The sequence below is a fragment of the Astyanax mexicanus genome, chromosome 2, assembly GCF_023375975.1.
Source record: "Astyanax mexicanus isolate ESR-SI-001 chromosome 2, AstMex3_surface, whole genome shotgun sequence".
NCBI classification, from domain to species: Eukaryota; Metazoa; Chordata; class Actinopteri; order Characiformes; family Acestrorhamphidae; genus Astyanax; species Astyanax mexicanus.
Window position 1 is genome coordinate 49,435,109 of NC_064409.1, and position 72,089 is coordinate 49,507,197.

Genomic DNA, 72,089 nt, shown 5'->3' on the forward strand with positions numbered 1-72,089 from the left:
CCCATCTACGCTTACAAAGGATTCTATGGTACAGGATGGAGCTTAAAGCTGCCAAATTGAATGTAATCTAAACACTGAATAGATTAAGAGAAAGAGAAAGAGAGAGAGGGAGAGAGATGGTGGGCTCTAAGAGAATATGCTCTATGATGGTAACACTTCACAACATGAGTCACAAATAACAGTAATAAACAATGTTACATGGTTGGGCAAAGTCTCAACTCATTATTAATTGGCACCATGTTATGATATTATTAAACATTACTAAATTGTTACTAAACAATTAATAATTAGTTGAGACATTGTGCCACATTGTGGCACTGTTAAATTGTATCAGAGTACCAGAGACTTCATAAAGCAAAAAAAAGAAATTGGTTATTGCTTTTTTTTAAGACACACAGGGATCCTCTTAATGTTACACATTTACATTTACTGCCGTCTGGCTTGGGTTATCATTGATCTACGATTAAATGTATACACAGGCAACAACATGGCCAAATATTATGTCCCTCAGATGTGGTCAAACATAGTATGCACACCCAGCCATATATACACACCCACACAACAGAGGGTATTTCAGTATGTGCCGTTTCTTACAGCTGCAGTGGGCTAACACAGTGTCCGTGTTTGCATAAGGCCCAGTTCAAACAGCCACAGGTGTCTGTAAGGTGTGTGTGTGTGTGTGTGTGTGTGTGTGTGTGTGTGTGGGTGGGTGTGTGGGCATGCGTAAGTGAGTGTATGTGAGAGAGAGAGAGAGAGTAGGAGAGAGTCGCTCTCGTTTAAGCAGAGCCCCTCCTTCGATAAATGAACACTTCACTCACTGCTCTCACGCACTGACTCAATGAACTCCACATGGCGAAGACATGCTGCACATTTCTGAAAGGAAATCAGAACGAACAGGGCGATGAAACGTCTTAAAAACGTATGCTTTCCTTTCCACTCTGTGACATGAAGACAGCATCCTGGGCCTCATTTGCAAGTGCTCTTGTTTTTACAATGAGTTGTTTAATCAGTCTCTCTGAGATCTGAAGCGTATTTGTACTATTAGCACAGAATGAAATCATATATCTTTTAGTATTTAGTGAAATCTTAAACATGGAGCAAGTCTGACAGTAATTCTTTTCTACAGAATAAAATGATTCTGGGTGTTTACGGATAAACATCTGAACCTGTTTCACATCTGTTTTTGGATAATATAGAGTTAGCATGCTAATTGCTAAGATGCAAAGCCCAACCCTTTAGTCACCTCGTTGGTTGCAGAAGCTTTCGTATCATTTATATATTCTCATCCTATTGAAACTCTTTTACGAGAAACTCCCAATTCAATCCATCGGAGAAAAATTATCTGTTAGTACAATAGACTGGGAAGCAGAGTGAAGCAATACTTTTAACTCCATTTTTCTAAAAAACAACTGATTTATTTTAAATACTGTCATAGACTCTGATGGACACCAAGGAAACAGTTTCTTATGAAAGCATCAAAAGATCCCTACAGTATTTATTGCCCACAACAGCAAAAGGGAACGTTTTTGCATATGGTGAGGGAATGACAGGATGTTTATGATTTTTGAATTAATGTTACTATATGATACTATACTGTCTTACCTGGTAGAAGAAGAAATTCCTATGGAATCCAATTGAAATCTAACAAAAAAGCACAGAAAGGTATGGCTTGCTCTTCAGCAAAAAAGATTATTGCTCAGAGGTAGAGCTGAGATCGGGCCCAAAAAATCCAGCCTGAAACTTCGTTGGACTTGACGTGAAGGTTTAACTACATTAAAAATCACATCTCTTTTTTTCGTCCTCATACTTATGAATAGACCAAGATTTGAATCATGTTACACAGGTAGGCGAATGTGGTGTTGGGATTCTTGCTAAAGGACTATTATTAGTGCAGTGTGATGTGCTTGCCCAGCCAGGGAATCAAACATTAGTCTGCCTTGGGGAACGCAGTGTAATTACTACACCACTACACCGACCACCAATTTGAAGATGAATGTATTGAATATACTAATTATACACTAGCATAGCTTTACTTAAGAGTGAATGGTTCTCATGTTCTGTAAGGGCTCTGTGAAAAACTCAACCCACAGATGTTTCATCTGTCTTTATTTGAAACCGTCCAGCTCTGATGCTTTATTGGAATTTCGGTATATATTTGGCTCAATGACTAATGTCTAAGTCTACTGTTTCATTTGTGGGGAAGACCTAGCTTCTCAGAATGTATAGCGGGGTACAGATAACAGGCACTATTATGTTTTGTTTTCCCTCAGCCTCTGTGGTAGAGCATGTGCATGTGAGTGTAGGTGGCACAACCACAGTGTAGTTTAATTGGTTTGTATGTGGTCTGTCTGTTAACAGAACAGATCTGTTCTTCAGTGGCTGGAAACTGAATCCAGCCATTCAGCTCTTATCTTTACTTCCCCAGTATTCCCCCACTTGCTCCATACAGAGGACCGTTTTGGCTCTGATAGTCGGAGGTCCTCTCAGGAACGGCTAAGGGTTTCGAGGTTCTGTCACCAAGATTCTGGCACAGGAACCAGACAGGAAGAAGCAGAAATCCCCTCATTCAGAGATAAAGAGGTGCACTGGAGTTCAAGTCTGAGCCTTTTCTTCTTCTTTTTTTCTTAAGCCACAGAGCCATTCTAATCAAGTGTATCTGAGTGGGCTTTGGCAAGGCGTCACTAGTCCTGTTGGAGAAGGGTAAATCGATACAGACGTCCTGAGCCGTCTCTGAGGTCTCTCGAACAGGAAAAAACACATGCAGTACTTGACAAGTTGGCCGAGGTCCCCCAGCGCAAAGTGAGCCATATCTGAAATGGCAACATTGCAAATTAGCATTTGAAGGGTTTTTACGTGAGTAGAAACAGCTCCTTCATGAACGTTTGTTGAGTCAAGTTCTCAAAATGTGGCACTCTGGCTTTGGCAGCGATATCCAGAACCTCAGAAAACCTGCTTTCCATTGGAAAGACATGGTGCTGCATTTGGGTTCAGAGTAATCAGAGAGAGACGAAATAATGGTGCAGATACAGCTGGATATTTCTGTACATGCAGCTGCTCTGAAAATCCCAGTGCTGCACAGGACATGACTGCTTATTAATGAGAAATACACGGTGGCACATAACTGGTAGGGTCTAAAGTTATTTTGAGCTGTGTCATATTATTCCCAGAACAATTTGCTGCAGACTGACTTGGGAATTTGCTTCCAATCCTTAAAAAAGTAATAATTTCAACCAAGCTGTGACCAAAAAAGCAAAGCTGCCCTACAAAAGCATGTTAAAGCACATTTCAGAACACCCAAAGTGCTGCTGATGTAACACGGATTGCCTTTTCTCTACTGAATAGGCAATGTCTAATTTGGACCAGTAATTGACATTACCACCCCAAGAAGGAATTAATCCTTCTAAACGATCTTGTCGTCAAAGGAAGTCTACCTTCACAATCACTTAGAATGAAGTTAACGACAGGACAAAGAGCATGTACACTCTTAAATGGTTCTTGGCTTGGATGTAGAGTTTTAGGAAAAGCTTATAATTGGGATAAACTGTGTTGAAAAAGAAACTAAAAGGAAGGGTTTTCTCACATATCCAATTTTATTCAAATCCAGAAAGTTTTTTTTACAGACTTATTCATAGGTTCAAGATTTATTGCCAAATATAAGCTAGTGGTTCTTCATTCACACTGCTCCAAAAAACCTTAAACCTTTTAACTCTAAGAAAAAGCTAAGAACTTTAACACTAGGAAACAACCTGTATAGATTTAAGTCATACGTTAACCTTTGACAATTTCACCAAAAACAATCCACAGGTGTGGAGTAACTTAGGGATAAGAACTGAAAAGGCACTTTATTAAAAGACACAGTGCCCTTTCATGGTTTATTTGGTCTAACATACATCTTTTGATTTGTAGAGCTAAGGGGTGTATTAATACCATTTTTTTCCAACCTAGTTTAAGTACAAGTACATTTTTTAACTTGCTGATATCAATGCTTAGATACCTTAGAATGAAGCAATCAGGAGCATTATGCAACAGTTTAATCATTGTTGTAAAGTAGTGCAATGCAACAGTTCATTAATTTTGTCCATTAGCATGATATCGGTATTCATGCATCCCTAGTACCTTTCTTGTTAAAATCTATGGTCCGTTTTCTGGACAAAAATAAAAAAGAAGTCTATTTGTAGACTATACTTTCAATGGACAATGAAAAATCTCAAATTGCTGTATAGTTCAAGACTAGGCTCAATCCCTGTGTAGGAAACTGCCCTATATTGGCCTCTTGGGTAGAAGTTAAAGGGTTAAGACTTCATGGATGGGGAAGAATTGAATGATTGTCATGCTGAAATGGAAAATCTTCTGAAGCTTTGAGGCCCTACACTATGACACAGGAGGCCTATAGGGGCTGAGAGGTGGGGACGTCCAGGGGCTGTAGCGTGTGTGCAGATGTGGCAGACCCAGACGCCTCTCCTTGGTTTGGCATGCTTGATAAATCCATTCCCCTGGCCTAGTGCGGCCGCAGTTCCAGCTGAACCAGCTCCCACACAAACACAGCTATGCCCAGTGGCTTCTCTTATTTAGCTATTGGTCAAGAGTACTTAATAATATTTAAAGAGACAGGAAGACATATCTCCTATAGCTAAGCCAGAATGAAAACGGGAACACTTTTTCCCCTCCCCTTCTCGGCAGTAGGGGAAGGACCAAGACAAAAGGAGCTAAAAAGAACACTATTTCACGTTTAAGCAAATCATTTTAATAACTACATACACTGTAGAGCTGAAACATTATGGCCACCTGCCTAATATGCTGTTGGGACTCCATGATCCACCAAAATAGCTCACTCTGCAAGACCTCTGAATTAGTCCTGTGGTGTCTGGCACCAAGACATCTGCAGTAGATCCTTCAAGTTTTGTTAAAGCTTCTGTATACTTTCAGTATACAGATACAGACAAACGAAGCAACTTCAATTACATACTTTATATATCATGTCATATCAGATCATCTGCTGTCCTGTAATTGTGTATTTAAATAGCCATTTTTACATGGTGGTGTTTTTTCTCCCACATTGTACATTTGCAAAGAAATGTTAGTAACCGAGGTGTATGAAGGATACATCAGTTGCGTTCTTGAAATTGTGTCCTGAGCAGTAAAAAAGGGCTCCTTCAATTTGGAATTTCTAAGGGGGCTCAAAATAGGAGTTGTTGATGCTCATCAGGCAAAACATCTCTAAAGAGTTTGGACTCCACCAATCTACATTCAGACACAAATGGATGTAATTCAAGAACATTATTACGACCAAAATGAGAAGCATTATGTTTGAAAAAAGGAAACACCAACGAGGTGTACTGTAAATTAACAGAAAACACTGACAGTAGAGACACCAGCATTTTACTGTTATTTTACAGTGTATCTGATATATTTACTATTTTATTGTACATTAAATTACAGTTGACAACAGGGAAAGTAAAATTAATCCAGCACAGAGTAACTTCCTAGCTGTTCTTAGCTTGCGTTAAGTGACTTTTTTTGCAGCAAAGAAAATGGTGATTTGCTTTTATGGCCTACAACTGGTCATACTGTGACCAGACAGTTTGTAGAAGTGTAAAATAACTATTATTTTAAATTCATTTTATATTGATGCAGATATATATTACATTTGCTGTTCTTGCTGGAGTGTGACGTGATGTGTGGAGGTGTGATAAATTGTGTTTAAACCAATAGGGTATCAGAATTGTATATGTTTATACTTCTCATCCAACCACAATCAAATTTACTCTATTTGGATGGAGAAATTTATCTGGATAGGGTTTTTTTATTGAACGATGATGAGAATAACGAGGCTATTTTTAAAATGTAAGGAGTAGAAAGTACAGAAAATGTAAAAGTAAAAAGTCATAGATACTGTTTAATAAGGCACAATTAAAATCCTTTATTTTTTCCAAAAATCGTCAGTGCGGCTTATAATCCAGTGCGCCTTATGTATGAATTCTACAGTAAGGCGCAGTAAAGCTACTCCAATTAATTACAAAGTATAAAGAAGTTAGCGCTGCTTACCAGGGCTGAGAATCACTGTTAACTGGGGCTGGCTAGCACTGCTAACCATGGCTAGCGCTCACCCTTGGACAAAATACTGGAATTTTAAGCTTACTGTAAAAAAACAGCACTTTACTCACCCAAATAAACAGTTTCAGGAGAGAAATCTGTGTAGATTAACATCCAGCGCTAGTTTGACTCATTTGAAAATGTTTTTTTATTTTTTTATTTACAGTTTCATTTACTTGCATTTAGGTGCTTCCCGAGCTTCCCCATTTGAAGGGAAATATGGCGACACCCTTATTCACTTCGATGTAGGCTTCCTTACTAGTGTCACTTAATTCATCTTATAATCCAGCACGCCTGATGTATAAAAAAATAGACCAGAAAATAGACGCTCATTGATAGCGCGCTTAATAATACTTAAGTAGGGTAACAAAGTATTTTTAGTTTGTTACTTGACACCTCTGAATTCATGCACATACATGAGGGTCAATATAAATGGCTTTTTAGTTACAAATCTAGAATATGGAAGCTCATGAAGTTTGAGACTCCTGCAAATCAGTGTTACAACACTGGTCTATAGGTGCAGGCTTGTCTTAATAACTTAACAATAACTAGTATTTGAGCTCTTCCTGGTCTTGGGTTGCCGTGCAAGGTGGAATTGGAGGTCAGGGTTCTGTCACTTCTGCAATTCTGTATTTTTCCTCCGCTAACCTTTAAAGGAAAGGTCCACCAGTTTTTACATCCTGAGGGGATTTCTATTGAAAAGACATTCTGCTTTTTAAAAAATCCCCCCAAAACAATGAAGACCATCTGCAAACACGTACACAAGTATGACGTGATCCGCCATGGCACAAAAGTACACGAAACTGACACATGTTGTCCTGACAATAGGAGACTCCATAAAAGTGGTGGGGCTTTGAAGATTTTAATTAAAGTAAATGAGAAAATCCCCACCCACTGTCCACAATGACAAACAATACCATCTTTTTACAGGAACACATCAAACCCGAGTCTGCAGAGTCACATGTGGAATTTTATACTGAAGTTCAGTCGTACCGACGTCCATCTGGAATTTGTGGCCTTATTTTTAAATTAGGATTTAAAATGGTAAAATGCTGCATGTCTTAGAACAAAGACCCTCTGTGGTTTTTACGGTTTCTCTATGTCAACAACAATGTCTCATCGACAGAGGGAAGCGTCATGCATCACATTAACAAAGAAGAGGACATTACGTTTTCATTTTAAGTGTGTGTGTGTGTGTGTGTGTGTGTGCTTGTGTCTCCTTTGTCTGTGTGTGTTTGTGCTTACTATTTTTTTCTTCACTGTGAAGGATCCACAGTAGCGCTGTCAGTGCCACTGACCAATAGTAGGATCAGGTTCGTCTTTCTTTCTGCATTCAAAACAAATAAAATTGGTAATAAATTCTTCACAGTATTCTAATACTCACTAAGGGGAGAAGTGCATACTGATTCAGCTGCATAGCTGACCAATTTGGTCATTTTTATAAAGGTAAGAACACTGAAGGCTATATTTTAGCTGCTGTCAGAAAGACGTTCCTAGCATACCAGCTGGTATTAGCTAAGGACAGGCACCACCACTTGTAGTACCAAATTATAGAGATCAGAACGGAGTGTACCACCCATAACCAGTCTGAGCACACCAAGAAACCTATATGCCTTGTGTTACCATAACCAGGGCCGCCGCTCTGCATACGCAGACAACGCAGCCAGTGTTAGGCCTCAACCATTTTGCAGTTGCAGGGAGCCAAATTGACTGAGAATGAAATGTGTTGAAATTATGACATTATTAAATTTAAAACCCAATGTGAATTATTTATGATACGCTCATCTTTTTTGTCTTTAAACATTGCATGGGGCACCTACTCTACTACTTAAAAGCGGCACGTTATTATTTTTGTGCATAATATAATGCCCCCACCCCTATTGCCTGAAATGGCACGGCTCGGTTTGCTCTGTTGGTTGTTGCCAGATGTGACATTTTCCAGTCAAATAAATAATCAAAAAATACATGGAGGCGCTAAATCTTGCGCATGTTTAACCATTTTTAAAGTGTATGTGGCCATTCTATACAAAAACTTGTCCAGTGCAATATTTGTGTAAGTTGAAAACTTAAAATAAAATAAACAAATAGGATGAAAAATCGTAACTTATCTGGCAACCTTAGTCCTAACTAAAGTAGCAACGCTACTTGAGTTTGGCAGGAGACAAGTTCGCCGCGCGAAGTTGCTACTAAATGGTAATTCAACTATGAAGCGACGGTTTGAGTCTGGAGCTGAGAAGAAGAAAAAGAAGCAGAAAGATGAGGCCCATGCATCCCTTTCTGGTGAGTAACTTCGATGATAAAGGTTTAAATAGTTTTGATTACTTCATGTTCAGTGGTGTTGCCTGAGCTAGTTACGTTGGCTTTGCTGATTTGGTAGCTTTAAACGCTTAACTAGAAACTAATCTGGGTATTGCAAGGCACGTGGCACGTTTGCAAATAGTAGTAGTGTAGTTTGAAGATTTTTAGTGACTTTAATAAAAAATTAATAAACAGAGTAGCCTACCTATTGACGAATGCCGTCAGTGCACTATCCAAATGGTCTGTATGACAGCAGGATCAGACAGCTCTATAGATTTTGACAGGCTGATATAAATACACCACGAATATAAACGATAATTTCATAACCTTTAAGGCTGGCTTGTGTAAATGACGTGTCCACTGCTTAAAATAGACATGCATCGTTTCATTTATTATTTATACATTATAAATAGTACTCTTGTGCTGTTCTTCACTGTTATTGGCCTTACTTATAACGTTGTAAATATTCACAGTTACATGTGTAATTTTAATAAATAGTAAAATTTTGCGTAAACCTTTTGTGTTTGTGTGTGTGTGTGTTTTTTTTTGGGGGGGGGGGGGGGGGGGGGGCCTCCCTGACCAGTTATGCTTAGGGCCTCCAAAACCTTAGCAGCGGCCCTGACCATAACATCAAAATTCTACAAGGAATGCTGCCTAATAATACCATACTTAACAGCATTAGCCGTTCAGATTATGCTAATTAAATATGTTCCTCCTAATCCTGTGAAATCATATGTAAATAGCTTTTACAATAACTAAGTAGTTTATAACCACAAGGGGGAGTTTTCTTTACTGTGGAACCCCTGGGCTGTTGGAGAGCAATGGAGCTTGCCAGAGATGTATGCAAGATATGGAACCCTGCTGTACTGCAGCATCAGGATGATCAGAAAAGGAGGACTCATGATATATTTATGAAGAAGTGGAGAAGAATAAAGATGAGCAACATGTACAATAACATGTTTGGTGTAATTGTCTAACATGCCGTTTAAAATACTTGGTAATTACACAAATAATATCTGCATTATTCTCCCAGCATGTTTCACTAAAATATACTTCAGACCAATGCTTTCTATTTGATTCCTTGCACCCACATATACCTACCTTCCCACCTATCTATCTAACTCTATGCCAAATGTCATGGGATAGCCGTGTAAATTGATTAAGACATGTAAACTCAGGAGTTATCTTGGGAATTCCCAGACCTGTATGCTGTTTATCTTGATATCTTGACAGTAAGGCTAAACAATTTTCAATTTGACATGGCAAAAGCCATACGATGATAGTCTTCTCAAGTCACATGATGTTTGAAATGTGTGTTTAAATAACATCATGAATAAACCAATAGAAATGGTCAAAAAACACTTTGCTGTTTTAGGCTACGTTCACATTACCAGGCTAAAGTGACTCAAATCATGATTTTTTTCTCAATGTGGCTCAGATCTAACTTTTTTATGGGTGTGAACGTGACAGGTCGGATATGTTTCCTATCCATGGACATGGAATTCATGTGTCTTTTTGCTTTTGTACATGCGCTATGTGCTTCTCTCTTACCCACACATCTCATGGTGCAGAAAATTGGATTTGAGCAATGTGACTTGTAATGTGAACGTAGCCTTAGAGATGAGAGGCGTGACAGACAAACAGTTATAGATAGATAGATAGATAGATAGATAGATAGATAGATAGATAGATAGATAGATAGATAGATAGATAGATAGATAGATAGATTGCAGGAATGTAGAGCACAGAAAGCAAAATTGCTTTGGAATAGTCATAGTCTATGCACTCCCTTTCAAAAAACTCCTCTTTAGAAAAAGCCATTCATTCATTTGTTGGCTAAAAACATTGTTTTGAGTTTACTTGATTCATATTTAACATCATTTCCAGTAAGATATATTACAGCCACAAAATTATTGTTTTCATTCTAGTTATTATGAGCAATAATTTATTTGATTTATTATATTTCTTTGTATGATTCACACAATGATTGCGTTTCAGTTTGCTCGCTTGTGGCATTAATTGTGTGGATGCACAACGTTTGAATCATTATTCTAATGATTCATGCATTTTAATTACCAGCATTTAACTTTCAGCGCAAGACAAACCTCTAGCTGCGTGACTCTTCTTAACAGTCTGTCTGTGCTGCGAGCGCACGCGATGCTTTGACGCCGCCGCTTCTAGTGCATTTTAGTGAGCCCGAAGAGAAGAGGCCGTGTCCTAGTTTTACCTGAAGAGGAGGAGAAAAAGGACCGATCTCATTTTGACCACGCCCACTTTGTAACTGACAGAACAAACATGGTGAAAAGTTGTTGTAAGGTAGGATGCACAAGAACTAAGATTTAAACATTTGATTTTCCAAAATGCAAAGTTTCAACAGGTGGCTTACAATTTTCAATTTAACAATTTGTGTCCTTGTGGGTCCAAAACTCCTTGTGTCAAAAAGTGTATTAATTTTCTCTTTGCAAATGTGTTTGTACCAAATTCCTTACATGTGTTAATTTATAATGACATTAATCCAGACTGATACAGAACAGCATGGATAATCTTAATAGTAAAATAATATGCAATAGGGCAGCTGTGGTTAAGCATTTTGCTATTAGAAAAGAACAGTAATGCTGCTTTCAAGTCAGGTACATAATTATTAAATGAGTGCACATAAAGGCCACCACAAACTCCAGTAGTTTTTCAGTAGTTTTCCAGTCAGTTTTCGATGAGCCCTGACTTCCCTAGTAGGGGGCGTGTCGAATAAAAACACTTATTTTATTAAACGGTCTATTGCAGTATATTGTTTGTTAATGCTTTATTTTCATCTGCATTAAAATCTAATGCCACTAATAAAAATACTTATCTTACTTTGTTTTGTTTTGCTTTCAGTTACTGTAAAAATGATCTGTTGGTAATATAAAAACAGAAGTAAATAAAAAAGACATTTCCGGTATTGTTTCTCTTTTTGTGTTCGTGTTGTTTCCAATCAAAACCAGAAACTTGAACAGAAATTGCCAGATTGTAAGTGCCAGCTTTCGAGGCGGACTTTAAGGCAGCATGAGATGACGAATACGAATTGGATGCAGATTGATACAGAACAAGACAGATACTGGTAATAGTGGTGTTTTGGAATGCAGCCTAATAAGCTATTTTGTGCATTTTATTGGCAAGGTTAGCTAACGTTAACGTTAGATTAGCCTACCTGGTGTCTTGATAAAGTAATGGTACAAATCAAAATAGCCTATAATAACCTCCTATGAGGGAGGCTGGCCTTTTTTTCACACTGATTGTTGGGGTAAAAATGGACACTAAAGAGGTCCAATCACATGTAGGCTGTGCTTGAAACGCCAGCAAGAAGCATAACTTGATGCCTTGCTGCCGGCCCACACTATTTCACCTAAGGTAGAAAGCAGTGATGAAGATCTCTGTATCCGTATCATAAGGAAAAATAAAACAGAAGGTTATAGATTATTTAACTTGGATCAATCTCAACATCAATCTACCTTAAGTCTTATGTTTCATACAGAGCTCTATTTGATGTAACTGGTCATTTCTCCAGAAAGAGGGCAATATAAATATATTAGGACTGTTTTGTCATTTCATGTTAAATCTGTAAAAAATGAAGACACTGTGCATGGCCCCCAATTCACCATTCACTTCTCTTTAAACTTAACGGAAAGTTTTCATCCACAAGGGGCGTGGTTTTCCTCCGATGACGCGAGGCGCTCTGTCTATTGAGGGGGAGGGGCGTGGCCTGGGCTTTACCTGTTCTCGGCTACCTGCGGATCCGCGGAAGGAATTTAAGATGTCGTCAGAGCACGAGGAGCAGCAGTCGATGCTGGTCGGTGCATAGCAAGCAGCGCGCGCTGGGAAAGTGAGTGAGAGAGCTAGAGATAGAAAAAGGGAGAGAGAGAGAAACAGAGAGAGCGTGTGTGAGGGAAAGAGAGAGAGAGAGAGAGAGAGAGAGAAACAGAGGAAACTTGAGAAGGCACGGCAGGTTCACCTGAGCAGGCGAAGGGACTGGAAGGAAACATAACTCCTTTTGAAACAAAGAGCGCGCGCTGGAGGAATGCAGCCGTGACCTCGCGCTCTACCTCGCTCCACTCCAAATCCTCACGTTGCGCACAAAAACACACACTTACACACACGCACCGCGCGCGCGCGCACCCGCGAGCTCCAAGAGTTTGCGCCCTTTCAGCATGGCTCTGGACGTCTCGCGCCGGACCACCAGAAGCGCGCTCGCGCCGAGCAGATGCCGCCACTGTAGCCGCACGGGCTGAACGCATGCCCAGTGGACGAACCATGCCCACCCCGCCAGTGAGTCTGCGGACCTGCAACCTGCTGCTCTGCTTCGGCATCGTCTACCTGAGGCTCGGGTGAGTTGCGGAGCTCCAGGATTTAATTACAGCTGATGTAAAAGCTGCCCCATATCCCCTGACAGTACTGTTAAAATTGATATTACTGTTATCGGCATATTAATAATAATAATATCTTTATACATTGTAGCTTAAAGTACTGTAATATTCAAACAGCAAAACAAGACAAAAAAAACAAGAGAGCAAATTAATAAAAGATAAGAAAAAATAATGAAAAGTACAGATTAATATTGAAAAATAAACAAATCTAAAAAAAATATCAAAAAGCAAAGCAATAATAAAAACAAAAACAACTTTAAACTCTAAAATGTAAAGTGCAAAAGTGAGTTAGTAAATCGTTATATTTAGACAATTAATAAAATACGAAAGGACGAAAAAGAGAAAGATTGGGCCCGTAATAATAACTGTTTAAGCCCCGATAAATAAAATATGACATTGTGATCATTGTGAGAGCATTTTATGCTGCTTATACAATCATAATATAATAGAACAATATGGCAGTTGTACCCATTTAAAGAACAATTAACTTAAACGAGTAGGGTTGTTCAGGTGTCAGGATTGGAATATAAAAAATAAATAAATAAATATGCTTAGTAACTAAAACATAAATCAAATGAAAATATATTCACATACAGGTTCATTCACCTTAATATGCTCACCTTGTTAAATAAAACATAATAGACAGTATTGAACATATGTTCAAGTTGTCACTGTCGAATAAAAAAAACATATATCTCCAAAACAACAACTTTACAATAAAGAGACAAAGCTTTTGTAACTTTCAATGGAAGTCAAAGAAAGATTATTGATATTCAGATTACTGATATTTCAGGTCACATTGGATGATTTCTATTGGTTAATTCATCAAGAAATTTGACACAATATAAAAGTATAAGGGAGAGTTTGGGTGTTTAAATTATGTATTAAACTAAAAATGGCCAAAACTGGAGACACTTGTTTTTCATTGGACAGAGACGATATGTTGTACGATAAATGGATAATATTAACTTATACTGTGACAGGTCTGAGGGACCTAACCAGAGGGACTAAAAAAGGAGCTATTTGAATGGTAATGTAAATATAAATACATTTAGTAACTGTTTTGTTAAACACAGTTACAGATCTGGAACAACAGAGTCAGTGAGCAGTTGAGAAATGTATGAATGTGCAAAGTTAAGTAGCGCTTTCAGCCCTAATTGCAGATAATGTGCACCTGTGCGTTACACTGTTACTGTGACTGGCTCATGTACCAACCTGCTCAGCGAGCCTGACCCCGTGCACGCTGGGTTTCAGAGTCACTGTTTACACGCTTATGCGTAATAAAAGAGCTACTCTGAGGGTCGCTGTATTATTTTACACCAGGCTGTTCTTAACTGCGCTGCAAGCAGCCTGAGGTCAAATCACTAAACGTGTTGGAGGGGCTGATCTCGCGCTGCTGTCTTTGCCTGGCTCTCCCACTCTCTCTCCCCTCGGTGAACCCTCATTAATAACGGCATGCCGAGCTGTATTTCCACATTCCTTTACGCACACGCAGCTGCAGCGCCGTTTTGCAACACCTCACCTGTTCTCACACACACTGTGTGTGATCCAAGGGGACGGTGGGTGGGATCATCCAGCCACTCATGTTTACTAGACTAATGCTGTTGTTTACTATCTGCTGCTCAGCTCAGCTGTAATAGCCTTACTAGAAGTGTTAGGAGTGAAGTTCCTGCAGAAGCTGCCAGTGTGATAGCACATCAGCAGTGTTGTTGTGGTACAGGTGTTGGTTGCTAAGGTGTTGCTATGATTTATGCTATTGCTTTTGTAAGAGCTGGAGCCCAAAAGGCTAAAATTTGGCTAAAAGGTGGATTGCAAATATGTTTGGCTAATAGAGCTGTGTCCACAAGCTTATGGACATAATTTAGACTCCAAAAAGATTTGTCTAAATGATGGAATGCAGGTACATTTGGCTAATAAAACTGGGCCCAGTTTCCCAGAAACAGCATTAAGAACACATGAGAACAATGTGAAACTTGCTTGACCATCTAAGAATCATCTCTGGGCTAAGAACTTCATAGGCTGCAATTGTTTCCTGTAGAGAAGTTAAACAATTTTATGTAACATTCTAATGGGAGTGTTTTGACCACAGTAGTTTTAATTGGATAGTACAGACTATTGCACTCATCCAAAAGTTGTATACACGTACAATATTGCAGACCTGAACAGACATGAGAGAGTTGAAACAGAGTTGATATCTCGATAATTGCAACCCGAGAACAACACAAACACTCTAATGAGGCACAGCACTTTACAGCACTTTGTTAGCCTAAATGACAGTACACTATTGTATAGCATTCGTGTTCTATTTCAGGCTGCAGCGAGGTTCTAAATCCCTAAATGACTGTTTGTAGCTTTGCATGGTTGCAGCTATAGGCTGTAATTCGAAATAACGGCCTCTATCATCCCCACCGTCTCAGCCGATAAGACTTTTTCTGTAAAGGGAAGAGTAAAGTAAAGCCCAGGAGATATCTCTTTGCATTATCAGGCCAAACCTGTTTCCGCAGCTAGAGGCAGCGAGCACCTTTCACTGTACCGGCTCTGTGCTAGGATACGGCACTGCGGGCGATGACAGATAGGCTTTCAGGTGCTTGTTACACAGTTAATCTCATTCAGCCTGGAAATAACAGTAGACCAGTCTGTCTAAAAGGAGGCTGTATTGTACAGTGCCTCCCAGCCGAGGCCTCAGGGACCCCCAGACGAGCCACATTTTAATTCTGTCCCAGCTCAGAAGTGGCTGGGCTCAGGTGTATTTGGGGCTAAGGTGAAAACATGGGCCTCATGAGGGTCTTCTCTTTATGCCACCAGGCTAATTTGCTGTAGGCCACTCTTTCTAAACTTCAGACTGTGTTATATATCCCTACCAAACCTGAGTCATATCAATAGACAGCATCTTGAGATGAATCAGGTGAATGAATGAGTGAATAAGACAGGATGAGGAGCAAAGAACCATGTGACACTCATCCATCTTCCTAAGAATTTTCCTAAGAACATTTATGCTCTCCATTCTTGCTCACTGATTTCTTACAAACAGGGTTTTCATGGAACCAAATGGTTCATAGTTCTTCTAAGGCATTATTCAAACTGTTTGAAGCCTTATTTTAAATTTTAGTAGTGTGGTGGACCCCCAAACTGGAATTAGAAAATACTCATCTTTGCATATGCTATATGACAAGGAAAAATAACGACAATAGTAAAGGACTTTCTAGAGCAGATAGACATGAAACATGCCAGTTGCAAGGCATAATGCCATATGAACTGAGTTGTGAAGCAGCTAATACTATTACTTTTGGGATGAGCTGGGGACGTAATCACCCAACATCCTGACTACTACGTCCTGATTACTAATGGTATTGTTGTTGAATGCAGTCACATCCTCACAGTAATGTTCCAAAATCCAGTAGAATGCCTTTCCTGGAAGTAGAGGTAGTTACTCCAGCAAAAGCAGGATAAACTCTATTAATACTCTTTTATTTCAGAAGAAACAATGAATAAGCAGGTGTCCAATGTTTTTCACGTCTTCAGGTTCAAGTGAAATATGACATATTGGTTTTATCAAGTAATAGACTTCTGTATGTGCTTCTCTCAGTGATGACATTGTAATAATTCATAATGAAGTGAATTATTGATTATGTGCTTTTAAGAGAGCCCTCAGGACTTTGGACTTTTGGATAACGCTTAGAAAACAAAAAAACATTTCCAAAGGCCTGTGGTTTACTTGGACTGCAGTTCCCTGGCTGTGTGTTTCCTGCACCTGTCCTGAGTCATATCATTAAGCAGTGATGAAGCTCTTCTGGAGCTGAATCAGGGTCAGGTGGGTTGAAGCAGAAACTGAGCAGTGCAGGTGGACTACAGGTGCAGGTTTTGGGAAGGAGAAACCTTGTTTGTAGAAACCTTACTTTTTACGAGTGTGTACACTAATAAAATCTGTTATATTTGCATGTTGCCTTTCAAGCCATTTTATTAGTACCACTGACAGATGAAGTGAAAAACATTAAAGTGGCAACTGTCAAGGTATGGATACATTAGGCAGCATGTGAACAGTCAGTGCTTAAATTTGATGTGATGAAAACAGGAAAAATGTAGACAAGACTCAGATTGTAATAGCTAGACAGCATGGTGCATTTGTGGCAAAGACTTGGGTATTTGGTTCTGTGGGTGAAGTTTTCATCTTCTCTCTGTATCTGTATGGGTTTCCTTTTGGGACTGTGTGGGTTTCCATGGTGATCAGATCAGTTGGTTACTCTTATTGGTTGCATCTTATTGCTGGTGTGTGTTGAGTACTGTGTTAAGGATTGTTATGGTTAAATGTGGAGTGTTGATTATAAAGCATCATTCATTTAAATCATCTCACAGATATCTCGGTGTTTTCCTGATGTGCAGTAGTCAATTATTACCAAAGGTGGTCCAAGAAAGGACAATCAGTGAACCAGCAACAGGGTCATCCGCACCAAGGCTTATTGTGGCTCCACCTCACAAAAACTACAGGACTGACAATACAGGATGTGCTGCTGCTAACGTTTTGTTCTTGGTGCCAGATACCATTGACCAGGAATTATTGAGTCCATGCTTTGAATAGTCAGATTTGTTGTTTTGGTGGCACAAAGGGGAAACTGCTCACAATGAATCAGGCAGGTGAAGAAAATGTTTTGCCTAATCTGTAATGGTAAGAATTATGTAGATGTTTGGCATATATTTTAGGGTGTTGCAAATGTGTTTCGTATTCCGGAGCAGAAAGGTGTGCGACTGCGGTTAGGGTACTGGCTACTGGAGCAGGTGGGCTCGAGCTCGAGCAGGGCACGGGGCAGTGCAGGCTGGCCCCTCTGCTCCTCCAAGTGGGCGTATAGGCGTGTCTCCTGCCCAATGGCAGCCCCCGGATCTCCGGCGAGAGCGCGCGCCGGCGAGACACGCTTTCTCCATAACGCACGATTCTTAAAAAGCCTTTATTCTTCCAGCAGTAAATCCGCGCGCTGCGCCGCGAGATTCCGCTGAACACAGTGAGAGACAGTGAGAGAGTGAGAGAGAGAAAGAGACAGTGAGAGAGTTAAAGGAACAGTGAAAGAGTGAAGAAAAGAGAGAACAGAGAGAAAGCGAGAGCGTGTGTTTCGTCTGAACGCAAGGGGGGACTAAACGCGCGTCGGGAATACAGGAGTTTTGAAGCTGGCTCTTTCTCTCGCCATCGATCAGAGAGGACAAACGCGGCCATTTGCTCCATGTCACCATGATCGTGCTGTCGTCGCGCAGTGTCCTGCTGTCTGTCTACTACCCGCAGATCTTCCTCATCCTCACCAGCGGCAGCTACCTGTAAGTTCACGCGGGTCGAGCGGACCACCTGATGAGCCGGGGGGCTTGTGCTGGAGTGCAGTGATGTAGTCCATTGTAGCAGTGATACTATTGACTGGATATTTATATATATGTGTGTGTGTTTATGTGTGTTTCTGCACGATTTAAGTTACTGCATTTTACTGTAAAACAGTAAAACGGAAATATTATAGTAATGGGATAGTTTCTGATCTTCTTAACTAGGACTAAGAAACATCCTCTGAACTGTGAACTCTGAACACAACATTTAGCTATAGCCTAAATAAAACAGTGTCTCACGTGCTTGTAAAAACGTTAACGTTACTTGTTATTTGTGTGACTAGCCTAATTTGTTGATGGAACTTTAAGCTGATAAAATAAGCCTAAGTGCTCCGTAAAAATGTCACAGTCGTCCCTGGAATATCTACAGCATTATAAACGATCGTTTCTAGTCATTTTTATGGCGTTTAAGTGCCTGTTTTTGAGAACAGGCTGCTGGGCTGTTGTTTTATTTTCCTGTCAGCTGTTTGAAATAAGGCTACATGACTTACGTTAGCCAGTACGCTAATGTGTAGTCTCCTCCTCCTGTGACTAGCACACACTTCAAAAGTGCACACAGTGTCATTTATGTGTCGATTTGTGCTTCATTGTCAAAATGTTACTTTAGTACTCCCATAATGTAGATATATTTATGGGCAAAGTTGCTTAAATGAATTAAAATGTATGATAACAACATACTATTAAAAAAATTATCCCAGCAGAAATGTAGTCTTTAAGTACACACTGGTAATTCTGCAATGTTAAATTAGCACATTTAATTTTTAATAATATTGATTTAACACTGGGAAAATAATGTTTGGATGGACAAAATCACTAAGATAAGTTTCTGTTTGTGTTATTCCATTTGTACATTATTGTAACACTCAAGCAAATAAGCAAACACTTATAGAAGGTTTAGATTTACATTTGTAGAATCCTCGAAAAAAAGGGAACAAAGTAACAGATTAATTATTATGAAAAAAACACATAAAAGCGTTAAAAATGAACACCGGGCATTTTTAGACAGTCCACCCCGCTTTACACCAGTATTTTGCTGCACGTGGGGCTGAAGCAGCAGTGCTAAGCTGTGAACATGCTTATTATTTAAGGCTAATAACAGACGATGTTTACGAGGGACTGGCTGCTTAACACCGTGTTAGAAAAGCGATACGAGTCTCTCTCTCTCTCTCTCTCTCTCTCTCTCTCTCTCTCTCACACACACACACACACACAAACACACACACACACGCACACAAACAGTCACACTCCTCAATCTCTCAGAGTGTAAAAAAGCCGGGTGCGTTTCGGCCACTGAGCGGCAGAGGTGTGTCAGGAACTGGGGAGGCTGGGAGGCTGGAGGTGCTCGCGGCTCTTCTCACAGGTGGAGCTGAGCTTCATGAGCTCCAGGCTCATCCACAGGCTGCTCCTCCAGACTGCACCGCCTGATACACAGCTCGTGTTTGTGTTTTGTTGTGTGGCTGCAGACTGAGACTGAACTGGAGTGGTTTAGTTTTCCTCCAAAAACACGCTGGAACATTTTTTAAAACCTTTTGTTTAAAGCTGTTGGTCTTCTCTGGTTTCTCTTTGTTTTTTTTCCTCGATACGCTGCTCTTCCACGTTTCCGAGTGAAGCTCTTTTTTCTTTTGTTTTGTTTTATTTCGTCTTGGGGGCGATGATCAGACCGAGCTGCAGATTTTTAAACGCCGGAGACCCCAAGCCCGAGGCGAAAATAGATGCGGCTTTTGGTAGCAGTGGCTGAGCCTATGTATAGCCTCGGTTTGCACATTACTCTCGACATACCATTGTTTGTTTTTACAGTTTAGACCGTCTTTATTCAGCGTATAGCACATTTAATACAGCGGTCGCAGCGCTCCTGAGAGGGTTATAAAAAGTAAGGATGTGGTCTTAATCTTTTTTGGAAATCATCTCCGGGACAGTCTTTTCCTTTTAACTATAAAAAAGGAAAGATTTAGTGTAGGAAGGGGGGTGGAGGTGTCGTGGTGGGTGGCAGAGAATATAATGCTGGTCATTAACACGCCGTTCAGCCTCCATAAACTACTGCATTAAAATCCCTTACACAACACTGCACACAATAACTAATAAAAACTTAAACTTTATTTTAAAAATCTATTATTTTAATGTTTGCTATATTTTTACTTTCTAAAATAATAGCTTAAATATCTCTGCTAAAAAAAATCCATCCCCGAGTATGTTCTTTCTGGATGACTAGCTGTTCTTGAGCTGGATTTTGTTTTAGCAGAGATATGCAGTTATATATTGACCTAGTGTGTTAAAATGAAGAAAACCTTATATTTCGCATATACAAAGGTATCTATGTGACAGTTATAACATTGTACATATAATAAATAATCATTTCACTAAGCCTGTAATATTAATCTATCTATCTATCTATCTATCTATCTATCTATCTATCTATCTATCTATCTATCTATCTATCTATCTATCTATCTATCTATTCAGACATGTTCAACATTACCAATGCAGCTTCTAAAAAGAGATGCCTTTAATGGAATAAATGGTCAGACCTGCAGAACAGCAATACTGTCCTATAAAATCATCTTTCTGTCAAGATAAGCTAGAAGGCCTCACACATCACCTGCTCTATATCAGCACAGTTATGATTTCCCCCATGATCAATTATCAGTGAACTACAGCAACCCACTAATCTTTCAGCTGCCTTTGTGAACGCCGAACAGCAGTAAATTACAGGAGTCGAGCGAGGCTGTGAGGTTGAGTTGTGAGTTTTCCCGTAAGCATCTGGTGCCAGCCAGTTCATGTTGGTAGTTTTTGAGGTTGTTTTAGCAGGATTTGTTTTAAGTGGAGTGAACTGCATGATAGCCCGGGCCAAGCTCACAGAGAACATTTATTTTCTCTTGTTTAAAAGTAGAGTGCATTTACTCGTCCGCAGGATTATTTATTCGTCATTTACCAGGAAGTCCGGCTTATGTTTGAAATCTTCTTCGCAGCATCGGTCTGATTTATTTTGCTGTATTTTCCATCATCCACAATTAAACTTCCACTTCAGATCCTTTAAGTGTACTAGGCTGTTGAAGACAGGCTTTGAGTTTAGCTTATGTTAGGTCTTATATAGGGGTGCTGTCCAGTGTGCTTTGGGTCTTAGAGAATATGCCATTAATTACAGTTAAGGCACATTTACACCATTAGCTTTGCTCACTTCACTTATATGATTGGACTAAGATCATTAATCAGATAAAAAACACTATTTGGAAATAGTATTAAAATAATATTGAGTACAAAGTGTGAGTGTGTTTTTGAGTGTTTTTGGATTTTTGGTTTTTCTGTTTTTCATTTGCATTAACTATGTTACCAAACTTTATATTTTGATTTGTCTATGTCCTCCCTTTTATTAATTTGGAGAACTTCACTTCTACAATCCTTTTCATTGTACTGCAAGTCACTGACATGTACTACTGTGCCTTTACAATCTTGAAAACTTAATGGAGCACCATGAAGATTCTTATCAACAAATGTGCCGCAAAGGTTTCTTTGAGGGATGCCATATTTAAAAATCTTTTAAAAATCTAATGGACAATCCCTTTACGTAAAGATTCTTTATCAACTTAAAGGAACTTCTGGCTCCCACATCTCTATAACAAAATTGTTTTGTTGTGGAGCCAGTAGTGGTCCTTCTATGGTGTGTACTGCAGTCAACCTCTTACCTTTGTTGCCCTGTGAGAACTGCTAAAATTAAGAGAACTTAAAGGGAGAGGTAGTGAGCAGTACAATTGGGAGAGTTTCCTGAAAGCCTTACCGCCGGGCCATGACATGGTCAACAAACAACTGTGACTGCATGCAATGGTCGAGTGACATCACCACAGACACGCTTGCCAGTAATTGTCTGTGGTTCCCCATCATTCCTCCACCTCCTCACAACCTGGCCTGAGGTAGCCGGTCTATATTCAGCTTGTTTAACCAAAATCAGAGTTAAACAGACACAATAGTCAGTGCAGTGCAGTTGCTGGAAAGAAGGGATGCCATAATACCTAGTCTTAAGTGGACTCCAAATAAACAATAAAAGGAAGCAGAGATTTGTTAGCAAAGCAGATCTTCCTACGTAATAAACCTCAAAATAATGTCTGTATGATTTAGAAAAGCTTGTTTGCAAATGATTTTAAAAAGAGATTATGGCCACGTATTCTGTTACAGTGTTTTCCAGTCCTAGCAGACCTGTGCTGTAGCCAAGTAACTTCTCTTTGACTGTCCCTGTGGAGAAGGTGATTTTTTATACTATACAGACATCAAAAGACATACAGAATACTAAAAATAAACTAACAACTAGGCAAGAAAAACCTAAAATCAAAGTAAGAGCAGTATGAAAAACGCTTTTTATACTTTTATCTCATTGCCTGCTTTAACACACCTCTTGCAGCTCTTGAATCAGGTGTGATAGGAGAAGAAAAAATATATATTTGCAGGGCAAGGGACCTAGGACCAGGATTAAAAACCCTGCTTAAGCTCTCAATGTAATATTTGCATTATTGTTGCCATCACGACAATATCATTATTTTATATCACATTATTAACACTAAATTGTCCCTGCCTGTGTTTTATTTTGAAATGTGTTGCAGGCCTGAAATGCAGCAATGTATATTATTACAAAGGAAATGAAATTGACCAGACAATTTTTATTCTGTCTCAAGTGCACGTACACTCCACTGTCCCCACATCCTGCTGGTCCATGGGATTAAACCAGCAACTTGCAGGCTCCAAACCCAGCTCATTTTTGTCCAATGTACTTTATTTTAAAAGTATAAATCCTATTTTTGAGTTCTTTTACATATTGTAGTTGAAATGAGCACACCACATTCAGTTCACACACACCTGGAGTTAACTAAGCAGATGATGTGGGGTTGCTGCAGTTGATCAGGTCTAGGTTCAGCAACAGTACGTGCTGAAAGAATAAAGTCAGCTGACTACCTGAATATACTGAATATAGACCAGGTTATTCCATCAGTGGATTTTTTCTTCCCTGATGGCACGGCCATATTCCAAGATGATAATGTCAGGATTCACAGGGCTGGAATTGTGAAAGAGTGATTCAGGGAGCATGAGATCATCATTTTCACACACGGATTGTTCACCACAGAGTCCAGATCTTAACCTCATTGAGAGACTCTGGTCAGACTCTGCCATCATCAATGCTGCAATATCTTGAAGCGAAAAATGTATGCAACACTGGATTAAACAAACTCTTGTGATCCTGCAGAAGCTTATTGGAACAATCAAAGATAAAGGCAGTCTAACCAAATACAAGAGTGGTAGCGACTTTTTTTTTGCCAGGCAGTGTATTTAACACCAAATTTACAAAAGCAACTTGCACATACATTATTTTCTGCAAATGAACCTACTAACAGAGAGTGACATCTCATTTAAAAAGTGGGTGCAACATCCTTGTACATGTTGGAGTTTATTTGTAACAGACAAAGAAGCATGTTGAAAAACTAACAAAGGATTTAAGCAGCAGCAAAGTGCAAGCCACTCTCAGTCCTTCATATTCAGTTGTGGTAATGACTTTCATGGACTACTGCTTATTGAATTTCTCACAGCATTTTTAAGATTTGTCTCAAATTTGCAGTAATACATGTCCCATGAGTGGCACTGTAACAAAAGCTATACATGACAAATAAACCATAAACCAGAAATGCTGTTTTAACAGGACACACACAATACTCTTACTGTAAAGCATACTTTCACCTTCTACCATTTGCATGCAGAAACAGAAGGACTTGATTCACTGCAACAGCAACAAAGAGATGCATCCTAAAGTCAGAGGGAAGGACACATTCATTGGTTCCTTGTCTTTGTCTCCATCGCACATGTGGTTTTCCATTTAAGAATAATTCTTAAGCTTTTGTGGACATAGAAAATGCAACCAAAACAGACCCGGGCCAACCATATCCAGTTTCCAATGAACATTCCCTCCCTTTGTTTCCCTGCTTTCATGTGTGTTTTGAAGGGGAATCCATAAGTCGTAACTGTCCAACATCCCTCCCAAAACTCGTCCTTTTCTCCTTCTTTTTCTTTTTGCTGACACACAGCTCGCGTGCTGCAGCCTGCCCTGCTTGTGGTACGGTCCGCAGTGCTCAACGTCATACTTCAAAGCTGGCATGTGCCTCCATGGGCTTTTATGGGCCTTGGGTCTGATATGTTTGAAAGGCATGTATCTAGATGGGTTAGATGGTTGTAAACAAAAGGGCTGGGTTGTTTAGTGCTGCTGTTACACACACACACACACACACACACACATACACATACTGTGCCCAAAATGAGCACCGCAATGTTGAAGTATGATTGTTGGGATGGTATCAGCACTGAAACAGAATGATAAGAGCTCTGAGAACAGATTTTGAAAGTCAGTCTAGGTTAATGGATTCAATTATAGACTTACAGGGCATCTCACTGGGCATTTTTAATGAATATGATGCAAATATACAGTATTTTTTAGCATGCAATGATGGATCAGTTGATGCCAAGTAAAAGCAAAATGTTTAAAAATACTTTCATTCACTTTTTCTACAGCTGTTATAAAAAATGTGATCTTTTATTGTATTAGTTGTTAAAAGACTAATGATATGCATAGCTGAAAGTCGTCAAAAAATATGAAACATCATTTTTGAAACCAACGCGGCAGAGACGACAGATGGAGATCTGCACAATTCATAAACTGTGAATGGTGAATGAGTCTGTCATAAAAAAGTTATTTGTGTTTTGCCCTCTCTGCTTTCTAAACACCATGAAATCCCAAATTAAAAAGAATAGCATTTACAGTCACTTCAGGGTCAGCATGGGAACCACTTCTAAATTTGAGAAGCAGAAATTACAAATTGTGTTGTTGCCTGCGGCATGCCTGGAGCTGGTTAGGTCTGGAAACAATTCCAGCTATGTTACCTAACAATTAGTGCACACTCCCAACTTACTTTAACAGGGATTTGTGCCAAACCCTTGTGGACAGACCTCATCCATAACCAAACAAACAAAACATCATTTTCTGCTTTGATCATTCTGATATGTACTGTCCAATGTTTGGCTTTCATAGCTCCAGAAATATTTGCAGAATGTATTTATAAGCATTTTTCAGCAAATTTGTGACGGGTAATTACAATGAAATACAGCTCTTGGCATGATGTTTCTAGTTCCCATTAATTAATGACTATTAAATTACTATGGAATATTAAATTTTGAACATAACCAAGTTTGGTTTTAATGCTGTGTTAGATTTGAAGAACAGTTATAATGTTGTTTAATAAAGCTTGGACCTGAAAATATATAAATCATATTGAAAACATTGAGGAAAGTTGTTGGAGCATTATGTCTTACAATTTACGTATGTCATTAAAATGTATTAATAGGTTGCACTTAATACCAATTCTTCAAAAAATAAGTCAACTGGAACAGTTGTTTTGATGTAAAATGTCCTCACTGTCACATAAAAATCTGCATTTTTACATTTTTGTTTTACTTTTTCCTATTTTTCCATAGTGATAGTTGTAATATTTAAGTCTTATATCTACATTATAACATCAGTTTTATAGGTAATGTAATAAAAGGATCATATTCTATAATATAAATATGCTAAATTAAATGATCATGAAAAATACTATTAGGTTAGGAATATTAGTTTCTGTGTTAATAATTCAGTTATTAATAACTAAATTATAAACCAAGGGGTTTAAGGGGTTAAGTATTTTTTGTGAGGTTTTTCATTGACATTTTGACATTTGGAGTTTGAGAAAAAAATCTGGGATTTTTTTATCATAACAGTAACTTTTTATTACTTAGTTGACTGATGAATTTGAATGTATCATTTTATTATCTACAGACTATAAATACTGTATTGAAAGTTTATAGCATCTTCATCACCTCTTTATTCTCCAGTTTCTATTGTTGCTGATTTTACTTTATGATATAATCTATGTTGTCCTTTGCCATTTATCTATATTTTTGAAGAATTAAACATAAAAAAATAGAATGAAATCTTTTCATTGAATTCCACTGAAAGATGTTTTTTCTTTCTACTCTAATAGAAGATACAAGCTTTCTGCCTGACAGTGATGATATGTCTGCGCTCCAGAATGGACACCACCCTTCTCAATATCAGGTGCTAACTAGTTGTGTATTCTTCTCTTTCCTTTTAAGGGCCCTTTCCTCCGTGGTGGCCCTGGGTGCCAACATCATCTGCAATAAGATTCCGGGCCTGGCTCCTCGCCAGCGGGCCATCTGCCAAAGCCGCCCAGACGCCATCATCGTAATAGGTGAAGGAGCTCAGCTGGGCATCAATGAGTGTCAGTACCAGTTCCGCTACGGCCGCTGGAACTGCTCGGCCCTGGGGGAGCGCACAGTCTTTGGCCAGGAGCTACGAGTAGGTCAGTCTGTGCTAAAGACTATTCTTGGTTCATGCTGAGAAAGGAAAAGGTCAGTTGAAGAACTCATTCGGTGATGTAAAGTAGACGGGTTTCTGGACAGAGTGATTGTTCACATGACTCACGGCTAGAGAAGACTGAAGGAAGGGGGGTTGAGATGCTGGTCAGTTCTAAGCCTTTACAGTTCTTCACTCTGTCCGAAAAAAAAAACACTCAATCAGTTGTTAGAAGTATTGTGGGTGCTGTAAAAGAGATGTGGAAGCACAATGCATTTAACTGTGTTTCTGCATCTCTGCTCTAGCTCTGTGTTACTGATTTTCATGAGGTTCTTTAAAGGAGGGACAAATGTGAGCTTGATTACAGGGGTAGCTGTTGTTATTGCAGTGACAAAAGCAAAGACCCTTCTTTTGAAGACAGAGAGCCAGTGATATGAGAGGCAGCTTTCACTGTGGGCCAAGCCCTGGTTACACACAACATTCAGTCACGCTTTGACTTGGTCAAGCCCACCACTTGAACTTCACCTGCTTGCAAAATCTCGTTTGAACATCTGCTGTGATTGATGCACCACCGCGTTTTACAGCCGAGTGCTTCTTTGAATTTCTGGCCTTCCTTTGATTGCATGCGCACATTCCATTTCAGTAAAAAAAAAAAGAAAAATGAAATGGCAATTATTTCTATGGTTCATGATTAGATTTTTTACATGGACTGTTGTATAGAAAAGTTTGGAAACCACTTTTCATGTTTTTTGCCTTTTTAAATAATAAAAAAAAAATGTAAGCACGATTGGAAAATTGTAAGTTCACAGAAATCAATTACCAGTTCACCTAAGTTGCATCTTCTATTCAGTGCTTAGTTCTTATTTAGGGTCTACTAATAGTTCAGTCATATTTCTCATTCAATACCTACTAATCCATTCATCAGTATCAATTTATCATTCATTAAATATAACTTGTTTTCTATCTACTGTTAATTCAGGACCTACTAATCATTCACTATCTACGTATTATTCAGTAAGTACTAGTTAGTTAGTATCTACAAATTATTCAGTATAAATTGTATTTTTTTATTATTCCGCACTTTACACAAAAATGACCAATTAGTAATAAGTATAAGTAACTTGTCATTTGCCATATGTGCCCACACACGTCTCAAGTGTTGAAAGCGTTAAGTAATAAACAGTAATTTGTATTGCAGTGTGTTATTTTAATAAAGGGTATATTGGTGTTGTCTAGTGGATAACACCACCACCTTCTTCATGGACAAGACCCACAATTCTACATTTGTTTTCCCCATGAAACATGATCCAGATACTCTTCTCTCACTGGAGAAGAGTATCTGAGTACTTGTAACTGTGGACTTATTGTCAAAAAAAAAATATATATATAAACAAAGCAAATCATTTAGCTAAGAATATTTAAATGTCTGTATGTGTTCACATTAGTTATGCCTTTCATAGTTTAGACATAAAGGAAAAAAATTAGCAATACAGGTTTGGCTGAGTTGAAACCATGCAATAGACTGCAAAATCTGACGCCAAACCAAAATTAAAAAATGATAATAAAAAACAATACTACAAATAAGGCACTCAACTACAGTTAAATCTTTAAAAGCTGTGGCTGTTTGCTGCCTCTCTCTCTTTCTCTCTCTTTCTCTCTCTTTCCCTCTTTCCCTCCCTACCTATCTCTCTCTCTCTCTCTCTGTCTCATATTTATTCAGTCAAAATGAGCTACAACCCGACAAACATTTACATTGCTTTTGTTCAGAGAGACATTCCAGAGATGGCCATAGAGCAGAGTGGCTTTTATAGGCTTTTTATATATTTCCTTCCATTTAAGACTGTTTTGTTGCTGTTAAAATGCGGTCGCACTGCAAGTTGACGCCAATTGCTCTGTTAACTACCACTGCTTTTCCAAATGGCTTTGCTGGACTTGGGTTCCTTCAAAATGCATTACAGTTTGTAGGAAATTTTACACGTTTGTGGTGGATCTTTGAACAAAAGGATTTATTTGCAATTGCTTGCGTTTCTAAACTTGGTATTCAGCAGTGTGTAAAGCTGTGCGTTTTGTCTCTTGTAAAAGGAGTTTTTGTAAAGAAGAGAAGAGGTGAATTATCACATTTCTGAATATGCTGCATGCAACTGTTTGTAGAACAGATTTTTGTGGAATGTCCCAAGACTTACTATTTTAGCAGCTTAGAAAATTAAAGTGTAATGGGAACAGATTTAGTAACACATGAAACTGGTGGCATTGTGAACGGTTATCTCTTCTAATACTCATTTGACATTTTTTTGTTCTCTTCTTGGAAGAAGAAGTTTTTTTATTACTGATGTTGAAAAGATCCTAACCACATCAACCTTAACACTATCTTTTTATTAGTATCTGATTAGTTTTTGTAGCTGTGGTACTTTGTAATGGTTCAGCAGTAGACGTTTATTTCGTCTTGTGCTCTTCTGCTTTACTCAGTCATATTCCTTTTGCCTGCGATTCTAATGGGTTTAAACTTGAAAGTACGGTTCACTGTTTTTCACTCTGCAACTCGTTTGAGAAAGCATCCCTTGCTCAATACGGCCTCAGAAAATGATTTAGAATTGGGCTCAATCCACTTCATGGTTCTGTTACTTCTGCTACTCCCAATGCTCACTGCCTTGTTTTTTAATGCCTGTCCTGCAAACTGTAACCGCTAAACCATTTTCCTTGCAAGGATACTGTTGTTTTTCAAGAGTTAAAGATCAGTTGACCACAAAGCTGATTCGCTCTCTCCTTGGCCAGTCTCCGTCAGCTTGGACAATCTTTAGCCGTTTTACTTTGGCTTTCCAGTACAGCACATATTAATAGCGGGGTTATTGGGTATTACCAAGCCCCCAAAGATTTCATTCAAGGAAAGATTCTGTTTCAGAGAACGGTCAGGTAATCTGATCCTCATTTCACTATTACCCTGTAAATGTAAATATCCGTGTAAAGAGAAAGAGAAAGGGTGGCTGAGGAATTTTCTGTATTCTGCAGCTGAAAAGCATGACTAACATATAAAAAAGAAGCAAATGAAAAACTGGAACAATACAATACAGAATTAAATGTTTCTCATTAAGTTTAAAATCCATCACTGGTTTGTCAGCATTTTGAAGAATTTGGCTGTTTCTTAATATCAACATAACAGGACAATGTGGCTCAAGAAAAATGACTGTGATGATTTTGTTAATAGATAGCGAAAAGATTGCGATCTGTATGGCAGCCTACAACAAGAACGTTCAGGGAAAAATGGTCATGTTGTGATGGAACTTCAGAGCTGGTATCCAGTTTAAACACAGCTCATTAATTTGGAGATTGTAAGCACTAAAAATGAAAAAGGGATGTTTTGAAATTAGCTTCTGAGAGCTATATTTTAATTCAGTCAATAAATATCTAGGCTGTGACACGCTGTACGTATTGTTGTGAAGCTCTGAGGAAGAGTGTTTTTTTTATCTTTTCATGTTTGAAATGGGATTAAAACTAATTCCGGCTAATTCCAGTTTCCTTTACACAGCGGAGCTGAGAAAGAGGAGCACTCTACCTCTTTAGTGTTTACTTTTCTGCCCTGTTTGTCATCCAGGTGATTCAGTATGTATTCCTGTGAATGGAGTTTGTCACTGAGCTCAGAGAAAAATTGCTCGAGTTCAAACTTGTGCTGCCCTCACTTCACAAGAGGGCCCGCACAGGGGCGGCCGGGTGGGCCTCTTAACCATATGAAGAATCTTACATTTATTCCAAACGTGCACTAAAAGCATAGGGTGTGATTAATATGTCTATTTAAGGCCAGCAGACTGCGTCCAAATGCAGTGCTACAATTCACTCAAGTGTTTTTACTGGTTTCTCATGGTTCCTCATTATATGGAACAGTACTGGTAGCCTCTCCTGTTCTCCAAGACTGACAAAAGTATTGGATATTGGAACTTTGCTGTTTTTTTTTTTTTTTATTTCAATTAAAACTTCTAGAAGGGCAAAATGAAAGATGAAACACTACTTTAAGAATGGGTGAAATTGGGGGGATAGTTTACTGGTGCGTTATTGTTACAGTACCGAAGCACTGCTAAACTGTGACTGAGTTACGCTGAATAAAGTAAGCAGGATATGATTTAAATTTTAATTATTTAAATGGTCTAAGTGGTATTTTAGGCGTTGAAAAACTACTTTTCGTGGGATTATTGGTTTAAATGAAACCCATATAAAGCTCAAGAAAAAATTAAAAGACCACTTCAGTTTCTGAATCAGTTTCTCTGATTTTGCTATTTATATGTATATGTTTGAGTAAAATGAACATTGTTGTTTTTATTCTATAAACTACAGACAATATTTCTCCCAAATTCCAAGTAAAAATATTTTCATTTAGAGCATTTATTTGCAGAAAATGAGAAATGGCTGAAATAACAAAAAGATGTAGAGCTTTCAGACCTCAAATAATGCAAAGAAAACAAGTTCATATTTATAGTTTTACAAGTTTTAATATTTAGTGGAATAACCCTCTTTTTTAATGACAGTTTTCATGCATCTTGGCTTTTTCTTCTCCACCAGTCTTACACACTGCTTTTTTAAGCAGTTCAGTTTGGTCTGATGGCTTGTGATCATCCATCTTCCTTTTAATTATATTCCAGAGGTTTTCAATTTAGTAAAATCAAAGAAACTCATCTTTTTATAGTGTTCTCTGATTTTTTTTTTCAGAGCTGTATGTACTTAAGTTAAATGGGTTTGTTGTAATGAATGTGTTTATCATGTAGTGTAAAAGTGTAAGAATGAAACATGGTATAAATTGGTTTCATAGCTTACTATTACTAAACAAAACACAGGAATTCATAAAAAAACATTAAATACTGTAGCAAGATGAGGAAAATAACAAAATAATTGTTGTCCTGAGATGTAAGAATCCTATGGATCCTTTAGTTCAAGTGTGCTTTTATATATAATGATGTGATAGGGATATATAGTGATGTGTGGGAATAATGCAAAACAGGTTTGACAGCCTATAGGAAAAGAAGGCCCCTAAACTTTTTTTTTTACTATTACCCAAAAATGAACTAGTCTGCCCATGGTCTTTGATGCTGAGGAATTTTTGTGGTGCCATTCATTCCCCCATCTCACTGTTTTCCCATCTTTGAAGCGAGCAGATAGTTCTGAATCACAAAACTTTGCGTGTGGTTGCATATCAAGTGCTTGCGGTCTGCCACAGTGCTCACCATGCAAATGCCATTTGCCATTTACATGGGGTAGAATGACACAATTTTCATATTTCTGCAGGAAAATTAGCCCGCTTTGCATCCCTTTGTCTTTATTCTTTCCTCCAGGTTTAATCTTGTATTGATTTAATCTTGTATTTATTTCTTTCTGTGAATATTCCCATGCAGATATGTAACCATCGGCGCTCTTGTTGTGTTGATCGCCTTTTGATATTTAGTATCGAATCCTCAAAGATGAAATGGAGGTTGATTTGTATGGTTGCTGACTTTATTCCAAAACTATATAATGGTGAGTTGTGTGCTCCCTCTCTCTGAGAACTTGGAAGGCAGTTTATGAGAATAGGAGAGAAAAGAGTAGGCTATATTGTGGTGGGCACTATATTGCTTCCATTATACTGTTTCTAGTGTGCATGTGAATGTGCATATACTTTGTTTTTATCTGTCATGTCAATCATTCTTGTTACATCTACAACCCCAAACCAGAAAGAATCGAGGCAGTAAGAAAAATGCAAAGTGCAGCGATTCTTATGCACTGATTTTTATTTAAGTGCAGGCAGTGTGGCCCAGTAAACTAATAGAGTTAAGGTTTTGCTGGTCATCTTCATTTAATGTTTTAGTATTGCAAGCCATTGCAGCACATTCCAGGCTAGTTTCAGTCTAGTAATGATGATGTGATTACAAACAAGTGTCAACCTCTCTTTAGACTCAGCGATATCTGTGATCATTGGAAACATGTGTTGTCAGAAGAACCAGTTTTCCAGATTTTTCGGTTGAAATATTTGCCTTAAACTTTAGACTAATGATAAAAATCACCATCCATATGTTTCTTAGCAAAAGTCCAAAAGCCAGGGTCTGTCATGATATAGGGTTGCGTCAATACACTTCTGTGATGCAGCATTAATGCAGAAAAGTACATTGAAATCTTAGAGCAATATATGCTGCCTTTAAAACCTTTTCTTTTTCCTTTTTAAATGAACTTTATTAAATAATTTTCATACATAACAGAGAAAAAACACAATTCACAATTAATTTACATCAAAATCAAGTGAACACAGCATATATAACATTTTCTGACATTTTTTTTAGCTACACCTAATAACTAGCAAAATGTTGCATTATTCCATATATATACAGTTGTGGTCAAAAGTTTACATACACTTGTAAAAAAACATAATGTTATGTCTGTCTTGAGTTTTCAATAAGTTCTACAGCTCTTATTTTTCTGTGATAGAGTGATCGGAACACATACATGTTTGTCACAAAAAAACAGTCATAAAATTTGGTTCTTTCATAAATTTATTATGGGTCTGCTGAAAATGTCACCAAATCTGCTGGGTCAAAAATATACATACAGCAACAGAATTTGTCAATTTTGGTGATGTAGCGAGTTGTGTCAATCAAATTAGCTTCATGTCATGGCCTCTTCACTTCTTGTAAGTGATTCTGATTGACTACAGCTGTTGACTTCTCATGAGCCCATTTAAATAGGGCTCATTTGACCCAGTGATTAGACTCAGCTACAAAAGCTACAATGGGAAAGTCAAAGGAACTCAGTGTGGATCTGAAAAAGCGAATTATTGACTTGAACAAGTCAGGGAAGTCACTTGGAGCCATTTCAAAGCAGCTACAGGTCCCAAGAGCAACTGTGCAGACAATTATACGCAAGTATAAAGTGCATGGAACAGTTGTGTCACTGCCACGATCAGGAAGAAAACGCAAGCTATCACATGCTGCCGAGAGGAGATTGGTCAGGATGGTCAAGAGTCAACCAAGAATCACCAAGAAGCAGGTCTGCAAGGATTTGGAAGCTGATGGAACACAGGTGTCAGTCTCCACAGTCAAGCGTGTTTTACATCGCCATGGACTGAGAGGCTGCCGTGCAAGAAAGAAGCCCTTGCTCCAGAAAAGGCACCTTAAGACTCGGCTGAAGTTTGCTGCTGATCACATGGACAAAGATAAAACCTTCTGGAGGAAAGTTCTCTGGTCAGACGAAACAAAAATTGAGCTGTTTGGCCACAACACCCAGCAATATGTTTGGAGGAGAAAAGGTGAGGCCTTTAATCCCAGGAACACCATGCCTACTGTCAAGCATGGTGGTGGTAGTATTATGCTCTGGGGATGTTTTGCTGCCAGTGGAACTGGTTCTTTGCAGAAAGTAAATGGGATAATGAAGAAGGAGGATTACCTCCAAATTCTGCAGGAAAACTTAAAACCATCAGCCCGAAGGTTGGGTCTTGGGCGCAGTTGGGTGTTCCAACAAGACAATGACCCAAAACACACATCAAAAGTGGTAAAGGAATGGCTAAACCAGGCTAGAATTAAGGTTTTAGAATGGCCTTCCCAAAGTCCTGACTTAAACCCCATTGAGAACATGTGGACAGTGCTAAAGAAACGGGTTCATGCAAGAAAACCATCACATTTAGCTGAACTGCACCAATTCTGTCAAGAAGAGTGGTCAAACATTCGACCTGAAGCTTGCCAGGAGCTTGTGGATGGCTACCAAAAGCGCCTAGTTGCCGTGAAAATGGCCAAGGGACATGTAACCAAATACTAATGTTGCTGTATGTATATTTTTGACCCAGCAGATTTGGTGACATTTTCAGCAGACCCATAATAAATTTATGAAAGAACCAAATTTTATGACTGTTTTTTGTGACAAACATGTATGTGTTCCGATCACTCTATCACAGAAAAATAAGAGTTGTAGAACTTATTGAAAACTCAAGACAGCCATAACATTATGTTTTTTTACAAGTGTATGTAAACTTTTGACCACAACTGTATATATTTTTCCCTAGGTTTATTTATTATTTTTGTCCTGTAATAATGCAGAGCAAAATCCAATCCAGTCAAATAAAACTAAGCAGAAATAGGGGGGGAAAATACAACAAAAAAAAGAATAGCTAAGACACATAGTATCATATATAACATAATAGAAAGAGAAAAAAAAACACAATTATGTAATAAATAAATAATAAACAGATTACTCAGGAATAACAAAGGATTGTAAGCTTCTCACATATACAAAGAAAGGTTCCCACATTTTCCTTTATTTCATATTTAAAAATTTTAATAGATATCAGGGGTGTTTCTTTGCATTTTTTAGGTCCAAGGTTCTCAGTCTCATAAGTTCGCTGATTACGTGTTGGAAAACTATATTTGCCGATATTTGAGTTTGTTTAATCACCATAGCACATCTAGTTCTCCATAATTTGCTGTTAATTATGCATAACATGGACCAAAAGCAATCTTTTACTTTAGGGTCCAGGCTTTCATCGAAAGCACCAAATAAAATTGTCTTAGAATTTACCTCCATGTTGAGCCCGATTCCTTTTAGCAGACTCCATGTCTGTTGTGCGCGGTTACAGTCGACCAGCAGAGGCTCGATTGTCTCGTCGGCGGAGCAGTTCTTAGTTGTCACGAAGCAACTCCACTTCACTATTGCACATACAGCCAACCTGCCGACACTAATCACACTTTCGCACTTTTGTGTTTAGTCTCCCAACCAGAGCAGTACTCTCTGAGGGGCTTAGGTGCTTGTGTTGGACTATATTTCTATAAATGCAAACACACAAAACTTCATAAATGTCTTTGTTTTTTGCATGAATCCAAGATAATCCAGGGACATCCATGCCTTTTCAACAAGACAATGCAAAACCACATTCTGCACATTCTGTTACAAAGGCATTGGGAAATTTTGGAGAAAAACAGTGTCTAATACACTCCTCAAAATGTGTTTGCAGCAAGAATGGGATAAAACAAACACCTAAAACACTTAATTGATTGGTGGCTTCAATGCCAAAACATCTTATAAGTGTTGTGCAAAGGAATGGCAACATTATAAACTGGTAAATGCTCTACTTTCCTCTTTGCTCTTACTTGTATTGCAGGTCTGAAGTGTGGGAATTTATGTATATTAGCAAATTAAGTCAAAAGAAGTTGACCAGACAAAACATGAAATATCTTTGGTTCACACTTTCTGCAACCAAATGTAAAAACATAACACATGTATATATTTGAATTTTCCATACTGTTCCAGCTGTTCCTGAGCTGGGGTTGTATGTTATAGTGTTATTCGACAGATTTGGGCTAAGCTGGCAAAGTCCAGATTTCCATCTGAAGCAAATAAATGAGGCTCCCATTTTTCTGCAAATGTTTTTGTCCTAATCTGTGGTGAAAATCGATCCTCAAAGAACGTGCAAGTCCTAGCTTCTCAGAAAAACTTAACTGCAAATTACTTTCTACTGCAACTTAACAATAGACAGCAACTCTTCCTAATGCCAGAAATCATACACATGTGGTTTAATTTATGGCTGCACTGGATTGTATTGTAAGTTGAATAACTTAAGAAAAATGTCATTTGACAACTCTTGGTTGCTTTTCAATGGAATTGTGATGCAGACACTCAGCTGGGAGGGTCCATCAATAAGATCAGAAACATCATTGCTTCATCTTTGCTTGAAATGCCAGCAGTTCGAAAAATGCTCCTTTTGTTTTTAAGGTCAGTCCCTTTAGCTGATGTGGTCTTAAGGGAGGAAAAGCTGCCTAATTTGTGTTACTCCTGACGTTCAACAAGACATCACGTATTCCATCACTTTTACTCTGAAGAGTTGGAAGATTAAATTGTTTTGCAGTTCTCAATTTCATTCACAGCTCTAAGACCCAGAGTTTAGGATGAGTATTCCACCTTTACTTTGGTTCCTTAAACCTTTAAAATTCAGTATTTATAATAAAGGCACAGTGCAGTAAGCAATAACTCACTTGACGGTAAAACTGTCCACCAGGGAGATGAGTGTCTGTTTGTGTGTGACATGAAGCGCTCTTTAATCATTAGATATAGTGCTTATCATCAAACGACTTCCTTACCGAGCTCAGTCACTCAGAACCAGTGAAATGTCTGCATGAGAGAATGTGGGTGTTTATCAGCAGATAGCAGATTGAAGACCTGTATCAGGAACTAAGTGTACTAGTCCAGAGGAGATTCAGAAAGAGAAAGCCAGATAAAAGTAAAGAAGCAAGAAAGTGATTGTGAAAGAGATCTGAACAACAAATCCTAGCATGATGAAGGAGAAGAGATTGAGTGTTTGTTCCTCAGATAGGGTGGGCTACTTTTAGAGCTACAGGATAAGAGAGAGAGAGAGAGAGCAACAGAAATGGTTAGATTGCAATAGAGAGAAAGCAAGTAAGAGCAACAGAGAAAGCTTTAAAACTAATGGATAAGACATGCTGTGTAAAAGCGAGGACTGGTCTCAGAAGGACTTCATACATACAGCTCTGGAAAAAATAAGAGACTACTTAAAAATGATGAGTTTCTTTGATTTTAGAAAATTGCAAACCTCTGGAATATAATCAAGAGGAAGATGCATGATTACAAGCCATCAAACCAAGCTGAACTGCTTGAATTGTTGCACCAGGAGTGGCATACAGTTATCCAAAAGCAGTGTGTAAGACTGGTGGAGCAGAACATGCCAAGATGCATGAAAACTGTGATTAAACCCAGGGTTATTCCACCAAATATTGATTTCTGAACTCTTAAAACTTCATGAATATGAACTTGTTTTCTTTGCATTATTCGAGGTCTGAAAGCTCTGCATTTTTTTTTTGTTATTTCAGTGTACACTAAACTTAACACCTGAAGACAATTCTAACCGTAACATTCATAACTGTAAAAAGCAGGGTGAAATTTGCTTTAGCGACAATGTTTTCTCAATTCTCCCTCCAGTGCATGGCAGAGAGTGCATGTGTATATTTACCAAAACAGCACCACCAGTGGAATAATAGAAATGTGTTGCTCTACAATTTTATTTGTAAAACTACTTTATTGCATATTAATTTAGAAAATTTGGCCCATTCCTGTGACAACTAATCTGTTTACCAGTCCCTTTGATTTCTTCAAGAACATATAGAAGCCCACATTTTTAGCTTTGAAATGTAATAGTCTCATGTTGCTTCCGATCAGATTCTGCTCTGAAGAGAGAAAGCAGAAAGTCCCGTCTGTAAAAAACTGGAAAAGCATATATGAATTTCCATTTATTGTCAAAATATTTTCAGCTTGCAAGTGGCTGTAATTAACATTGTGGCTGAGCGTGTTGTGTGTTCAGACAGAGCTTGTGTGTTTAAACTGGAGATTGTGCTGAAACAGCACAGTTAGCGCTGGTTGTCCCTATCCCAGTCAGTCCCACCCCCCTCAGCCACCTCAGCCTGGTTTTTCCGGAGAGCCAGCCGGTTGGCTGGAAATACTGATAGATGGATGATGGGGTAGGAAGTGTTATCAGTCCAATCTTTGTCTGTCTCTATTGGCTTGGCCAGAGTAGGCGTGAGTGGAACACTGTAGGAACAAATGGATAGACAGATGGATGGATGGATGGATGGAAAGAAGGAAGGATTGATGGATGGATGAGTAGGCTGTGTTATCTGGCCGATCTTTGTGTGTGCGTGTGTGTGTGTGTGTGTTCATGCTTGTGTGTGTGTGTGTGTGTGTGTGTGTGTGTCTGTGTTAGCTTGGCTGGTGGGGGCATGGAAACAGGATGTTAGGAGATCAGATGAAGCTTGCTCAGCTTCACACAATCAGATGAATGAATGATCCACATTGATTGGGCCGAGAGGACCTGGCTGCATTTCTATTATCCCTTATCACATTTATTTTGAATATTTACGGCACTGCATTTCCATATATGATAAAGCATTATGAAGAGGATCAGGCAAGGCTGTTAACTTTAAAGACATTCAAATATGACAGGGCACAAAACCCTGTTGCACAATCCCAGCTACAGTACATTAATAGGGCCCTCCAGCCATCGGCTTGCATTAGACATTGTTTCAAAAGTTTTATGTTTATAGTTCTATTTTATTGGCAGTATTCTGTACAGGAACTAGACACGCTTTATGTCGGCAATCGGTGCAAATGAATGCATCATTAGAATAGATAGTGGCATCTTATGACTTCCTTCTAGGGCGCAGCAAAATGTAGTCCAAACTAGTATCCCATGATACTGGCACACCTTGATGCAAACTTTTAGTTCGAGAGATTATTTTTTGCAGTATATTCTTGTGTCTCTGTGCACTTTACATGTGAAATCCAAGAATGAAGTATATATAATTTTTACTTTACTTTACTTACTTCATTCTCTTTAACTCAAAATCATTCAATAAACAGCGATAATGGAACTGTGCTATAACCGCAATAATACACTCGAGGATTGTGCTATAACGTTTAATATTGGCGCTGCTGTGCTGATCTACATTACTTGGCCTGCCGCCTCGTGCCTCTGACTGCAGCACAGCAGTGACAATATTACACATTATAGCACAAACCTTGAATGTATTATAGCTTAATTTACCAATGTTCATATCAGAAGGGCCTTACAGTATTCTGCCATACACCAGTATCTCAGCATAGTTTTAAGAGATTATGTAGAGTTTGGTGACATTATGTGCACTAAAGTAGGCAGTTTTGAGTTTAATTTGTAAGAGTATTAACTTTTTAAAAGGTTTAAAAAGTGTTTCTATCTTTTTCCGTGCCTGTCTGTTTTCCTAGCTTGCTTTCTGGCACATGGCTCTATGTTCTCCTTGTTTCCTCCCCTGTTTTCAGTGCTTACAACCTGTGTTCATTTGTAACTCTGCCCCCTAGTTACCTGTCTCCAGGTGTTTCCTATCTACTTCCGTATATATAGCCCCTTTGTTTCTGTGTTCCCTTGTTGGTTGTTGTGCATTTTATGTCTGGTTAGGTTGCTAGTCTCTTGTTTGTGGTTTATTACTTGTTTTATGTATGTGTGTTAGTCTGCTTTCATGTTTATTTGCTTTATTTCTGTTTTATTAAATATATATATATATTTAATAAAACAGAAATAAAGCAAATAAACATGAAAGCAGACTAACACACACACACACACATATATATATATATATATATATATATATATATATATATATATATATATATATATATATATATATATATATATATATACTTGCATTTGCGTCTGCGTCCGTGTTTCACTTGCTGCAACCTGACAGTATGGGTAAAATTGGGCACTCATTCCTAATGCATGACATTGTAATACTTAAGCTCTGGACCTGGTTTAACTGATTAAGTGCTTAAGAGTAAGCAAATAAAATAATTTAGGCAGTAATACATGAGTGTGAGCATGTGTGTGTTGTGATCATAGGCATAAGACCAAAGCACAACTCTTAAGTGTATTTAGATTGTATTGAGATTATACCACAGTTCCGTTATCTTTGTTTATTGTAGGATTTTTAAGATAAATTGCTTAGCAACACTTCTGATGAGTATAGCATGTTTGCATACTTAAATGCAGTTTGAGATGCTGTGTGAATAACAATTTGAGATTTCCAGTTTTTACGTTTGTTTTGTTTTAATTGTCATTTGTGATTAAACAAAATCCAAATAATATAATAAGCTAATTATAATCTTTAACTTATTAAAATGTTGCTGCTTTTTTCTGTAATGTTATGGATGTACAGTATGTGGTAGAAAAACACTTAAATATGCTTCGGTCAGAGTGCCATTATCGTGCAGTACTGGCACTCCTAGAATGTCCTCTCAGCCAATCGCTTGGCGGGGTTGGAACTAACTGATATATAATGGAGTGCAAGCAGTGTAAACACTGAAAAGCACTTGAGGGTCTCCAGTGTATAAGGCCTGAATCTGCTGCACTTCTCACTGTAACACAACTCTTTTTTTACCACTCTCTTCTCTTCCTGTCCTCCTCCCTATGTGGTATAGCTGAAAAAATATGCATACACACACACACACACACACACACACACTTGCACCCATGCTTGCAGCACAGCACACTTAACAAAGCGCTTGCTGTAAAGTATGCCACTCTGGTAAAGCCATATTATTTTATTGACTAGGAACACGGCTGTGCTAATTCCTCTAGCTGCAAACCTCATGGACCACAACTTTGTCTATAATTTGCTGGGCACACATGTTCATAGCAACGCTACATAAAGCAGAACGAAAAACAGTAGTGTGCAGTGCATTAATCAGTTTCTCTAACATTGATACACAAAGCAGGACTTATTTTTGCTTATGATCAGGGGTTCTCAGGCCCCAGAGAGAGAAAGTGTAATAAAAAAAAAAAATAATAATAATAGTGATGATGATGATGATACTTACATACCAAATATCATGAGATTAATTTAGAAAAATAATTATGAAATGGTTACTAAGTTAATGTATTGAGTACACCCACACCTACAGCTCTGGAAAAAAATAAGAGAATCAAAAATGTTGAATTTCTTTGATTTTACTAAATTGAAAACTTCTGAATATAATCCAGAGTAGGATTGATGATCACAAGCCATCAAACCAAGCTGAACTGCTTGAATTTATGCACCAGGAGTGGCATGAAGTTATCCAAAAGCAGTGTGTAAGACTGGTGGAGGAGAACATGCCAAGATGCATCAAAACTGTAATTAAAAACCAGGGTCATTCCACCAAATATTGATTTCTGAACTCTTAAAACTTTATGAATATGAACTTGTTTTCTTGCATTATTTGAGGTCCGAAAGCTCTGCATCTTTGTTGTTATTTCAGTCATTTCTCATTTTCTGCAAATAAATGCTCTAAATGACAATATTTTTATTTGGAATTTGGGAGAAATGTTGTCCGTAGTTCATAGAATAAAACAACAAAGTTAATTTTACTCAAACATATACCTATAAATAGCAAAATCAGAGAAAACGGAAAACTCTCTTAATTTTTTCCAGAGCTTTATATTGTGTTGTTGTGAGGTGTTATCCTGTGCATGTTCATGGCATGAACATGATCCTGTGCATGATATTACACAGCAGGGGTAATAATCTTGACCGGTGGCATCTGGCTAAAATTGTCCTTGCACACATCTACATTCTTTAGTTTCTATGCCACACAGCAAAAGTCATGAAACACAATACCAGCTCCTTTATCATGATATCTGGCATGTCAGTGTATATATGCTAGCATTGTCTTTAACTCAGAAATACACAAAAAATATACAGAACTTAGTATTATGCAATTTTCTTTGCTACATATAACTGGTAACTTTCATAAATAAAGTAGTATAAAGTATTTTCCTAAGGCCTTGCTCATCTTGCTGTGAGAAAGATATGTCTGATGGATGACTCCAGTCCTGCAGCACCCTGCAACCACCAGCGGGTGCCACTTTTCTCACCAGTATTTGTTTAAGCATGAGCAGGCTCACGCTGTGAGGAACTGAATGAGTGGATGAGACTGCAGTGGTGTCAGAAATAGAGATACATGGAGGGAACCTCCAGGCTAGTAATAGTAGTTTGTAAAACCCTGGATGTTTTATGAGTGTTTTCTGCAAGCTTTCCGTTTTTTTAAGCTTTGAGGTGCATTTTCCACACTGCCACACTGCTGTTTTAGAGTAAATGCAGTTTGTTTTTTGCTGCCCAATTTTTAGTATTCCTACAGCAGAACAAATTTACCAGCTAATGAGGTGATATAATCCCACCCAGCATTATGCTGGAAAAAGATGCTGAAATAGTCTGTAAGTCTTGTTCGTTTAACCCATGTTCCATTTTGAGATGTTTCATGGACGTCCACATATTAACATCTATTTATCTACCTAAAAAAATATTTTTAGCTTTTATCCCATTTCTCCCCAATTTTAATGAAGGCCCCATCATTACTAATAATGTCCCCAACACTAGGAGGGTGTAGGCTGATGCAGCATTATAGATTAGACAGCACACTCAGAGGAAAGTGCAGCTCCCCAGCTCTTATACATCAGCTAACAGATGCCGGGTCTGAGCAACATCACAATAGGAGCACCATCTACCCACCCAGAGAGTGGGTTCTTCATTAGGTTCTTCCCTTTTTTTTATATTATATATTTTTTGTCTTCTTCTCCCAATGCTCACAGTACCTAAAACTCTGTATAAACACTAATACACAATAAAGTTAAATTGGTCCTCCGAAGAGGGGGGGTGGTGGTGGCCAAAAAAAACTAAAAGTTCTTCACAATAAGCATAAAAAAGGTGCTAGTAGTTCACCTCAGTAGCTAGCTAGCTAACTAACTTTTTCATTCCACCTTAAATGCGGAATGGAAAAATAAAATTAAATAAAAGCTAATGAAAGCTAATTTCATCTCCCCTTCACAAAGAAATTAAGGAATGAACAATAATAATTCATTTAGGCACCATGTCTCCTCTTTCTGAAGACATACAATGCCCTAAAGTTAAATAATTAACAACCAGCTAGCTTACTGAACTTTAGTGGTCACTTATCGGGTGCTTGAAGGGTTTGTCCCTTAGAGAGAGGATTTTACCCCTTCCACTTGTAACTCTGTTCCAAGGTTACGCTTGAAAACAAGGGGTAGGGGTAAGGGGTAGGGCCAAGGGGTGAAATGGGATTGGGCCAGAATCTTCTGCAGTTCATTATCCACATTCTGCATGAAAGGAGGGGCTCATGTTTGTTTATTTTGTGTTGAAATTTCCAGTGCAGAAGTGGACCACTGATATAGATTAACCCACAGTGGTACAGTGGAAATACATGTACAAAATGAGTAGCATAATATACTACTATATATAGAGGGTGTCACAGTAATTAGAAAAAGAGGAGAAGTTAGCCTGAACATCAGTGTTTTTAACACAACACAGAAAGATTAGAGTCTCAGTGAAAGCCACCACCTTTCACTGAGAAGAAAACATCAATATGTCTGCTCTTACAATCTAGTGGAAGAGAAACCAACACCAGAACATCCTGACTGACGGAAACGGACCAGTTCTAAAGCTACGGTAAAGTGGACATCTCAGGCTTGCCATGTCAGGTTTACCTGGTACACACACTCGTAATCCCACAGTCGTATATTAGCTCTGCTTCACTAGAGCTTAACTGAGTTTCCTTTCACAGAATTTTAAAACAAATGTTTAGATTGATGTTTTAAATTTAGCACCTTCAACCACAGATGCAGCTCCTCCTCTTTGAAAGGCGGTGGATATGCCTAGCTATAGTTATGTGGTGTCCCCACTCGTTGGGTTTGAAAAAACCTATCTACTTTATGATCAGTATCCACAGCAGTAGCTGGTTCAGATTGCATTTAATATGAACAGACTGGATATTCTAACACAAACGTGGAAAAAACAAACTCCTAAAAGTGGGAGTGGGAGAAAAGGTGGATAGTGAAAATGATTAGACAATATCAAAATGTCAACCTATCCTGATACGTTTTAATCCTTTTTTTATTTTTTATTTGAATTACTTTACTTTACATCTGAAGATTCGTGTCAGACAGTGGTTAATTTAGTGTGGTGTTTTTAAACCCAGACCGTTTTCAGACCCCACTGTATTGCCTTTCTTACAATATCACAATATTTTTTGGTATATTGAAACATAACCCCCTCTACCATGATACGTATCTTATCGCCAAGCTCTTGCCAATACACAGCCCCGGTCGTTATTGTGTTTTGCTTAAAGAAGCAGAGGAAGAAGTGGTTTCGTTTTGTTTTTCTGCTGTTGTCAACATCGGTCAGCGTAGCGTAGTGTCCTTAAAGGACTCAGCCTGCAGAAGGATGAATGGACTGGACACTGCCACATTGGGCAGTCCCAGAATTCATCAGGAAAGAGCGAGTGTGCACTTTAGTACTTACTGTTCTCTCTCTCGGGTTGTAAATCTGCTCTGCTGTGTCATACAAGATCTGTTTAGTGGTCCGATCTCCTCCGCAAAAGTGGTCAGCTTGTCATGAAGCCCGCAGTTGCACGCCCACCTTTTCCACAGATGGAGGGGTGAAGTGATTCTATGTATAGATGGGGGGGGTGGAGGAGGGGGAGAAATACTGCTTCACATTAATTTTTGTAAGCATTTTCTTCGCTCCCATTTTGGACTTTGTCGTAGACACTTGCCACTAAACTCTATTAGCCGCATGGTTTAATAACGCTGTGTTCTTCTCTCTGGACTGCTCCAAGTTAATTGAGGTTTTTCTGGTCAGTCCAGTTTTCCACTGGCAGTGCATAAGGCTATCCCAGGGTGGTTCCTCCTGGAACAGGGCTCTGGGGCTGGAATATTCAGCCCCTGTTTTTTTTTTTTCACTTAGCATTTCAGGAACTGTAGTGGGAATGGGAGCGAGAGAGCTCAATTCAGCCCAATCTCTTTTAAGTCTGATGATTTGTAGTGCCTACATCGATTGTATGACATGTAGTAGGAAAGGCTTTCCCTCTCTGGATCTCAGGATTTCTGCTCCTATAGATAGAACGGCTGATTTGCAGCTTAGAAAGCTGGACGTTCCTGTTGAATGAGCATCAGAGAGGGAAAGCAGCAGTGGGCTTCTTCGTTCTGTGTAATGGCGAACATTGATATATCGATGTTGTTGTAAGAAAACCTCAAATGTCAGAAAGGGTAAGTGTACACAAGAGGGGAAAATGTTCTTAACATCTGTCAATGTACTGTTGAAACTTTCAGTTGGGCCATTTCTATATTTCACACAGTATAAAGGACAGCTAGCTTTTTTTTAAACAGTGAAAAAAAACTATTAAAAATGGAATTATATGGTTTTCTTATGACGGCAGTGATACATAAACTAACAGACTTCTCTCTCTCTCTCTCTCTCTCTCTCGCTCTCTTAATTTGTACACTATTAATACTGTAATGTGCTTTCATTACTAGCCTCAGCAGTTCCATCCCCAACAGGGGGTGACAACCCATTGACGCCCCACCATTTCCGCTGTGAGCCTCTAAGTATGCGCATATGTGTTTTAACCATTATGCTGGCACTGTGCATGTGTTAGGAAATGTGTGTGTGTGTGTGTGTGTGTGTGTGTGTCTGTTTGCATGAGTGGCATGTGTGGATGTGTGCATTTGTGTGTATGTGTATGTGTGTGTGGGTTTACTGTGTTACCACAGGCTGGCTGTACAGGGTTTTCTTGGTAAGCAGAATGGCAGTGACCAGTAGGTAGTGAGTCAGTGTCTGGTTGAGTCAGGAATATGACAGCAGAGGAAAGAAGTGGACATCAGTCCTAGAAGGACTTGATGCGGTTTGGAATCTCCTCACCCACTCGAACATCACTGCAGAACACATTAGAGGTTAAAGCTAAGGCCAAGCCTGAACTCAAGCATGCCATGTTCCTCCCTGATCTGACTTGTGTAATTGATCACCTTGTGGTACATGCTTTATATTTGAGTGGATGAGCTTTAGATACCCACCTGTTTGCCTGCTGTGCAGTGTTTTGCAGGCAGTGTGCGTATAATGATGTAAAGTGAAGGAAACTGTAGCTTTCATACAAAATTAGCATCATATTCTGAACATCCAAAGAATGTATAACCATCTGCAGAGGCAAAGAGGCCTGCAGACCTTTCCTCTTTCTTGTGGCCAGCTGGCAAGGTGCACTGCTTGAGGAATTCAGCACATTGGACAGCACCTACACTGTTTTCTCGCACTCGTGGAATGCCATTGCTTGGTGCTTGAACAGGCAGTCTGTCAGGGCTTTCCGTCTCTCCTGCTCTACTGTGAAGTTATCCCGTAAAAATTCCATTCAAAAATGTGCTGTGAGTCTTTTATTAAATTAAAAATATTGCCTATATTATATATTGTGATCAACCGTATGCTACATATGTGACAGGTAACCATAAGGATAAAAGTAGAAAATAAACTAAATATTGTGGGTAATGTTACCAGAGTGCTGGAATGACCATCAGCATTATTTCTAAAAACTAGGGTTTCGGGTCGCTTTTCGCAGGAGGTCTTCTGCCCACATCACGCGTCTTTACGTACTTACGTCACATGTACAGCCTCTAAAAGAGGATCCTGCTTAGTTTTTTGCTTAGTATATTTCTTTTTATATATTGTCCCAGAAATTATTGCGATACACAATATTTTTGTAGTTTTATAACTATTAAATGCCACTGACATAATGATAAAAGATTAGTATAAAAAAGAAATGTAAATAATCATTTATTATAATTAGTTAAAAAATTATATACTTATTTCTTTACCTACTTTAGTCCACACTGTGTGTATGGAGTCGCAGTTATTAAAGCATGACTGGCTAAAATACTGTTCAGTGTTCAGTGTTGTAATGAGGGAGAGTCATCTGGGATAGTTTTCTCAGAGTCTTGAAGGAGTTCCTGGAGGTGCTAAATAATAGTTGCTGCTTTTCCTTCACTGAACATGAGTGGCTGGTGGAGCATTGGAGACTTCAGAAAGGGAAACTCAGAGCTCAGTAGCTCATTTTTTGTAAAACAAATAATGAATGAAAGAATGAAGCAAGCTCCAAAGCCAAAAAGGAACGCGATAGAGTCCATGCTAAAACCAGGATTAATATCAGATTGACGTTTAAACGGGGGAGAGAGCTCCGTGAGTGATGATGAGTCTGACTGAGCTCGCTCTCTCTCTGACTGACTGAACATAACCTGGAATCGGATTCATCGCTCTGAAAGGAGACTGCATCGCACCCGCATCACACAGTTTAAAATGATTCTTCCGCACGTTTAGTGCAAATACCAATTCTCACCAGAGATGGCCCCAAATACCCCAAATCCCAAAACTTACAGATAGGCCTGTCACAATAAGATTTTTTTGTATATTTTTGTATATTTCTTTTTATATATTGTCCCAGAAATTATTGCGATACACAATATTTTTGTAATTTTATAACTATTAAATGCCACTGACATAATGATAAAAGATTAGTATAAAAAATAAATTTAAGTAATCATTTATTATAATTAAATAGTTAAACAATTATATACTTTTTTCTTTACCTACTTTAGTCCACACTGTGTGTATGGAGTCACAGTTATTAAAGCATGACTGGCTAAAATACTGTTTAGTGTTCAGTGTTGTAATGAGGGAGATGCTTCAATACAGCAGTAGCTTTTTAGAACTGTAGGTCTAATAGAGTAAGTGGGTGCATTAACTGGAGCAGATTTCACAGACTTATCTCTCTTTCCCCCAGGCAGCAGGGAGGCAGCATTCACCTACGCCATCACAGCCGCAGGGGTGGCCCACGCAGTCACAGCAGCCTGCAGCCAGGGCAACATGAGCCACTGTGGCTGCGACCGCGAGAAGCAGGGCTACTACAACCAGGAGGAAGGCTGGAAGTGGGGCGGCTGCTCAGCTGACATCAAATATGGAATTGAGTTCTCCCGGAGGTTCGTGGACGCTCGCGAGATTAAAAAAAATGCTCGCCGGCTGATGAACCTTCACAACAACGAAGCAGGAAGAAAGGTAACTCAACAGCTCACCTCTGAACTCAACGATCTAACCAATAAATATAAATATATATTTATGTATTACTATTACAGCGTATTATATAGTTAATAGTCAGTGCTATTAACTATTTGTTACTACTGTGGAACTACACTGATATGCCAAAAGGTGATTGATCATGAAGCGTTTTCTCAGTAAACAGCTTGGGAACGCCAACACCTGTTTAAGCTGTGAGGTATTATCTAGTGACTGAGCATGAATTCTGGCCAGTGTGCTCATGACAAGGCAGCTAAATTAAAAGAGTTCGACCACAGTGGGCCTAATAGTGGCCATCCGGATGAGATGTTACTGAAGTTCAAGTGCAAGGATTACCATTCCTCGATCCATAGTGTCAAGTGTGTACCAGGAATACATCATAGAAGGCATTATCACCCAGAGTGGACAGTGCAGTGGGTGGTAATGACCGTGACCGGTGGTGTCTGTCTCACCCTCATATCCCACAGGATATTGCAGCATACTTTAGCACCCATGTGGCTGACAAAAGTCATGGGATACATAAAATCCCTTGCAGTTTGAGCAGATTGATCATATCATGCTTATTTCCTAAACACACAAAAAAACCTATTTTACAGATCTATAGGTGAGCTGTCATCCTCGCAGCATGATTAAGGGCCTGTCAGTGTGTCTTTGCTATCATAACGACAGGAAAAGTATACCTATTTTGAGTGTGCAACAAACCAATCAGTGCTTCACTTGCCATTACCTTTAAGAGGCAGGTGCGCTCTGACACTTATTCAGTAATGCCTGGACTTGTCCAATGCTTCTCAGCAGAGGAAACTGACCTTCTAATTCACGTTAAATTTGAAGTAAAAGTTTGCATAGCTGCCAACAGGCATGCATATGGGTTTGTGCACTGCTGTGTGTCCATGTGTGTGTAACAAGCGGGGGATGCACCTGTGTTGACTAGATAGCAACAAATGACTGACTGTTAACATCTGTCTAAGTTGTTTTCAATCAGTGGCACACTGGTGTTTTTCATTGCCAAGATAGCAATACGACAGAAATTGGCGTAGATATATTCACAAGCACAGTTGCTGTTTAAACGATGCAAGCAGAATGCGTGAAAATAGACGTTTGGCGGGGTGTAAGATAGCAATGAGCATCACAACGTGCCTTGTGCAGAGTGTAAGATAGGGCTTACACATTGGCATTCCTAGCATTACATGGTTAGAAAAATCCTTCATGCAGTCAGTCTCAGTGCATTCCACACAACATGTTTCCACCAGTATGTGGTTATGGTAGCCCGAGTAAGCAGACCAAATTTTTTGCCAAATGCCACATTAGCTTTTAAAACATGATTGCATTTAACCAGGCCTCATATTCGCCTTTCAGCATTTATCTGTTGGTTCATGTCCACTGTGAAAAAAAGTTTAAATAGCATGCTAAACACTTTGTGTGTGTGTTTGTGTGTGTGTGCATTGGAGTCTGGAGTCACTGGCTATGTGGTGCAGTTTGTTTGCGCTCTGCTTGTGTCGAACAAGTGTTTGAGGTGTTTTTTACACACACCAATCTGAAAATAGACCAGCAGCAAACCCCACAACATGGCTCACAGGCTATGATTTTGGAGAGGCTCTGACTGATAAGTAACAGTCCGACATGTTCAACAGCTTGTTTTGCTTTAGCCAATTACTGTGTGTTTTCCCTCCACCATCTTGTGGCATCCTCCCGATTCCAGCACTGGTTTGGCTTTGGCTCGGCTTCTCTCTGGCCATGTTTGTTTGTTATTAGTCATCCAAGAACATAAAATAGCATGCGCCCTACCAGCTCAGCTCCGTCACTTCAGAACGCACGCTGGTGGCAAATGGATCTAATTAATAACGCTGCTCTTTATTGCGTGTGCTGGGAGAGCCAGCCGAGCGGAGCTGGGCCTGCGGTTGCCAGATGGAGCCTCTCCAATCCCCCTCTGGTTCGTTGCGTGGAGTCATGAAGTGTAAAGTCAGTAACAGGATATTATTGCACTGCACTGAAAACACAGTCCTCGCTCCACTGCGCCGGGGTTTTTTCTGCCTTTTATAAAGGACCCATCACGTTAATAGTTGAGCGGTGGCATCACAGGAGAGGGAGGGGAGACTGGAAGGATTTGAATTGACCATGTGACTGTGCAACAGGCAGGATCGGGGCTGCTGCTCTGGAATTTCAATTGCAATCAGACGTGTGTGTGGTTTGAGCTTGCTTTGAAGGATTGGGGGCAAAACTGGTGCACATCAGCCCAGCGAATGTAAACGGATCCTCTTTACTTAAAAGGCCTGTTGTGGGGTAGAACGTTAGGAAATGGAACTCGGTTCTATAGGAACAGCTGTCACGGATGAGCTCGCGGCTCTTTCAGTCATCACGTGTTAAAGATTATGATGAATGAAGATGCTCTTCTTTGAATCTTCTGACCAGCTAGCGTGGGTCAAGATGCATTTTTTGGATTAATCGATTTGTTTGCGCAACTGGCAACTGGCTTCGTAGAAGAATATGTCAGCCAAATAGACTCAGCCAAAAGATACTTTTCACATTAATATACATCAATATTATTAACACTGACATGCAAATGTTATGGGACATGGGGCTAGTATCATATCCCGTGACTTTTGCCATGTACCATGGATGCTAAAGAACAATGCAGTGACCTGCAAGATACATATGGGTGTAGGATAATTCTAGCCAGACGCAGCCAGTCACTTTCATTACAATCTACTGCGCTGTCTACTGTAGGTGGTAATGCTATGGATCTATAAATGTTAAATGTCTACACAACTTCGAAAACGTTATGTTCCTTCCATCTGGCACCCAATATCAGACTTTACAGAGAAAATAACACCTCAAAAGGTATACAAGTGTGGTCATTCCCAAGCCCTTCCCTGAGGTAACACTTTCTGATCAATTTACTGCACATAAGCCAATCCCCTGTCATAGAATGTTGTCATGGAGTGTTGTTATCGCGCTAGCTGTTGCCGAAGATAGGCAAAGTAGGTAAAATGTCAAAAGCTTTAAAGATGTTTTAAATGCTGCCATAAAATACCCACTTTTGGTTGCATTAATAACCATGTTTCTAAAATAATTATTATAATAATATAAAATAATAAAATAATAATATTTTTTTAATTCTATAACAAATATGGTTCCTTATAGAATCAAAAGTGGATCTTTTTTGAAATCACTTAAAGAGTGTACTTGTTATCCAATTTGCATGATGTCCTAAAGTTGTTTTGCATCTTTAAACCCGGCTTTTGCTGCATATAGAGAAAAGTGATTTTCTCTAATGTAAAGTTGTTTAAAGCTAATAGAAAGTGAACAAAAATGGCAAAAGAATGGCAGTAAAACTCCTTTTCTGATCTCTGCGTCCCGTCGCTCTGGGGTAATGCCCCACTTTTCTGGCACTTTTCTATTGTAGTTTTCAGTGAAGTACTTGTCATTAATTGCAGATGTTTCTGTTATAAAACAAAAATGATTTAGCCAGTAAAAACAAGAACTTAACACGAGAGAATTTTGCCTCACAGCGGTGTCTACAGACGCATTCAAAATGCAGTCCATGTTTTTCCTCAGCTCATAACCAAAACCATCGCAAAAAATCAGAGCCACACATTTAAAGATGAAAAAAATGATTTTTTTTCTTCCTTTTGCATTCTTTTTTTTCTCTGAATGTCTAAGTTGAGTTTAAAATCATTTATTTGTGAGTTGAATTATGATCATCATGCTCTTTTCTGAACAGAGGGGTAAAAATAAATAGATATTTTAGGGCTTTCAACTTTAATGCATGCAGTTAATCTGGGAACTTTAACACGTTCATTTTTTTTTCAAGTTCAGAGTTCAGAAGGTAGATTACCTTTTATCCACGCAAACACACAGAGCTGATGCCAAGTTTCCTCTTTTCAAGCTGTTGAAGGTGGAATATGGAGCTACACTAGTGTTTATTTTCTCCATTAAAACTCTCAGTTAAACTCAGAACATTACAATATTCTAGTTTTAAAAGCACCAAAACTACCCAGAGATATGATAATACAGCAAAACTGCCCTGAGATATTATAATACAATAAAAAAGGATCTACTCTGCCAGGAGTTTATTACACCAATATTACTGTCCACTTCCAAGAAAATCCAGTTAAATACCAGCATTTAAAAAAATATAATCATAATTTTAGTTACAGAATATTGTTGTGGTTAATACAATTATTTTGTAAGGGATTGGCACCAATAACACAAATCTAAGTGTTTTTAACGCTGATACTTTCATTCACATTTAATACCCATTATCAAAAGCTTAGTCATCATGATTCATCACAATCAAATGTATTGTTTTTTTATTGATTGATCCCACTAATATACCATTTATATAGTTGTAGGACACCCTTTAATATCAGAAAACAAATTTGGGTGTTTTCAAGATGGCGACCATGTTCCAGATATAGCCTAAAAGATAGGCCCCCTCACCCATTACCTACTGGAGTATTGAGATATGTATTCAGTATGTCATTTTCCCTTTTATTTCATTTTTGTTCCAGTTATAACTGGTTGACGGTCATCTGATTGGTATGGCCTTCCACAAGATCTGCAACACATTAAACAGCAGAATGGCCCACTTTTAACTGGAGTGTCATGGTGAATGGGTACATGAAATTTAGATTTATTTTTCCTGCCTTTAAATGTGGTCTCCAGGAAGGTAGAGAGAATTACAGAGTAGGGTATTACTGCTAAGTCTATTTTCCCCATTCTGACATATAACTGGCATCTCCGTGTTGCTTTTAGTATGCAATCGGTTTTGGTTCAGCGGTTGTCTTAAGTCATTGCTAATGTCGAACATTAGGTCTTTGGTATGCCAGCAGATGACTAAAGCACTGCATTTACACTGGACATGCATTACATGCTCATATTTCATATTTCTTTTGTGGCTGTGCATTCTTTTGAGAAAGAAACCTACGTATGTTCATGAGACTTACTGAGCCAAGTAAAGGCAATTGTGATGAATGGATAAAATATATATTTAAGCAGATGCAAGTGTGAAATAAATATGTAGTAGTCTGAAGTAGTGAAGTTTTTTTTTAATCTTATAGATAAGAATATGGATACAATATTTTATTTTTTAAACGTTTTCCAGTGCTTTACTTAAAGTGTAAATAAGTTGTAAATAACCATATAAAATATGCATCATAAACAGGACATCAGTGGTTAATTTTTTTGAGCAAGTTTAGGTTCTGTTAATTGGCTTTTGAAGTGATAAAACAGAGAATAAAATGTGTCAAACAGCACAGAAGAAGGTCTTACAGCTATAATTAGGGATGTGTGAATTAGGCCAATACCATGTTAAACTTCCCAAGTCTCCCGGAAGTCGTAACAGCTCCCTGAAGCCCGCAAGAACGAGCCACAAACACACACAAAGGCAACACAGACTTTTTCCCCAATCGCGTGTGTGAAAGAGAAGGCATGCAAAACAGAGGGGGTTCTGATCCTGGACGTGATGCGTTCAGGAGCATCATGGCTCCCATCAAAACTTATGTCACCTCTGAATTCTCTAAAGTATATCCATTAATTGTAAAAAAAACAATGAAAGTCTTGACTGTTGTACAGTTTGTAATAGTGATTTTAGCATCCCATTTTTGCCCCAATTTACGAGGCCAATAACCCTAACCCACTTATTAGGACTCCCGCTATCACAAGTGATGCCTCAACACCAGGAGGGTGAATGCCTCCTCCGATACATGTGAAGTCAGCCACCACCTTTTTTTAACTGCTGCTGATGCAGCATTGCCGAGTAGCATCACAGCGCAGCTTTTGGAGGAAAGCGCAGCGACTCGGTTCTGACACCATGTGCTGAGCGGCATCTACCCTTTGGAGTGACATGGAAAGAGAGCACCATCTCCCAACCCAGTGACAGCAATGCCAATTGTGCTCTCTCAGGGATCCAGTAGCTGATTTCAAGCTCCAAGAACGTGATTTGAACCGATCTCTTGATCATAGTGGCAACGCTTGTCCCACTGGACCATTCAGAGCCTCCTGAATCCTGTTTTTGAGCACAATACAGACAAACAGCATTTATATAAATATTTATTCATCATTAAAAAATAAGTCAGGCTTGAAAAGGTAAAAAAAATAAAAAAGTCGACCAGCCAAAACATGAAATAGACTGGGTTTATACTGTCTTCAATCAAATATTGCCCCAATCATTTCAGATTTGAGGTTGTAAGATCTGTTTACTGTAATAATTTCTCCTTTCTGCTTTTTGTCTCTTCTCAGGCGCTGGAGGAGCGGATGAAGCTGGAGTGTAAGTGTCATGGCGTGTCGGGGTCCTGCACCACTAAGACATGCTGGACCACGCTACCAAAATTTAGGGAGATCGGCTATATGCTGAAGGACAAGTACAACAAAGCAGTTCACGTGGAGGTGGTCCGGGCCACCAGACTGCGCCAGCCCACCTTTCTGAAGGTGAAGAAGACGCACGGTTACCAAAAACCCCTGGAGACAGACCTGGTGTACATTGAACGCTCGCCGAATTACTGCGAGGAGGACGCTAAGACCGGCAGCGTGGGGACACAGGGGAGGCTGTGTAACCGAACGTCTCCGCACACAGACGGCTGCGACCTCATGTGCTGCGGCCGAGGCTACAACACACACCAGTACACCAAGGTGTGGCAGTGTAACTGCAAGTTTCAGTGGTGCTGCTTCGTCAAATGCAACACTTGTAGTGAGAGGACAGAGGTGTTCACCTGCAAGTGAGCAGGTGTGGACTGGGGGAGGGAACTTGGAGACCTTGGAGAACCCAAGGAATGAAAAGAGCTAATATGTTTTGGAATATCACGGAATGGGAATGGAATGGGAATGGTACACTATCAGCTCTTCATGGCATCGTTTTGCACAGCAGACTGTTTTATATTTGCTTTCCAGTAGAGGTTAAATGCTAAACTCTGTCAGTAGGTTTAAGCCCAGCTCTCTAAGCTGAGTTTAACTACCAGAAGCTCATGCACTGATGTATCCTCACTGACTCGAAAGAAAGGACTTCAGGATACATGCCGTGCACTGGACCCGAGCATTGCATTCTGGGATCTGTACATTTTCCATTCCAAAGGAAGCTCACCAACAAAACGCAAAAAGGAGGCTGCAAGAATTTCAGTACTGGAACCAGTGACTGGAACTGTTTAAACTGTTAAAAACAGGACTGGTTACGTTAACCTGACTTATATATAACAGAGACAGAGAGAGAAAGAGAAAGAAAGAGGACTGAACAATGAGGAACAGACATTGTAGCTCACAATCTTAAGCTCTGTAAAGATGAAAATGGAACTGAACTACAGAATGCGGACAGTGCAGACTGTAAAACGGAGACGTTGCTACAAGAAGCCTCCTACTGCCAACTGGAATGTGGTGGAATATGTTAGCTGTCCAGTCACACTGGAACTGTCTGTTTGAACACTGAAAAAATATTTTTTTTATTTATGTTATAGTCTCTTAAAAAAGCAAAGCACTAACGGGTAGAAATGTCTTATTTTGTACTAAGTGTAAAGAAAAACAGAGAGATGGATAAAAAGAACTCTTTGTAGAAACTCATGACTGAAGGTGCGCGTCTTCTAAACTTAAGGCCCCCAGGTTCTCTGACAGAAACGTTTTTAATCTAAAATGGTTTAAGCATTAACGGTGTGTTGACTTCAGAAACCACTTTTTTAGCACAGTTTACGGTTTACTTATTTAACATTGGTTCTACTTTGCTGTAGCCTAGCCTTAGTGTGCAGTAAAGTATGCACTACAATTTGGATCATTCTTCATTTTGAAACTTAGAAAGTAGCAAACAAAAAGTTTTTATGTTAAATAAAAAAGTCAAATTATTTTAAGGTCTTTGCTCAACTCATGAAATTAAAAATGTTGCTGGATGTGTTGTCGAGTGCTGCACTGATATATTTTTTCTATTCTGGTACGTTGCAAATGAAACTAAATAAATATGCATTTGACTGACTGAGATTTTCTTGCAGAGAGAAACTATAATTAATTTCAAATTGACATATTTTATGTGTGACTAAAGATTTTAGATTTAGATTTTAACAAACTGTTGGAATAAATCCCAAAGTATAAAAAATACAAATGAAAAAAAAAATTCCTACATTTACTTTGTAAACGTATATTTTATTTTACTGCAGATGGTATGAACCCAAAGTATTTTTGTTGTTTAGTTTGGTCACTTTTATTTATTTGTTAACATACATTCTTGTATTTCTGCCATATAAAACATTTTAAAAAGTTGGAGCTTGGGCAATTTAAGTGATATTAATGAGTTTAAAAATCAATTAATTTTGTGTTGCCTAAGGTGGCACTGAACCAAAAACAGTAATTCAGCAATGGCTGGTAGAACCACATGAGCTATGGTGTATGGAGTATGGTGTGTGGGCTCAGAGGCATCTGGGATGGACCATGACACAGTGGATGTACTGCACTGTGCACTACATTGTACTGTAATCAGAGGAATAATATTGCGAACCTTAAGGAGTATTTGGGACAGCAATAACATCTAAAACACTTCAGCACTTGATATATTTTGGGCCAATGTTCTGAGATAGAAGGGCAACTTTACAAAGTGTGAAATTCTTTACTAATTCTGTACCTTCCAATTCTATATACATTCCTGAAATGCATATATTTAAATGCATATATGTGTATGTCCCTACATTGTAAATTAATACTGAAGTCATTCAGACTATGAAGGAACACTTAAGGGATCATGTAGTTAAACAAACCAAAATACCAAATATGTGAAGCATTTAGGTGGCTCTTATCTGCGGTTCTGTTAACTTGCGGTTTCTGAGGCTGGTAACTTTGATCAACGTATCTTGTGCAACAGAGGTAACTCTTGGTCTTCCTTTCCTGGGGCGGTCCTGATAAGAGACAGTTTTATCATAATGTTTTTCTTGGTCTTTGTTAATAGTTAGTTAGTTAATTAGTTCTTGCCATAAAAAATGAACATTATTTATTCTATAAACTACGGACAACATTTCTCCCAAATTTCAAATAAAAATATGGTCATTTAGAGCATTTATTTGCAGAAAATTAGATTAAGAGGCCACTTCAGCTGCTGAATCAGTTTCTCTGAAATTGCTATTTATAGATATATGTTTGAGTAAAATAAACATTGTTGTTTGCAGAAAATAAGAAATGGCTGAAATAACAAAACAAAGATACAGAGCTTTCAGACCTCAAATAATGCAAAGAAAACAAGTTCATATTTATAAAGTTTTAAGAGTTCAGAAATCAATATTTGGTGGAATAACCCTGGTTTTTAATCACAGTTTTCATGCATCTTGGCATGTTCTCGTCCACCAGTCTTACACACTGATTTTGGATAAGTTTATGCCACTCCTGGTGCCAAAATTCAAGCAGTTCAGCTTGGTTTGATGGCTTGTGATCATCCATCTTCCTCCTGATTATATTCCAGAGGTTTTCAATCATATATAGCACTTAAACAGCTTATATTCATAGGATTACACAGGGAAAAATACTGAAATACCTTTCTTTTGCCTACTGAATGTATTCTATTGGCTGTATGATGCTGTAGATGTGCTGTGTAAAAGAAAGCCACTTTGTTCCCAATGTCAAAGCCTGTTTTCCACTATCATTTCTTGTGAACTTTTACTTGGCATTGTTCCTTTAAACAAGACATTAACATGTTAGAGCCAAGTCTTGTGGACTTGTGAGAAAAGTCCCCAATTTAAATGTTTAAACCACACTTAAATATGACCACTGGTCATGCAGATGAAACATCAATTATTAAAAAACATCATAACACAATAAATCTGACAAATGCTGACTTCATGTTGTACACAGCACATAGTCATAATAAGCCATGGTCAGATCGCCGGCGTGGAACAAAAAGAAAGTCATTACAAAACAGGAGCTCATCTCTCATCTCTCAGCCACTGTAGTAACAGCTTTAGAGAGAGATCTCAAGCACTCTAGAAAGAAAACTCCACAGTTTAGATATAAAATCCTGACTGTTTGACAGTATGTACTTTTTCTAAGGCCTTGCATAATATAAATGATGGCTACAGTGCAGAAATTTATCTGTCCTCGGATTCAAATGGGCACAGCAAGAAATCCATTCTGGATCAGAGTAGAGTCTCGCGGTTCAGCAAATTAATATTTTAATATTTTAATAGATTCCCACAAAAATTCTTTTAACAGTTTTCTATTTTTCTTCATACAGTAAATTCCCAGAGCAGTGGGTCTCTTTCCTATCATTTGTCTGCACCACCAGTCTGGGTTGGAAAAGCTTACACATGCTGCAGACGCTGCACGTGAATCACCACATCTTTTCAAACTACCAGCCATGCAGCATTTTTGAGGGTGCAAAGAATTCAAGTGATTAGCATTCCTGTTTGGCAGTGCAGACTTGAGATTAGCTGTTATATAGACAGAAAATCAGTGTGGAACATCCCTGCTGTCTTTCCCTTAACACGACCTGGCAGAACTGGAATTTAAGCACGATGCTAAATGGTAGGGCACAGCTCCAGCTAAAAAAAGCTTCTGCTGTATTTGTTACTTGGGGGATTGCTTCATAGTTTTGGCCATAAACTTCCCTTAACTTGAAAGTCAGCTGTAATAGTCATTAAAAATTTTATTTAACTGATATCTGTATTTGATTTTAAGAACGAATAAAGGGATTGATTTGAAGAGAAATGAAACAACAAAAAAAAATGTACATATATATATATATATATATATATATATATATATATATATATATATATATACACAGCTCTGGGAAAAAAATAAGAAATGGCTGAAATAACAAAAAAGATGCAGAACTTTCAAACCTCAAATAATGCAGAGAAAACAAGTTCATATTCATAAAGTTTAAGAGTTCAGAAATCAATATTTGGTAGTATATCCCTGTTTTTTAATCACAGATTTCATGCTCTCCTCCACCAGTCTTACACACTGCTTTCAGATAACTTTATGCCACTCCTATTGCAAAAAATTCAAGCAGTTTATCTCGCTTTGATGGCTTGTGATCATCCATCTTCCTCTCTTGCTTACATTCCAGAGGTTTTTAATTTGGTAAAATCAAAGAAACTCAGCAATTTCAGTGGTCTTTTATTTTTCCCAGAGCTGTATATACATATTTATGTACTTATACTGAATATATAGTGTACATAATGTTCATAATTCATGTTATGTGAATCACTTACACTGCAGCCATATTCAAGGCTGTAACTGAAATGAGTTCATTAATGTTGCACTATACTATAGAGGGAGAGACTGTATCGTTTGCTATGTAGCACAGAAAAAAAAAATTGAATTTGGACACTACCTCATCATTTATATGCATCAGGATTGGTTGCATACTGATACTGATCTGTACATAATTAAAATATCAAGATATCCTTTTATCTTCAGACCATGGGGGTAATATCTCCTGTAATCCTGTCTTATTATTGATAAGGTAAACATTGGTTGTTTTGTTTTTGGACTGTTTTCAGTGCAGTGCAGTTTGTCTGATATGAAACCAATGAAACAATCTGGCAACCCTGGTGAACCCCTGTCAGTTCCAGTTTGTTCGCTGTCACCTGTCTTGTAGTGAGATGCAATATTTACTTTAAATTATGACGCACTGTAAGAGTTTATGGTGCCCCCAAAATCAGCTAGCTTTATTTACACTGTATTAGAATACAAATCATTTCTCTGAAATTTTACCCTTAATAAAATTAAGGTTATTTTTTCCAATGTAGGACTAGAAGTAAATCCTCTTAACTGTAAGAGACCAGAGCTTTTTTGCTCTTTTCTGGCTGGAGAAGTTACATGTTTGTCTTCAAGGAGTAGCAGTTTTATATTTTAGCTACCTGAAGACGTGCCATCGACTGTGAACTGCGTAGCTTGCTTTAGGGCATGCCAACATGTCTTTGTTATTGTAGCAGCAGAAAAAATATGCTAATTGTGTGTATTAATTCTCTTAATTAATATGACTTTGGCAGGTTAATATTTTAACGGCACAGCGCATACAATCCTTTTGTATGTGCGGTGTGAGCGTGTGGAGAACCTGCGTTGCCAAGATAGCAATGCAAGACTGACTGTTGACTGTTGTCAGGGTTTAAATCAGTCTGTGGTGCACCTGCGTTTTTTTGTTGCCAAGATAGCAATATGCCAGAAATTTACCTGAACACAGCTGTAAGACAAGGCCCTTAGTGAACATTGTAAAATGAACATTGTAAAATGAAAGTGCCACATTCTGTATTCTCTATGCAACAGGTCATGATATTAAATGAATAAATTATACAATGTTCTCAGGGGTAAGTTTAATAATAATGTTTAATAATGTTTCAGGTTAAACACTGACTGTTTCCACAAACTTAAGATAAAGATCTTACACTCTTTAAAGCGAATCTCTGTCATTTTAATAGGAATACAAAGACTTTTGAAGGACTATTAAAAAAAAACAAACACTAATTCACCTTGCTGAAGTTCATCCAAAGGATACTATTCTACAAAAGTTGCAAAATAAAGCAATAATCCAAACACAACAAACAAGTACACTAGAGGTACACAGGTGTTCTTTCCAAACTGCAAACAAAATGTCTCTCTGTCCTAATAACTATAATAAATACAGTCCTCTTTTTCGTAAGAGGGGACTGGGTGGTAGGCTGTGTCACCAATGTCTAGGAATCGGGCTGTCGGTGGCTCTGGGTTCGGCTGAAAAGCATTACAAACAGGCAGCAAAGCAGAAGTAAAGAATGTTTTGTTAGTAGTCTGAAACCCTGGGGCCCGGAACCACTTAAGCTCCTGTACTATACCCGGGATTGACCAAAATAAATCCGTTTGTTTCTGACAAACATTTTGTCATTAAAAAATATGAGAGAGAAAAACAGAGGCCGCTGCGTATGTGTTCACTCCTAAAGCGCCTATTGTTGAGGTGTCAGGATCATTAGTTCATTGGGGTTTTCATTCTGCCAGCTAATGCCTGTGGTCTTTTTCACACAGGCAGCAGTGCTGATTCAGAGTGAGGCTGCACCAGCTTGCAATAATACAACACAGGAAGCTCATAGCTCTGTGTACTGGAGCCCTGCTTCAGAAATTTTCTTCTCTTAATTCACTATAATAAGGATAATTTCCCAATCTTTGAAACCTTTGTACACTGCCTGCCCAAAAAAAAGGTCACGCACTATAATATTTATCTTTGATTGCGGCACGCATTCTCTGTGGCATTGTTTCAATAAGCTTCTGCAATGTCACAAGATTTATTACAGTCCAGTGCTGCGTTTATTTTTTACCAAGATCTTGCAGCAGCATTGATGATGGTAGAGTCTGACCGCTGCACAAAGTCTTCTCCAGCACATCCCAAAGATTCTCAATGGGGTCAAGATCTGGACTCTGTGGTGATCAATATATGTGTGAAAATTTCATGCTCCCTGAGCCCTGAACTCTTTCACAATTCCAGCCCCATGAATCCTGACATTGTTATCTTGGAGTATGTCCGTGTCATCAGGGAGCGAAATATTTAATCCATTGACGGAATAACCTGGTCTATATTCAGTATATGCAGGTAGTCAGCTGACCTCATTCTTTCAGCACATACTGTTGCTGAACCTAGACCTGCCCAACTGCAGCAGCAACCCCACATGATTTACTTAGTTGAATCCAGGTGGTGAGTTTTTTTTGGCTAGGCCGTGTATATTTAGGCTACAGTCTTTTTTTTTGGAATATGGAATTTAAACTGATAGATTGTATATATTGTTAAAAAAGTGGTGAATAGTCATGCCAGACTGTCATGGAGTGAATCATCTTCAGTGGAAGATATGACCAAAGAACCAGTTGGTGGATGCACTGTGGTCAATGGCAAGATCATCAGTTAATTCAGAAGGCCTGGTGTTATGATGTGGGGTGCAGTCATGTACCATGCCAAATCAACTTTGGCCTTCATACCAGGCACTTTAAGAGTTCTCAATGTTATGTAATGGTAATGATATTCTTTGCTATTCCAACAGGACAATGCTCACCCACATACCGCTGCAACCTCAACAGCATGCCTTGAAGACAATGTGAAGATGCCATGCCAACTATGCTATATGCGACCTATCCTAGCTTAAAAATGTTTGGGATGCTATTGGATGCACTTTCATCACTCCATATTTACTCTACATCTTCATGCTGAGATGTCTGGTGTTTGTGTTACACATACATTACATGCTACGCTACTACTGAATGTGTAGCTCAATGAATATGACCAAGATTTGCCCAGGCCTTCTTCCTTCTTCTAGAATAGCATTGCACTTCCTCCACTTCCTTCTGAGTCCAGCTATTTTTTTTCAATGTTTTTTTGACAATGAGTATAAAGTATACTGTATCATTGCCCAGCAATGTCAAAGAATGGAACACCACTCTAGCACAAAGTCTGTCACTGGAATATACTATCAGTTAGCTCAAATATATGAGAACCCAGGCCTGGATCTTCTGTTTTCAACAGCATCATGGGTGGTTTAGTGTTGCCAACTGGGAGGAACAACATGAGCAGGACAATCTGTTGTTAGTGAATGGAAGAGCTTTATGAGGCACTGAGCTCTACATTAAATAGTCTCCCTCAGACTACATTCACTGCACGCTTGAGTTAGCAGGCAGTTAAGATGTAAAACGTGAGTGACAGCGAGGAGGGCAATCTCTTTTGTGAGCCACTTCCGACTCCACTGAAAATGGCTGCTGTTAAAGGGCTTAACGAACACCCCGGCGGTTGCCAAATGTCATTCAGCTCCCATCACAGACTCTTGGAGGGTGAGAATAAGAGAAAGAAAGCTACAGAAAAAAAGGGAGGGATCCTCTCCTGAGGCTCCGATCGGATGCTACAGATAAAATCCGGTCCTGTTTCCCCAGGGTGATATGCCACACTGGCATGGAGAGAGGTGCCCACAGCTTGACCCGTCTGTGCTCTCTCTCATCCGCTGCACAAAGTCTTCTTTCAGGCCTTCTGGAAATGGGCCTCATCAGTCTGCTTCACTGAAGCCCTGGCAGTGCTGGGGAAGCCAGTTGCCAGGCATCAGGCAGACAGCAGGTTATAGATGCTAGGAGACTACATGGGCAGAGGGCAGTCTAATGGCCATACACTGAGAAAAGGGTGAGTGAGTTCATATGCTTTGTTAAAAAGTCTGAGAATTTTCTTAAGGGTCTTATATATGGCCAAAAAATAGTTTAAACTAAAAAGAAGGAACTGTAACCAAGAAATTAAAATCTGGAAATGAAACTATATTAGTTAGGAAAGCCATTTATGTTCTGTTTTTCATACATAAATCGTCAATTTTCGCTTTTCGTCAAATCCTTCTCAGTTACATGTCTCCCCCAGTTTCACACACACTTCAAAAGTTCTCGCTTCAGTTCTGGCCCTGTTTTGACGTGAGGTCGGGATCTACTAAATCACTGGGTACTGAACAAGTGATTAACGCCTCGCTGTAAAACAACCCAACCACAGACAAAACATATCTGTTGTATATATATTTTAGTTTTTATGCGTTTCCAAGTATCAAAAGTATAAGAGAAGATTGTGGATTTACTGTAAGCTAGTCTAGTCAAACCATTAAATTTAACCATGCTAAGCAGAGGATGCAGTGCTTGTGGTGTTGGGGAAGGGTTCCAGCTTATTAACATGAAGCTGGTGTCTGGTGCACACACAGAATGATGACAGAGATGTTTGTTACATTGAAAACTTTGATTAAAAGCATTTAATTTTTAGCTGACTGGTAGCTAATGATAGGCTCAATACATTTAGTTGACTGGCGTGGCACGTTTTCATTAGAGGAGAACGTATCTGGGCACTTCATCATGCTGTTTTTCACCTGTAATAAAAGTCTATTAAGGACTGCATCCCATTATCTCCACTGTCTAGTCAGGAGTGAATAGTGATCTTTTCTACTGGAAGGGCAGAAGGGTACCCCATAGATGGAACACATTATTAACATTTCTTGATATTGATAGAGGCCACATCATCATAATTCATTGCATAGAACTGAAAAATCACTTTTTTCCAAAACTGAAAATGGCATCTATTAATAGCTACAACTTTTTTCTTTTTTGCCTCTCTACACTGTAAACCCATCCGTTGTTTGAACTCAAATTATTTAAGTCTGTTTTACATAAAATTGGATATTTATAAACAATACTCCACTATTTTAAGTTGAACATTTGTGGGCAGTTTTAGTCTGTTGCCATTGGCAGCTTATTTTCCATTGGCTTCTGTCACAATCTATTTGCATACTGGGTGTGTCCAACAGTTTCTGACACTCACCATCAGTGTTCAGTGATTCCCCCGGGGCTACCTTAGAAATAAATCAAGTTCCCCTTTAGTTGTAATAACCACCAAGCCACCATACCATGCAGAAAAATGTGCAAAGTGTAAAATGTAGACGTGCTAGTCCTTTTTACAGTTGCATACTGTCCCACGTTTAGCACTTTCCAGGAGTACCAACAATCTGGATGCACCTACATTTTCCAGGTTCAGAACATCAGATACAAGCTATGACCTGATTTTCAAGCCTTTAACTGAGGTAAGTCACATTAGGGAAAATACTCAAGGCACTATAGGACCAGGATTAAGAAAGTAAAGCTTTATTCACTTTAAACGTTCTACCAGTTTGGTGCTATGTTGTTTTATCTTCCTTCCAATCATTTGCTTTCATCTGCCTTTAAACAAACATGACTTACATGCTCTGTTTGTTACTTTTTAATATGATGGTTCAATTTGCACTTTGTCCTCTACCCCACCTCCAGGATGTCCCCACCAGTTGCCCAGAGGGAAAGATCAACCCCTGCCATCGAAGACTTCATTCACATTAAAAGCCACATTGCTCAAATCCCATTTTTTGCTCAGATCCTGACAGTTCACATTCACAAATGTAAGTGACCTGTATCTGTGTGTAATGTGAACAAATCTGTCCCTGAAACGCCTCATGTTTGCTACAGTGATACCTATATAAATGTTGCCTTCTTCACCAACAACAAAAAAACTCATATTTAAGAGACGAATGATAGCTTTATAAAGGGAAATGGATGTTTTAGCAGCTCATATGTGGAGCATCTTTTGCTGGAGTGCAGATTAAACAGCTGGTCTGAAGTACATGTTCAGGTGGAGGAGGTGAAAAAAAATAGGCCAGGCGGTTTGCTTTTGCTGTTTTTGCAGCTATAGCTGCACAGCTGCGTCAAGAGATGTGAGGATATGATAGAGAAACACATAGCGCATGCGTGAAAGCAAAAAGATGCATGAATTCCGTACTGACCGTTCACATTCATGTCACATGTCTATGGATCAGATACGTATCTGATTTAAGACCACATATAAATGTGACTCAAATCTGATTTAAAAAAATGTACACAGCCATGAAAAAAATCTGATCTGAGCCACATTGAGCAAAACATCAGATAATCAGATAATTAGGTAATGTGAACGTAGCCTAAATCTAACAGGATCTGTGTTGTTCCAGATATAACAGTGACAGGGCCTTTGTTTAATATGTTTAATATGTAATTGTTAAATTCTATTAAGAAAAAAAAACTCTTCTTGCATTCTTGTCTCCAGAACCACTGTTCTAAAATGCTTCGCACCACATTTCCACCACATTTCCACCAAAAGTGACGTGCTAATGCTAATGGAACACACCAGAATGGAGATTGAATCCTGCAGCACTAAAAGAGTGGATCAGCAAATCTCCTCCCCACAATCTGTATCAAACTCACAGCCCTCAGACAAGCTGGGCTCTGCTTTCTGGAGAGATAACATGCAGCTGTGTGGGGGAGAGGGACGAGGGTGGTGAAAAATAAATTACACCAAAAAAAAAAAAATTGAGGGAGTGAGGGGTAAAGTCAAAGGAGTCAAGGGGTCCTTTCAACTGACATCTGAGATTTTCCAGAGACGAGTGGGTGAAGAAAGGGCCGTTGTCCTGCACACACCACACAATCTACTCCACAGCTTTTTAAGCCCTATTCCCAGCATGTGAAGAGGAGCTGAGGCAATGCATCACTTGTTAAACTCTTACTCGTGGCTTTCATGTTTGTTATTCTGGAGTTAATGGCATTAGCTGGAGTGATAAAACAGAACATGTTTGCACTACTGTGCTTCAGGATTCAAAGGATTAATTTAAGTGTTAATCTGTCAGTATGTAAAGAAACAGATTGTTAAAAGACCTAATTAGCATGATTTATCACCCTAGATGCAGTCGATCAGCAACGATATGATTGGTATTTTACTTTACAACAGGTGCTTGGCTAACAAACACTGGATTTCGACTATTACCAATTTAATATCCACAAATGTTCAAAAACATCTCTCAACCTGTTCAAAATGCTTACAGATCTAAGTTGTTTGGTGTACACCCATCAGTGTGTTTACCAATATTATTTTTTAGTCAATCAACACAAAAACAAACTTTCATACGTACAGGTTGTAATAAGTACTGGTTTACCAACATCAGAAAAAGTTGAGTAGTTTTTTTATTTCATCGCAGACAGCCTATGGCCAAGATGTTTTGTCTGGTCGACTTAATTTGACTTGTTAATACACATCCTTTCTTTAATTTCAGGCTTTAACCCTAGAACACTAGTGTTAAAATTAGTAACACCACCACTAATGTTGGGTACACACTGTTTGACACGTTTTGGAACCCTTCTTTAATTTTACTGCATACATCATCACATAAAATAAAAAAGGAAACATGAATGTTTCTATAAAAAAACAAATTTGAAAATCAGGTAATCCTTAACAGGTAAAATGTCCTAACAAAAAAAAATATGCTGCTGGGAACTTGGTCTTTGGTCCATTCTTGGGACATATGAGTGCCTTATTTAAACACACAAACACACAAACACCAACATCAAGTAAAAAAACCCCATAAAAATAAAGCTACTCTCATTTACTAACGTCGGATGAAAATGACATCAAGGAGAGCCCTGAAGCTACACAAAGTCCCATACAATTCATGACAGCAGCAAAACAATGAAAATCACATGAAAAAAATGTTCTAGGGTTACAATGATAAAGCATGTATCACTTTGTAATGTTGCCATCATCAGAGATGTCTTTCCAATGTGTGCAGCATGTGGTTTTGCATTGTCTTACTGAAAATGCATGGCTAGCTGACCAAAGTGAAGAAGTTTCTTATCAAACCTGATGGTTTCTTGTCTAAAGTCTTACATATACTCTACCCTGTCTGATGCATTAATGTTATGCTATGACTCATTAAGGTATGTTTGGGAGAGGGATCTTTCTATTACATTTGATGATGATACAAGGGACAATATTCATGAGAAAATATTTCAGAGATGTTTCTTAAATCTTTCCTATAGATTCACTCTCATAATATGTTTAGAAGTATGTTTTCAATATGTTCTAATTTGAACAAACTGATCAGGGTAGACTCGTAAATGCAGGTTTTGGAAATGTAAACATTTTCAAACATTTTTGAGAGATGTTCACAAAGTTATGAAAATGTTGGATAAACGTTTGTATTTTAAATAAGAATCAAACTTATATGTTGGGAGCTTTATCATATCTAGGGGGAAAAGCATTTTACTGCTGTGAATATCTCTAGATGTTTCCCCACTCCACATTGGAGAGACTCATATTTGAAATCCACAACAGACACCAAAATTTCTGTGAAATCTGATATTCAATCTGGAAAACACTGGACGTGTTTTTTCCAATATGTTCTGATACATCTTAATCTCTGTGAAAGTCAATAAACATGTAATAACAAAACACATGAACGTCCCTTGAAGACATGTTGTTCCTACATTAATGCTGCCCCCACAGAAGTGTACTGAGCCACTCCATACCATGACAGACACTGGCTGTCAGGGCCATGTTGCTGATCACAATCTGGATGGTCCTTTTCTTCTCTGAGCCACAGCATCTATTCATTCAAAAAAATATCTGAAATGTTGATTCGTCTGACCAATTAATAAACACGTATCCTCTGTGTGATGGTGCATCCTAGATGCATCTGAGCCCAGAGAAATTGACACAGTTTATAGACATGGCTAAGAGTGGCATTTGTAAATTTGATGCTGTTTTGTAGTGATTGACAAAGGTTTTCCAGATAACCCATTGCCTATGTAGTTCTATCATCGCCATCGTAATTCCTCCTGATTTTTTTAATCAGGTAGTGAAATTAAAGTAAACATAATGGAAATTCCTTCCTATGCCTTCCTTTGAGAAACATTGTTCTACATTTCAACATTTCTATAATTGTCTCAAACATTTGTACTATAGTACTAACTATTTGTAAATTGGTTTGTAGCATTAACAAATATTTCCATCAAGTCTTTTGTTAACAAGGTTTACATTGTAGGCTTTACTAACAAACACTTTAAGTGTTACTAGCAAAAAACAACCTTATATACCAAATATCTCTTGGCTGATCAAGTGCATCTTGGGAGAGAGATAAATCCCAATATTTTGCTTTATTGCTGAACTATTCTTTTAACATGACATCAGAGTGAACAGTGCAATGCATGGACATTCTTTCTTTTGCTTTGAGGAGTGGAGAAGTCTGACAAGCCCACCAAAAGACAGACTCCCTAGACCCCATTTAGCATGAGGTAATGAACTGACTTACTAAAGAAAAGCCACTCGGAGTGATCCGACACATATTTCTATGTAGTGCAGCAATGCATCATCAGTGACATCCGTGTCATAAAGATTAACTGGCATGACTCGAGCTGTTTAGTGAGGCATCTTGGGGAAGCTTGGGAAATCACCAGCTGCATTTCTCTTGCATTAAAAATGCAAGATTAAACATGAAGATGTCATCAAGGTTTTATGGATTTTGACTTTTAAGATTTGGAATTTTTCTTAGATGTTTGAATCATTTATATTTTTAACCAAGTTCATATTGTTGTTGTTTATAATTCATTCTCTTTAAAATGGCTTATGCTATAACACATCTTTAATTAATTAATTTACACATCTTTAATTATTTTCTTTAAACTTTTTCTGTTTCTTTTACACTTTCATTTGTTCCATAGTTAGTTCTGACAGCGCAATGTGATTGGATGAGGGGTGTTGTATGTGTGCCAGTATAGTGCTTCACAAATACAACTCTGCCACATACACACACATACATATAACCTAGCTACAATGACAGCACTCACAAGACAACAACACCAGCCATAACAAAACAGCAACAGCAACAATAAAACATAAAATATATCTTGGTGTTATACTGTCTGCAATAAAATACAAATCTAAGTATTTATAAGAAACAAAATTTAAAACGAGGCACTGGGAGCTTTGAAAGAGCACAGATAGTTTATTGAAAAGGATGTTTATACACATAGTGCATTCAGGTAGTCCTCTGGGTGCCATTTTTAATGAACTACTTTTAATAAACTACTAACCTGTGCACTTTCAAAGCTCTCAGTGCCTTGTTTTTAATGTCAGAACCCTCAGAATTCTACCAGTGATGTGTAGGGCTACTTTGAGCTTGTTAATGGTGTAAAAAGCATTCTTTACATGGATAATGCTATGCCCCTGTCACCAGCACTACATGCCAGTTGGGAGCATTGGCTAAAATATCTGTATTTCAGAATGCTGGGGTGATTGGAGAGAGTTCTACTTTAAATAACTATTAATATCTGCAAACAGACAATCAGTTAATCAGAATTTGAATTTCAACACTTATAATTAGTGTTCATGTTGCCAATGTGTGCATTTTTAGTTCTCTAAAATGTGAAAATAAACAGCTATTAAGCATTAGTCAGTGGTATTATAATGAAAGTTATTATGAAGTATCACTATTTATAGTAAATGCTTTTACATTATGCATTTACTATACTCTCCAAACATTTTTTCTGATGTAGCGCAGTAGGTAGCTGAACTAATTATCACTAGGATTTCAGAGATCTTTACTTTTTTATTTCATATCCATGTGATTGGACTGAGAGAGTTTTAATCAATTTAATTTCATTTTAAAATATAATCAAATTGTATTTGATCCTAAAAGGTGCCTTGAAGGAATATAACACAGGCAGACACCAGGCTGTCTTTTCCAAATTCCTTTGATTTTCCTGATACTTCTAAGAATTTATCCAGCTCTTGGCCATAGAATGTGCAGCGTGTAGCTTAGTCTGAAAATGGTACCTCTCATCATCATCTCTTCGTTGTTTTGACTGCTTGTCTCATTGAAAGACCATCATTCTGAGGTTCCATCTCATCTGTTTAATATTAGTGGTGAGGAACACATGGCCATTCAAAGGCACAGGCCTGGTGACATCATACATAGCGAGAGGGAAAGAGGCAGGCATGGTGGATGGGTTGATGGGTAAAAGAAACTTAGGCGAAAGATGGCGAGAAGGGCTAAAGCATGAGAAGAACCTGATTCTGACTGTTACATTTCAGAAGTTGGTTATAAATTACATCTTTTGTGCCAACATACATTAAGATTACTTTATTATTAACTTCACACTGAAAAAACCATGCTTTGTCTCCTGAGTATGAGGATGAAGGAGGAGTCCTCTGAAAATATAAGTAAAAAAAACCCCGAAAATATAAGTAGATGGAAAGTAGATGTCATCTAAATACAGAGCGGATGAATATGAAATGAAAATTACTATTTGACACAAATGTAAGTTTTTAATATTTAACAGTTTTAGCAGTGTGTGAACCATGTTACTAATGTAACCTGTAACATCACCTAATATTTAGTAATGGAACTGTGGTAAAATCGAGTGCTGGATTATTTATTTAGCTGTATTTAGTTGTATTTAGCTGTGGTTAATGGTGTTAAGCTGTGTTTAGCTGTGTTTAATGACGTTTAGCAGTAGTTACCTGTATTTATTTGTATTTAGCTGTGTTTATTGGTCTTTAGCTGTATTTAAATGTGTTTCACAGAATTTAGCAAGCTGTATTTAACTGTATATAGCTGTATTGGTTTAATGGTGTTTAACAGTGTTTGGCTGTATTTAGCAGTAGTTAGCAGTATTTAGTTGTATTTAGCTGTGTTTAACAGTCTTTAGCTGTGTTTAGCTGTGTTTAATGGTGTTTAACAGTGTTTAGCTCTATTTAGTAGTAGTTAGCTGTATTTAGTTGTATTTAGCTGAATTTAACTGTGTTTAGCTGTATTTAGCTTTGTTTAATGGTGTTTAACAGTGTTTAGCTGCATTTAGTAGTAGTTAGCTGTATTTAGTTGTATTTAGATGGATTTAACTGTGTTTAGCTGTATTTATCTTTGTTAATTGGTGTTTAACTGTGTTTAGCTGTATTGAGCTGTGTTTAATGGCGTTTAACTAGCTGTATTTAACTGTTTAGCTGTATTTAGCTGTGTTTAATGGTGTTTAACAGTGTTTGGCTGTATTTAGTAGTCGTTATCTATATTTATTTGTATTTAGCTGAATGTAACTGTGTTTAGCTGTATTTAGCTGTGTTTAATGGTTTTTTAGCTGTATTTAGTAGTAGTTAGCTGTATTTAGTTGTATTTAGCTGAATTTAACTGTGTTTAGCTGTATTTAGCTTTGTTAATTGGTGTTTAACTGTGTTTAGCTGTATTTAGCAGTAGTTAGCTGTATTTAGCAGTAGTTAGCTGTATTTAGCTGTATGTAGTTTTATTTAGCTGTATTTGGTGGTATTTACAGTAGTTATATTCCACACTGTAAACATAGCGTCGCTACTGCACAGAGGTTCAGAAGGTAGATTATACTCTTTTCGACTCGACTTGAATATAAATAAAATCTCACTGTGATTTTCTAACATTGATCTAACATTTAATAATCTGTTATTGAAAATTGGTAAGAAGTGTTAGGAAAAAACAAAAGCCATTGATCGCAGCAAATTTTTAATTTGTTCATGTTTACAATTGATTGTCAACCCTAGTATAAGTGCAGTGATACACATTGAGAGATTTTCTCTATAATGTGAGATATTGGCACTGGTGTACTGTGGTCATGGTTACTCCCTCTAGAGAATTATTACACATGTAAATGACTGTTTCTTGCTCAAAGAAAGAGCAGATATTATTTGTGACTCTATATACAGTATGTTCTGGTAATTTTACTACTCAAACGTGAACCAAAAGAAAAGCTACACACGGGGTGGTAGCAAGGGAGACACAGTTCACTGTGTTCAGGCAAGTTAAAGACTTTAATACAAATCTGCTTTATTGCAGAGCATTTAGAAGTCACTTAATAATTCTTCTA

The 72,089-nt window shown here is 38.4% G+C and overlaps 1 protein-coding gene across 2 annotated transcripts; it reads left to right on the forward strand.

Moving 5' to 3' along the window:
* Positions 1 to 12,166: 12,166 nt before the first annotated feature.
* On the forward strand, positions 12,167 to 55,899 carry wnt7bb (wingless-type MMTV integration site family, member 7Bb). 2 transcript variants are annotated; one of them, XM_007231584.4, is made up of 4 exons: positions 12,167 to 12,752; positions 26,307 to 26,533; positions 47,656 to 47,927; positions 54,186 to 55,899. In XM_007231584.4, exons 1-4 carry the CDS (start codon positions 12,661 to 12,663, stop codon positions 54,663 to 54,665), a joined length of 1,071 nt encoding a protein of 356 aa, XP_007231646.2. In that variant the 5' UTR covers positions 12,167 to 12,660; the 3' UTR covers positions 54,666 to 55,899. The 2 variants fall into 2 exon arrangements, with proteins under 2 accessions (XP_007231646.2, XP_007231647.2); XM_007231585.4 differs by lacking the exon at positions 12,167 to 12,752 and adding an exon at positions 17,659 to 18,092.
* Positions 55,900 to 72,089: the final 16,190 nt, after the last annotated feature.

Coding starts and splice junctions, on each gene's coding strand:
- wnt7bb (XM_007231584.4), top strand. CDS start 12,661: ATGCCCAGTGGACGAACCATGCCCACCCCGCCAGTGAGTCTGCGGACC. Junction 26,534..47,655: donor TGGCCAGGAGCTACGAGTAG/GTCAGTCTGTGC, acceptor TCTTTCCCCCAG/GCAGCAGGGAGGCAGCATTC. Junction 47,928..54,185: donor ACAACGAAGCAGGAAGAAAG/GTAACTCAACAG, acceptor GTCTCTTCTCAG/GCGCTGGAGGAGCGGATGAA.